We start from the raw sequence: 72,089 nt of genomic DNA on the forward strand, positions 1-72,089 counted from the left end.
CACATCGCTGGGGCTGCAGATCCAGTCTCTGTGAGCAGCTAGGGATTCCCAGACCAGGGGGTGAAGGGGCCCTGGGGCCATTGCTTGCTCCCTGGGGAGTCCAATAAGACTGTGGGAGAAGACAGAGGGAGCAGATACGGAAGGGAGGGAGAGAAGGGAGTGAAGGGGAGGGAGGAAGAGAGTGAGAGAAGGAAGAAGTGGGGAGGGAGAGAAAGATGGAGAGATGGGAGGAGGTAAAGAGGGAGGGAGTGAAGGGGAGGGAGGAAGAGAGTGAGAGAAGGAAGAAGTGGGGAGGGAGAGAAAGATGGAGAGATGGGAGGAGGTAAAGAGGGAGGGAGTGAAGGGGAGGGAGGAAGAGAGTGAGAGAAGGAAGAAGTGGGGAGGGAGAGAAAGATGGAGAGATGGGAGGAGGTAAAGAGGGAGGGAGTGAAGGGGAGGGAGGAAGAGAGTGAGAGAAGGAAGAAGTGGGGAGGGAGAGAAAGATGGAGGGATGGGGGAGATAGAGAAGGAGGGAGGGAGTCTGGCAGTTTGAGGTAGCTGCAGGAAAGGGCAATGAAAAAGTGCAGAGTTGAGTAGTAGGAGGCAGAAACAGGGAGATGGGAGGGAAACTTTGATCAGAAAGGAGGGGTATGGCGGGGGTGGCTTCGGTGAGAGAGGAAGTGATGTTTGTTCATTCATTCATTCATTCAATCATATTTATTGAGCACTTACTGTGTGCAGAGCACTGTACTAAGCGCTTGGGAAGTACAAGTTGGCAACATATAGAGAAGGTCCCTACCCAACAGTGGGCTCACAGTCTAGAAGAGGGAGACAGAGAACAAAACAAAACATATTAACAAGATAAAATAAATAGAATAAATATGTACAAATAAAATAAATAAATAGAGTATTAAATACGTACAAACATATATACATATATACAGGTAAGTGCTTGTTAAGTGCTTACTATGTACCAGGCACTGTACTAAGCACTGGGGTGGATACAGGCACGTCGGTTTGGACACAGTCCCTGTCCCACTTGGGGCTCACAGTCTCAATCCCAGTTTTCCAGGTGAGGTAACTGCGGCCCAGAAAACTGAAGAGACTTAACCAAAGTCACACAGCAGACAAGTGGCAGAGCTGGGATTAGAACCCATGACCTTCTGGCTCCCAGGCCTGTGCTGTGAGCCCGTTGTTGGGTAGGGACCGTCTCTGTTGCCTAATTGTACTTTCCAAGTGCTCAGTACAGTGCTCTGCACACAGTAAGTGCTCAATAAATACGATTGGATGAATGATTGAACTAGGGCACGCTGCTCCTCCGTGGGAGGGAGGGGGGCGGCTGTGGTCAAGAGAAGAAGGGGGAGGAAAGGATGGCTGTGGTCAGAGAAGAGGATGGAGAGAGAGAGGGGGGCAGCATGGGGCTTTAACTTTGACCTTTGGGAAAACTGGCTTAAGGATGGGGGTGGGTCAGTTTTCATGGGTGTAGGTGACAGTCAATGGTGCCCACCTTCCCCCTCTTCCCCCTCCCCACCCTCCCCCCAGTCACTTTTGAAAACTTTTTTGTCCTCTCCCATGACTCCCCCTTTCCCTTCTCCCTCTTGCCTCCCTCCCAAGCTCACCCCTTCCTTCCCCTGCATCTCCCCCACATCCCCCTCCTCTTCTGCATTTCTACCAGAGAAGCAGCATGGCTCAGTGGAAAGAGCCCGGGCTTGGGAGTCAGAGGTCATGGGTTCTAATCCCCCTCTGCCACTTGTCAGCTGTGTGACTTTGGGCAAGTCACTTCACTTCTCTGGGCCTCAGTTCCCTCATCTGTAAAATGGGGATTAAGACTGGGAGCCCCATGCGGGACAACCTGATCACCCTGTATCCTCCCCAGTGCTTAGAACAGTGCTTGGAACATAGTAAGCACTTAACAAGTACTAAAATTATTATTATTATTACCATGTCTTCCAGTCTCCCTGGTCTCCCTTTCCCGTATCTTCCTCTAGTTGCATCTCCTCCTCCCCTGCATCTCCCCAACATCTCTCTCCCCCTCCCCTGCATCTCCCCACCTCCCTCCCCCATATCTTGCCCATAACCTCCCCCTGCCCTCTTCCCCTTCCCACTATTGTAGTTTTTTATCCATTTCCCCATGGTCCTCAAGTGGTCCCCGCCTGGCCCCATATTCGAACTCTGCACATCCCCATGTTCCTTCTGCACCCCCCATGGCTTTAAAATGTTTTTTTTGTTTCACCTTAGCTTCATCCCCTTCTGAGACCACAGGGCCAGTGGACCAGGCTGGGCTACTGAGAAGGGCTGGGAGGAGAGAGGTGGTGGGCAGGGAATGGTTCTATCAACTCTGTTATATCGGACTCCCCCAAAGGCTTAGTACACAGTAAGTGCTCAATAAATACCACTGCTTGATTGATTGGGAGGGCCATGGAGCCCCCCCCCCCCCAGCCCCACCCCATCCCACCTCCATCTGTCTGTGGTCTGGTTCAGCCCGTCTTCGGGGTGGGCAATAGCGGCACACCCGTGAAACAAGGAAAAGCATTTGGAAAGTTTTAGGTGGGTGTGGATCGTGGGTACACCCCCTGCCCCCAACCCCAGCTAGGCATGGAGGGGGAGAAAGAAGGGATAATAATAATAATGGCATTATTAAGCACTTACTATGTGCAAAGCACTGTTCTAAGTGCTGGGGAGGTTACAAAGAGATAAGGTTGTCCCACGGGGGGCTCACAATCTTAATCCCTATTTTACAGATGAGGGAACTGAGGTACAGTGAAGTTAAATGACTTGCCCAAAGTCACACGGCTGATAATTGGCAGAGCCGGGATTCGAACCCTTGACCCCTGACTCCAAAGCCCATGCTCTTTCCACTGAGCCACGCTACTTCTCTATGCAGATGGCAGAGGGAGGGGGACGGGGTGGCAGGGGAAAGGCCATGACATAGAGATGTCGCGTATGGGAGGCAGGTGGAGGTAGGCTTCCAGGAGGGGAGAAGGCCATCTAGTTTTACCTCTATTTATTCTGATGACTTGACACCTGACCACATGTTTTGTTTTGTTGTCTGTCTCCCCCTTCTAGACTGTGAGCCTGTTGTTGGGCATGAACCGTCTCTATATGTTGCCGACTTGTACTTCCCAAGTGCTTAGTACAGTGCTCTGCACATAGTAAGTGCTCAATAAATACGATTGAATGAATGAATGAATGAATGCCCCCTTCCTCCCACAGTTCAGACACCCCTGGGGGCTTCAAGCCAGCAGCCTGGCGCCGGGAGTCCCAGGGGAGCCCTGTATGAAAGCCACAATACTTCCTCCCCAACTGCCCACCAGACTAGCTCCTCCCCAGGCCCACCATGGCTCCCCATGGTCCCCCATGATGCCCCTTTGCTCCCTGCAGACCCACGATGTCCTTCTGCAAAGTTTCCGCGGCCCCCCATGGCCCCGAGACCCTCTGCGGCCCCCCAAGTCGGCTGACATCTGTCATCTCTGGAGGAACAAATCCTCACTAATTATCTCCCGTATCCTTTTCAGATAAAAATTCCCCAGACTTACTGCTGTAGCTTGAGCGCCTTAATCCTGCTTTCAGAGTTCATTTCTTCCTTCTAATTGAGCTGGATTGGGCCTCCCAGCTGAAACACACACATACTCTCTCTCTCCCTCTCCCTCTCTCTCTCTCCAGGATCTCTCCTTCCCAGCCTTCTCCTTCTCTTCTCACCCACCAGAACCTCTTTTCCACTGGCCAAGAAGCCGGAGAGGGTCTTGGCAGAGACCTCTGACTCCCTCTGAAGGAGGTTTGCCCCAGATAATAATAATAATAATAAGTTTAGTATTTGTTAAGCACCTACTATGTGCAAAGCACTGTTCGGCACTTACTATGAGCAAAGCACTATTCTAAGTGCTGGGGAAAGATACAAAGTGATCAAGTTGTCCCATGTGGGGCTCACAATCTTAACCCCCATTTTACAGATGAGGTAACTGAGGCACAGAGAAGTTCAGTGACTTGCCCAAAGTCACACAGCTGACAAGCGGCGGAGCTGGGATTTGAACCCATGACCTCTGACTCCCAAGCCCGTGCTCTTTCCACTGAGCCACGCTGCTTCTCTTTGAGAGCTAGGCAAGAAAGGAGCTTAAATGGCAGCAGGAAAGCTGTAGGTTGGACCTTAGGAAGAACTTCCCAGTTATTTAGAGAGTGAGACTACTGAGTGGAAGCCCTGGCAGATGAATAAGGAAAGGGGAGGAAGGAAAATAAGGAAATGGATCTATACATGGGGTGCTTGGAGAGTTCTGCCCTGGCCCGAAGCAGGGGGATGGACATTATGACCTTGAAAGTGTGGCAGTTTGGGCTGTACTCCAGCGGCTTGTTCTGATAGAATCAAGTACTTATTATTATTATTAATAATAATAATAATAATTGATAACAACTGCTTTTGTTCAGCACTTACTATGTGCCATATGTCCCTATTATAGATCTCTATTATACTGAGCACTGAGATAGATACAAGGTAATCATGTCCCACAAGGGGCTCACAGTCTGGGTTGGAGGGAGACAAGGTATTGAATCCCCATTTTGCAGATCATCATCATCAATCATATTTATTGAGCGCTTACTGTGTGCAGAGCACTGTACTAAGCGCTTGGGAAGTACAAGTTGGCTACATATAGAGACAGTCCCTACCCAACAGTGGGCTCACAGTCTAAAAGATGAGGGAACTGAGGCCCAGAGACATTAAGTGACCTGCCCAAGGTCATGCAACAGTAGGTGGCAGAGCTGGGATTAGAAACCAGGTCCTCTAACTCCCAAGCCTGGGCACTTAGCAGTGTTCTAAACTCAGTAGGTGTTCAATAAATGCTATTTTGATTGCTAAAACCCCACCAAAGGGCCTGCAGGAGGATAATAATAGTAATAATAATGATGATGACATTTATTAAGCATTTACTATGTGCAAAGCACTGTTCTAAGCGCTGGGGAGGTTACAAGGTGATCAGGTTGTCCCACGGGGGGCTCACAGTCTTCATCTCCATTTTCCAGATGAGGTAACTGAGACACAGAGAAGTGAAGTGACTTGCCCAAAGTCACACAGCTGACAATTGGTGGAGCCAGGGTTTGAACCCATGACCTCTGACTCCAAAGCCCAGGCTCTTTCCACTGAGCCACACTGCTTCTCTGGATACCAGCCTGTCCTGGGGGTAACTCTCAGAGAGGGTCCTAGAACCAGATGCACGTCTCCTGGAAACATTATCTAACCTTGGTTTTATTGACCCTGTCCTCTCCTGGTTTTCCTCTAGCATGGTGTAGTGAGAGAGCATCATGGCATAGATAGACTGTGAGCCCGCTGTTGGGTAGGGACCGTCTCTATATGTCGCAAACTTGTACTTCCCAAGAGCTTAGTACATTGCTCTGCACACAGTAAGCACTCAATAAATACGATTGAATGAATGAATGAATGAATAGATAGAGCACAGGTCTGAGAGTCAGAAGGTAATGGGTTCTAATCCTAGCTCCTCCACTTCGCTCTGTGACTTCGCTTCTCTCTGTGTCTGCTACCTCATCTGTAAAATGAGGATTGAGACTGTGAGCCCCATGTGGGACAGGGACTGTGTCCAACCTGATTTGCTTGTATCCATCCCAGTGCTTAGTACAGTGCCTGGCACATAACAAGCGTTTAACAAATCCCACAGTTGTTGTGGCTTAATGGAAAGAGCACAGGCTTGGGAGTCGGAAGTCATGGATTTTAATCCTGGCTCCTCCACTTGTCAGCCATGTGACTTGGGGCAAGTCACTTCACTTCCCTGTGCCTCAGTTACCTCATCTGTAAAATGGGGATTAAGACTGTGAGCCCCTCGTGGGACAACCTGATAACCTTGTACCTACCCCAGAGTTTAAAGCAGTGCTTGACAGATAGTAAGCACTTAAATACTATTATTATTATTAGCATTATTATTACCCTCCAATATCTCTGCCCGCTCCTTTTCAGTCTCTTTCGCAGACTCCTCCTCTGCCTCCCACCCCTTAACTGTGAGGGAGCCTTCAGGCTCAGTTCTGGGTCCTCTTCTATTCTCTGTCTAATAATAATAATAATGATGGCATTTGTTAAGTGCTTACTATGTGCAAAACACTGTTCTAAGCATTGGGGGGTATACAAGGTGATGAGGTTGTCCCACATGGGGCTCAGAGTCTTCATCCTCATTTTACAGATGAAGTAACTGAGGCTTGGAGAAGTTAAGTGACTTTCCCAAGGTTACACAGGAGACATGTGGCGGAGCTGGGATTCAAACCCATGACTTCTGACTCCAAAGCCCATGCTCTTTCTATTGAGCCATGCTGCTTCTCTACACTCACTCCTTTGGAAAACTCATTTGCTCTCATTTGCTACCATCTCTATGGGGATGATTCCCAAATCTATATCTCCAGTCCTAATCTCTCTCCTCTGCAGTCCTGTATTTCCTCCTGCCTTCAAGATAACTCTTCTTGAGGTAGCATGGTCACCAAAAAGGGCCAGAAACCCTTTCTTGGGAGGAGAAGTCTTTTCTGCTGACCTTGGAGCAAGATTTTCCTCCTCCTCCTCCCAACCCCCTTGCACCAGATTCACTCCTGCTGCTGCTGATGATGATAATGACAGTATTTGTTAAGCGCTTATTATGTGCCAAGCACTGTCCTGAGCACTGGGATAGATACAAGGTCATCAGGTTGTCCCACATGGGGTTCACAGTCTTAATCTCCATTTTACAGATGAGGTAACTGAGGCACAGAGAAGTTAAGTGGCTTGCCCGAGGTCACACAGCAGACAAGTAGCAGAGCTGGGATTCATGCATTCATTCATTTGATCATATTTATTGAGTGCTTACTGTGTGCACAGCACTGTACTAAGCACTTGGAAAGTACAATTCAGCAACCGAGACAATCCCTACCCAACAACTGGCTCACACTCTAGAAGCGGGGGATAGACAACAAAACAAGCAGACAGGCACCAATAGCATCAAAATAGATAAATAGAATTATAGATATATACATATCATTAATAAGATAAATAGAATAATAAAAATGTATAAATATATACAAGTGTTGTGGGGTGGGGAGGGGGGTAGAGCAGAGGGAGGGAGTAGAGGCTATGGGGAGGGGAGGAGGAGTAGAGGAAAAGGGGGGTTCAGTCTGGGAAGGCCTCCTGAAGGAGGTGAGCTCTCAGTGGGGCTTTAAAGGGAGGAAGAGAGCTAATTTGATGGATGTGAGGAGGGAGGGCATTCCAGGCCAGGGGGAGGATGTGGGCCGGGGGTCAACGGCGGGACGGGGAGAACGAGGCACAGTGAGGAGATTAGCGGCAGAGGAGCGGAGGGTGTGGGCTGGGCTGGAGAAGGAGAGAAGGGAGGTGAGGTAGGAGGGGGCGAGGTGATGGAGAGCTTTGAAACCAATAGTGAGGAGTTTTTGCTTCATGTGAAGGTTGATAGGCAACCACTGGAGATTTTTCAGGAGTGGGGTGACATGCCCAGATTATTTCTGTAGAAAGATAATCCAGGCAGCGGAGTGAAGTATAGACTGAAGTGGGGAGAGACAGGAGGTTGGGGGATCAGAAAGGAGGCTGTTGCAGTAATCCAGTTGGGATATGAGGAGAGATTGTACTAACAAGGTAGCAGTTTGGATGGAGAGGAAAGGGCAGATATTGGTGGTGTTATGAAGGTGAGACCGGCAGGTTTTGGTGACAGATTGGATGTGTGGGGTGAATGAGAGAGCGGAGTCAAGGATGATACCAAGGTTGAGGGTTTGTGAGGTGGGAATGATGATAGTGCCGTCCAGTGACAGGAAAATCAGGGAGAGGACAGGGTTGGGAGGGAAGATAAGGAGCTCAGTCTTAGACATGTTGAGCTTGAGGTGGCGGGAAGACATCCAGGTGTAGATGTCCTGAAGGCAGGAGGAGATACGAGCCTGGAGGGAGGGAGAGGGAACAGGGGAGGAGATGTAGATTTGGGTATCATCTGCAAAGAGATGATAGTTTAAGCCATGGGAGTGAATGAGTTCACCAAGGGAGTGAGTGTAGATGGAGAACAGGAGACCAAGAACTGACCCTTGAGGAACCCCTACAGTTAGGGAATGGGAGGGGGAGGAGGAGCCCACGAAGTAGACTAAGAGTGAACGGCCAGAGAGATGAGGAGAACCAGGAGAGGACAGAGTCCGTGAAGCCATGGTTGGATAACGTGTAAGGCAGCTGAGAGGTCGAGGAGGATTAGGATAGAGTAGGAGCCGTTGGCAAGAAGGAGCTCATTGGTGACTTTTGAGAGGGCAGTTTCAGTGGATTGGAGGGGACAGAAGCCAGACTGGAGGGGGTCCAGGAGAGAGTTGGAGTTGAGGAATTCGAGGGGGATTAGAACTCACATACTCTGACTCTCAAGCATGCGCTCTTTCCATTATGCCACGCTGCTTCTCTTAATAATGATGGTATTTGTTAAGCACTTACTATGTGCCTAGCACGGTTTTAAGCGCTGGGGTAGATACAAGGCAATCAGGTTGTCCCACCTGGGGCTCACAGTCTTAATCCCCATTTTACAGATGAGGTAACTGAAGCACTGAGAAGTGAAGTGACTTGCCAAAAGTCACTGCACTAAGCGCTGGGGTGGATACAAGGAAATCGAGTTGGACACAGTCCCTGTCCCACTTGGGGCTCACAGTCTCAATCCCCATTTTACAAATGAGGGAACTGAGGCCCAGAGAAGTGAAGTGACTTGCCCAAGGTCACACAACAGACAAGTGGCAGAGCCGGAATTAGAGAATCCATGACCTTCTGACTCTCTGTGCTCTAGGCACTACACCATGCTGCTTCTCCTCCTCTCCTGTGGCACCCCTCCCTGGCTTCCCCTGCCTTCTTGGAGGGCTTGGTACAGAGCCTGGGACTGGACTATGTGCAATGAGCTCCCCAGACCTGGCTCCTGCCCTCGGGGAGCTTACATTCTCCAAGCTCCCTCCAGACCCAGGGACCCACAGCAGGAAGGGGGAGGTTGTTCAACTGGCTTAAATCCACTGCCCGATTTCATTAGGATAATTGCCTTCTTTCCTTTAGGCTGTGGTTGAGGCTTGCCAAGGAAGACTGACCCATTTGCTTAAGATGCAGAGAAGCAGCATAGCCTAGTGGATAGAGCAAGGGCCGGAGTCAGAAGGTTCTGGGTTCTAATCTCAGCTCTGCCACTTGTCCGCTGTGTGACTTTGGGTATGTCACTTCCCTTCTCTGGGCCTCAGTTCCTTCATTTGGAAAAAGGGAATAAGACTGTGAGCCCCATGAAGGAGAGAGACTGTGTCCAGTCTGATTTGATTGTTTCTAACGCAGTTCTTTGTACAATGCCTGGCACATAGTAAGTGCTTATCGTACTGCAGTTATTATTATTATTATCATTATTATTCCCATTTCCAGTTAATGGATTAAAGTTTTGCCTGTTTTCTTTCTCTTGGCCTAAAGGAAAAGGCCCTCATTTCCTTCTGAGAGGTGAACTGACTAATCAGCTAGGGCAGATATGTCACTACCCTGGGCCCAGGTGAGCTGCTAGGGACGGCTCTGGCTCTAAACAGCTCCCAAATCCTCCTTGAGTTTTTTTTAAAGGGTATTTGTTAAGCACTTACTATGTTCCAGGCACTGTACTAAATGCTGGGATAATAATAATAATTATGGTATTTCTTAAGCATTTACTATGTACCAGGCACTGTTCTAAGCACCGTAGTAGATATAAGGTTGGATGCAGGAGGTAGATGGCAGGGAATGGCCATTTCTCAAGCCCCATGCCACTCTCCAGGGGTAGTGCTGAATCTTCCTGGCTAAAACATCGCCAGGCCAGCCCTCCCCTACCAGTAAGGTGTCGGAAGAGGAAGGAATCCCAGCTGGGAAAGTGAGAGAGAGAGAGGAAGACAGGGCCAGAGGGAGGAGGAGGTAGCGGGAAGGAGCAGAAGAGAAGCAATGCAGCCTCGTGGAAAGAGTGTGAGCCTCCGAGTCAGAGGACCTGGGTTCTAATCTCCGCTCCACCCCTTGTCTGCTGTGTGTGACCTTGAGCAAGCCACTTTACTTCTCTGGGCCTCAGTTGCCTCATCTGTAAAATGGGGATTTAATATCTATTCTACCTCTTCTCTAGTCTATGAAACAGCAGTTGTGTCTGATGTCACTAACTTCTTCTATCCCAGTGCCCAGTACAGTGCTCAGCACATAGTAACTTCTTGACAAATACCACATTTCTTATTATTAGCGGGGGAGGAGGGAGAGTTGGAGGAAGGGCGAGAGGGAGTGCTCTCTGTCCGGCTCATAGCTGGAGAAGTGGGGATTAGAAAATGCAGGTAAATTCCCTCTCCTGTTTTCAGTAAATACATAAAGCAATTATTATAAAACTGATATGTTCAGGATAGCCTCTTAATGCACTATAAACTCCAACATCTGTTCCCAATAAATAATTCACATTGATATTAATTAGAAGCCTGGGAAGGCTGAGGGGAGAGAGGCTGCTTAACTAATAGTCCACTGACAAGCCGCTTAGATGGGAATTAAACAGGAAGCTGCTGGCAGAAGCAGGAACCACCTGCCCCATCCCAACGTAGGAGCCGGCTCCAACTCAGACCATGAAATACATTTATTCGATTGTATTTATTGAGCACTTACTGAGTGCAGAGCACTCAGTGGACTAGAGCATGGGCTTTGGAGTCGGAGGTCATGGGTTCAAATCCCAGCTCTGCCAGTTGTCAGCTGTGTGACTTTGGGCAAGTCACTAAACTTCTCTGGGCCTCAGTTCCCTCATCTGTAAAATGGGGATTAAGACTGTGAACCCCGAGTGGGACAACCTGATCACATTGTAACCTTCCCAGCGCTTACAACAGTGCTTTGCACATAGTAAGTGCTTAATAAATGCCATCATTACTATTATTATTACAATCTAACAATGAACAGACACATTTCCTGCCCACAAGGAGTTTACAATCTAGAGCTTTCAGTGACTTAGGAGGACTTTGGTGTCCCCCTTTCATGCATTCATTCAATTGTATTTCATTCATTCATTCATTCATTCAATCGTATTTATTGAGCGCTTACTGTGTGCAGAGCACTGTACTAAGCGCTTGGGAAGTACAAGTTGGTAACATATAGAGATGGTCCCTACCCAACAATGGGCTCACATTCTAGAAGGGGGAGACAGAGAACAAAACAAAACATATTAACAAAATAAAATATATAGAATAAATATGCACAAATAAAATAGAGTAATAAATTTGTACAAACATATATACATATATATAGGTGCTGTGGGGAGCGGAAGGAGGTAAGGGGGGAGGGGGAGGAGGAGGAGAGGAAGGAGGGAGCTCAGTCTGGGAAGGCCTCCTATTTATTGAATGCTTACTGTGTGCAGAGCACTGTGCTATGTGCTTAGGACAGTACAACATAACAATAAGCAGACACATTCCCTGCCCATGAGGAGCTCACAGTCTAGAGGGGGAGACAGACATTAATATGTGTTAGTAAATAAATGGAGTCCAAATGCTTGCCCCTTTGCAGCCCTGGGAACAAAGTACCGGTGGCGAGGGGACCCATCTGGTTCCCCATTGAAGGAGAAGCAGCATGGCATAATGGATGGAGCCCGGGCTTGGGAGTAAGCGGGACCTGGGTTCTAATCCTAGCTCTGCCACGTCTGCTGTGTGACCTTGGGCAAATCACTTAGCTTCTCTGTGTCTCAGTTTCCTCATCTGTACAATGGGGATTAAGGCTGTGAGCTCCAATAGGAACAGGGACTTGGTCCAACCTTATTAGCTTTTATCTACCCCAGGGCTTGGTATAGTACCTGGTACATAGTAAGTGCTTAACAAATACCACAAAAACGAAGCGTAAGCCTCCTCGGAACAGGCCCTCCTGTCCCTGAGACCATTTTGATTCCCTGGGGGCTCCCAGTTAGGCCCTTGCTCCCCCTGCATCTTCAGCCCAAGTTCTGAATATCATGGCTGGTTCAGCATCTGGGAGCCCGAGTTGGGATCCAATGGCCAAAGTGGCTACAGGGCCTGGGGCAGAACAATAATAATTATAATGGTATTTGTTAAGCACTTACTATGTGCGAGGCACCAAACTAAGCGCTGGGGTGGATGCAAGCAAATCAGGTTGGGCACAGTCCCTGTACCAGGTAAGGCTCACAGTCTCAATCCCCGTTTTACCGATGAGGTGTCTGAGGCACAGAGAAGTGAAGTGACTTGTCCAAGGTCACACACAGCAGACAAGTGGTGGAGCTGGGATTAGAACCCCTGACCACTAAGCTTCCTGCCCCAGATCAGGCACTGCCCTGCTGCGTGTTCCTTGGATGGCAGGGAATCCCTGCACCCGCCCTCCCAGAAATGATGTCAGAGCCAAGTTTTTTTTTCTGGGGGGAACAGTGTCTGCCTTGTTAGGGGCATCAATCCTCTGTTTCTGCCCCTTCAGTCATTCTGAGCTGGTGCCCTGGGCCTGGAACTAATGGAGAGATCTGCAAACAGGTAAGACCCCTGGGTGAGGATCCCAGGGCCCTGGCAGCTGAGAGGATGGTTCTCAGCAGGCTGGGGAAGTCATTCATTCATTCATTCAATCGTATTTATTGAGCACTTACTGTGTGCAGAGCACTGTACTAAGTGTTTGGGAAGTACAAGTTGGCAACATATAGAGACAGTCCCTACCCAACAGTGGGATCACAGTCTAGAAGGGGGAGATAGAGAACAAAACAAAACATATTAACAAAATAAAATAAATAGAATAAATATGCACAAATAAAATAAATAAATAGAGTAATAAATTAGTACAAACATATATACATATATACGTATATATGTATATATATACATATATACAGGTGCTGTGGGGAGGGGAAGGAGGTAAGGTAGGGGGGATGGGAAGGGGGAGGAGGGGGAGAGGAAGGAGGTGACTCAGTTTAGGAAGGTCTCCTGGAAGAGGTGAGCTCAGTAGGGCCTTGAAGGGAGGAAGAGAGCTAGCTTGGCGGATGTGCGGAGGGAGGGCATTCCAGGCCAGGGGGATGATGTGGGCCGGGGGTCGGTGGGACAGGTGAGAACGAGGGACAGTGAGGAGATTAGCAGCAGAGGAGCAGAGGGGGCGGGCTGGGCTGGAGAAGGAGAGAAGGGAGATGAGGTAGGAGGGGGCGAGGTGATGGACAGCCTTGAAGCCGAAGGTGAGGAGTTTTTGCCTGATGCGTAGGGATGGGGTTGGAGAGGAGGGAGAATCACAGCTAAACACCCCAAGGCCAGACCCTCTGCTCTTGTGACCGTGGCCACAAGAGCCCCAAACTCATTCCTTTTCTGTCGGGGACACTGAGCCCCACCCTTGGCAGGGGGAACAAGTAAATCAATCAGTGGTATTTAGTGACTGCTTACTGTGTGCAGAGCGCTGTCGTGGCACAGTGGAAAGAGCTCGGGCTTTGGAGTCAGAGGTTCAAATCCCGGCTTCACCAATTGTCAGCTGTGTGACTTTGGGCAAGTCACTTCACTTCTCTGGGCCTCAGTTACTGCATCTCTAAAATGGGGATTAAGACTGTGAGCCCCCCACCATGGAACAACCTGATCACCTTGTAACCTCCCCAGCTTTGCACATCGTAAGCGCTTAATAAATGCCATCGTTATTATTATTACTACTTATTGGGAGGGCACATTACAGCAAGCAACAACATATTTACAGTCTCCACTTTGTAGTTGTAGTCTCCACTTTGTAACAGCCTACACCGTTAACCAATGCTGGAACCCCAGGAGTCATTCCAGGTGCAGGGGCGTATTCTGGGGTAAAGACCATTAGAGTGGAAGCGTGGAGTGGCCTTGGCCATAGCCACAGTGGAGGCCTGGCTTCAGCCCAGCCCAGCCCTTACTATGTGCCAAGCACTGTACTAAGAGCTGGGGTAGATACAAGCTAGTCAGGTTGGACACAGTCCATATCCCACTTGGGGTTTACAGTCTTAATCCCCATTTTGCAGATGAGGTCACTGAGACTAAGAGAAGTGAAGTGACTTAATAATAATGATAATTATGGCACTTGTTAAGCACTTACTGTGTGTCAAGCACTGTTCTAAGCAATGGAAGTTAATCAGGTTGGAACCAGTCCCTGTCTCACATGGGGCTCACAATCTTAATCCCCATTTTACAGAATGGGTAGCTGAGGTACAGAGAAGTGTAGCGATTTACCCAAGGTCACCCAGCAGAAAAGTGGCAGAGCTGAGATTAGAACTCAGGTCCTTCTGACTCCAAGGTTTGTGCTCTATCCACTAGGCCATGCTGCTTTGCCAGTGTCTCTGATGCTCTGGCCTGGTTGGTTTTCCCAGTTTCCAGTGGCCTCCCTGGCTAGTCCAGGCTGAGCTGTGGCTGGTATTTCTGATGGCTTCCGCTGGGCCCCAGTGGACGAGCTCCAGGCTGGGGTGACTGGTCCTGGGCTACAGGGGAGCATCGCTCCCCTCCCGTCCATCCTCTGGAGCCTGGAGAGATGTGCCCCAGTCCCAGACCGGGCCCCAACCACCCAGCAGCATGGCTCCGTGGAAACAGCCCGGGCTTGGAAGTCAGAGGTCTAATCCTGGCTCTGCCACTTATCAGCTGTGTGACTTTGGGCAAATCACTTAACTTCTCTGAGCCTCAGTTGCCTCATCTGTAAAGTGGGGATTAAGACTGTGAGCCCCACGTGGGACAACCTGATCACCTTGTATCCTCCCCAGCGCTTAGAACAGTGTTTTGCACATAGTAAGCACTTAACAAATGCCATCATCATCATCATTATTATTATTGTTATTATTTGAGCATATTGGGCTCCTGGAAGGAGGAAATTTAGGGGCTCAAAGGAGTGGTGGTGGGGCTCATGGAGCCCCCCAGCCCAATGTCCGGGACTTGCATTGCCCCAGACACGCTAGTTGTCCCCTAGAGCTGGGACTCCTGGACCAGAGAAGCCCCCCTGCAGCCTGTCGTGTCCAGCACCCCGACTTCCTCTGCCAGACACTGATCCTGATCCTATTTGGGCCTCTGGTTTCTCATCGCTCCTTCCCCTCCCCCTGCCTTCCCCTGCCTCCTGCCAGGTTATTGATTTCTGCGGCTCCCAGCAGGCAGGTTCTGCTCTGCTGCGTCCAAACCAGCCTCCTCACCAGGCTTGAGAAAGGCATCTCCTCCTCCCCTTCCCCCTGCTCAGGGCTTCTTTGCATTCATTCCGGCCCTCAGTCCAATTTCTTTCCCTCTCCCGCTGGCTTCTTCGACCCTCAGCTAGGGTTAGCAAGCCCCGGAGGGCCTCACTCTCTCTTCCAGCTCTGGCAACCCCCACTTCCTGGGCCTGGACAGACTTTTTGATTCTCTCCATCTCAGGCTCTTCTTCCTCCTCCTCTTCTGCCTCCTCTCTGCCCCTCCACTTCCTCTTCATCCTTCCCTTCCCCTTTCCTACTTTTCATACTCCTCCTCCACCCCCTCCTCTTCATCCTCTTCCAAATCTTTCCATCCAGGGTTAGTAAGGTGGTCTTGGGGTGCTGGGATCTTATGCCTCCTACTCTTCATTCATTCATTCATTCATTCATTCATTCAATTGTATTTATTGAGCGCTTACTGTGTGCAGAGCACTGTACTAAGCGCTTGGGAAGTACATGTCGGCAACATATAGAGACAGTCCCTACCCAACAACGGGCTCACAGTCTAGAAGGGGGAGACAGACAACATAACATGTGGACAGGTGTCAAAATCATCAGAACAAACAGAATTAAAGCTATATGCACATCATTAACAAAATAAATAGTAAATATGTACAAGTAAAATAGAGTAATAAATCTGTACAAATATATAGAAATGCTGTGGGGAGGGGAAGGAGGTAGGGCAGGGGGGATGGGGAGGAGACGAAAAAGGGGGCTCAGTCTGGGATGGCCTCCTGGAAGAGGTGAGCTCTCAGTAGGGCTTTGAAGGGAGGAAGAGAGCTAGCTTGGTGGCCTCCTGGTTTCTCTGTTTCAAGCTGCCAGCTGAGAAACTTCTTGTCAGCAGCCATGCTCTGGCCACCTTAGTTCTCCCCTTCATTGGAGCCTGGATGCCCCATTCCATGGCCATGAGAGGCCTTCACCCTCAGACCCCACCCTCCTTCCCTTCTCTCAGTTAGTGGTATTTATTGAGTAGTTACTGTGTGCAAAGCACTGTACTAAGATCTCTCCCCCTCTGCCAGCCCAAGCCCTCTAAGCCAGCCCAGCAGACTCCTTGTGGCCCCTACCCTGGGCCACCTCCCCTTACCTTCTCAATTCAATTTGCTTAATTCAATCATATTTATTGTGTGCAGAGCACTGTCCTAAACGCTTGGGAAAGTACGATACAACAATAAAGAGTGACATTCCCTGCCCACAACGAGCTCATCATTAAAAGGTCCTTCCGTCCAAATGGTTGGCTACTACCCAGATGCCTGCCATGCCGGATGCTCGCTCAGGACAACCACACAGTCCCAGGCCTGGCATTCCCTGGCAGGGGACTTGGTGAGCTTGGACAGCACAGAGAAGCAGAGTGGCCTATTGGATAGAGCCCAGGCCTGAGAGTCAGAAGGTCCTGTGCTCTAATCCTGGCTCCGCCATTTGTCTGCTGTGTGACCTTGGGAAAATCACTTCACTTCTCTGGGCCTCAGTTACCTCATCTATAAGATGGGAATTAAGATTGTGAGCCTCATGTGGGACACGGGCTGTGTCCAACCTATCTTGTATCTAACCAGTGTTTGGTACAGTGCCTGGAAAATAGTAAGTGCTTAACAGATACCATTAAAAAAAAGAGGGAGAAGAGGTGAGGTGGCTTACACAGCTGCTTAGAGAGCAATTCTCCTCTGTGGGAGACCAGCTGAGCTCTGGTCTGCCCGGGCATGGGTCCAGAGGGCATATCTCAAGATGCCTCTGAAGGCTGGAGTTCTGATCAACCTCAGCTGAGGCCAAGGTGGTGACCCGCTAGAGAAGATGGGGACAGAGAGAGGAGCATGAAGAGTCGGAGTAGTAATAGTAGTAGAAGGAGGAGGAGTAATAGCAAAAGTGGCAGCGGTAGTAATTAATAATTATGGTATTTGTTAAGCATTAACTATGTGCCAGGCACTGTGCTAAGCTCTGGGCAGAGAGGAGGGCAGGGGGCGGGGAATACAAGCAAATTGGGTTGGACACAGTCCCCGAACCACAGTCTTAATCCCCATTTGACAGATGAGGGAACAGAGAGCACAGAGAATTGAAGTGACTTGCCCAAGATCACACAGTAGACAAATGGCACAGCCAGAATTAGAATCCAGATCCTTCTGACTTCCATGCCCATGCTGTACTCAATAGCTCACGCTGCTTTGCTGCAATACTACTACTACTAGTAATAATAATAATAATGATGGCATTTGTTAAGCGCTTACTATGTGCAAAGCACTGTTCTAAGCGCTGGGGAGGTTACAAGGTGATCAGGTTGTCCCACGAGGGGCTCACAGCCTTCATCCCCATTTTAAAGATGAGGTAACTGAGGCTCAGAGAAGTTAAGTGACTTGCCCAATGTCACACAGCAGACAAGTGGCGGAGCCAGGATTTGAACCCATGACCTCTGACTTCAAAGCCCGTGCTTTTTCCACTGAGCCACGTTGCTTCTCTAGTAGTAGTAGCTGTAGTAATAGTAGTATTTAAGTATTTACCTATTGAATATCAAAATAAATTGAATAAACATATGTACAGAAGTGAGGAGGAGTGGGTATAGATATGTTCCCAAGTTCTAGAGGCAGTGGAAGGGTTTATACAACTCGAGGGACTGGAAAGTCTAGACTGTGAGCCCGTTTCTAGACTGTGAACCCGTTGTTGGGTAGGGACTGTCTCTATATGTTGCCAACTGGTACTTCCCAACCACTTAGTATAGTGATCTGCACACAGTAAGCGCTCAATAAATACGATTGAATGAATGAATGAAATTATTCAGGAAAGTCTTAATGAAGCAGATGGAATTTCAGGAGGGCTAGGAATAAGGGAAGAGCTGTGATCTATCAGATTTGGGGAGGGAGGGAAGTCCAAGCTGGGGTAACAGCGTGAGTGAGGGGATGGAGGTGCGAGAGTCTAGAATTAGGTACAGGGGGACTAAAATGATGAAAATGACGAGTTGGGATGAGCGAATGAAAAGAACAGATCTGTAGGATGGGGTGAGTGGGAAGAGGCTCTCAATGCCACTTGTGAGACGTTTTTGTCTGATGTGGAGCGATCCAGAAAGCCAGTAGAGCAGTATAAGGAGTGGAAAGGGGTGTGCCAAGTGACGTTTCTGTATATATGTATATATGTTTGTACGCATTTATCACTCTATTTATTTTATTTGTAAATACTTATTCTATTTATTTTATTTTGTTAATATGTTTTGTTTTGTTCTCTGTCTCCCCCTTCTAGACTGTGAGCCCACTGCTGGGTAGGGACCATCTCTATATGTTGCCAACTTGTACTTCCCAAGCGGTTAGTACTGTAGCTCTGCATGCAGTAAGCGCTCAATAAATACAATTGAATGAATGTTTCCAGAAGTGAACAGGTGCATCCGCATGCAACATGAATTGGAGTGAGGAGAAGCTGGAGGCAGGGAGGCCAGCAAGGAGGCCAATACAAATGTCATGCCGCAATATGACCAGAGCTTGTATCAGGGGTTTCACTCCCTGGGTAGAGAGGAAAGGGCAGACTGGGGAGATGTTCTGTAGGAAGAACAGTCGGAATTTGGCAGTACTGAAAGTGATGGGGTAGAAGATTCAAAATAATTAAGTTGGACACAGTCCATGTCTCATATAGGGCTCACAATCTTAATCTCCATTTTACAGATGAGGTAACTGAGGCCCCGAGAAGTAGACTTGTCCAAGGTCACCCAGCAGACAGGTGGAGGAGCAAGGATTAGAAACCAGGTCATTCATTCATTCTTTCATTCAATAGTATTTATTGAGTGCTTACTGTGTGCAGAGCACTGTACTAAGCGCTTGGGAAGTACAAGTTGGCAACATATAGAGACGGTCCCTACCCAACAGCGGGATCACAGTCTAGAAGGGGGAGACAGACAACAAAACAAAACATATTAACAAAATAAGATGAATAGAATAAATATGTACAAGTAAAATAAATAGAGTAATAAATATGTACAAACATATATGCATATATATAGGTGCTGTGGGGAGGGGAAGGAGGTAAGGTGGGGAAGATGGGGAGGGGGAGGAGGGGCAGAGGAAGGAGGGGGCTCAGTCTGGGAAGACCTCCTGGAGGAGGTGAGCTCTCTATCTTAAAAGAAAGCCAAGCATCCAGATGATTTATGAGGCAGGGAGGATGACGGTACTATCGACTGAGTTGTGGAAAGTCGGGAGGAGCGATGAGTTTAGGAGGGAAGATGAGGAGTTCTGTTTTAGGTGTGTTTGACTGCTGGCAGGAGATCCAAGTGGAGACGTCTTGGAGGCAGGAGGAGTTGCAGACTAGGTTAATGGTCTGGAGAGGGAGAGCTGAGAGTCATGTGAGCAGGTGAGCTCTCCAAGCGAGTGAGTGTAGAGTGAGACGAATAGAGAGACCCAAAACAGAGCTTGGTGGAATGTCCTCAGTAAGAGGATGAGAGGCAGAAGAGGAGCCAGTGAACAAAAGGGAGAAAGAGAAGTAGGAGAAGCAACTGGTTAGTGCCATGTCGGTAAAACCAAGGTTAACATTTCAAGGAGGATTGAGTTGTCCACTAAGTCAAAGGAAAACACTAAACTTGTAAGCTCCTTGAGGGCAGGGATTATGTCTACTTTATTGCATTCTCCCAATCAATCAATCATTCAGTGGTATTAATTGAGCACTTACTGTGTGCAGAGCACTGTACAAAGCACCTGAGAGAGTATAATGCAACAGAGTCAGTAGATATATTCCTTGCCCACAAGGAGTTTATACTCTCAAGAGGGGGATCCAAGCGCTTAGTACAGTGTTTTGCACACAGGAAGTGCTGAATAAAAACCATGGGAGTTAAGAAGGATAAGGATAGAGTAGAGCCCTTTGGATTTAGCTAAAAAGAGGTCATTTGTGAATGGCCTCAGAAAGCACAGTCTCAGTGGAGTGAAAGGATCAGAAATTGGACTGTAGCGTGTAGAAACAACAGTTGGTAAAGAGAAAATTAAGGCAGCGGGTGAATATAACCTGTCTCAGGAGTTTAGAAAGAACTGGAGGTGAGGGAGGGGGTCATGGAATCCAAAGAGGATGTTTTTCGTATGGGGGGAGATTTGGGCGTATCTGATGACAAAAAGGAAGGAGCCAGCAGAGAGGGAAAAGCTGAAAATAGCCAGGAGGGATGGAAGAGAGTGGAAGCAAGTTATTTTGGGAGATGAGAGGGTTTGAGAGGGTCAGAGGCACAGGTAGGGGAGGTGGATTTAGAGAGCAGGCTGGAGATCTCTTGAAAAACAACTGGGAAAGCAGGTGGAGGATGAGGATGAGGGAATGAAGTGCTGAGCAGACTATGGAGAGATATGGGGAAGTTCACATCTGAAGACTTTGATTTTACCAAGTAAGCAGTTGGTAAGGTCATCAGGGGTTGGCATAGAGAAAGACCTGGGTCTTCAGGAGGAATTGAAGTTGTGGGTATAAGAGACAGGAATGGAGAAATAGTCGAGTGGAGAATGGAGTTGAGCTGTAGCATTCATTCATTCATTCATTCAATAGTATTTATTGAGCACTTACTGTGTGCAGAGCACTGTACTAAGCACTTGGGATGTACAAATTGGCAACACATAGAGACGATCCCTACCCAACAACGGGCTCACAGTCTAGAAGGGGGAGACAGACAACAAAACAAAACATGTGGACAGGTGTCATCAGAACAAATAGAAATAAAGCTAGATGCACATCATTAACAACATCAATAGAATAGTAGCACAGTACAGGGAATCTGTAATGGTAGAGCTCAACCCAGATTCAGTTTAGCAGCTGAGGCAAAGGAAGTTCAAATCTCGGCTCTGCCAATTGTCAGCTGTGTGACGTTGGGCAAGTCATTTAACTTCTCTGTGCCTCAGTTACCTCATCTGTAAAATGGGGAATGGGGATTAAGACTGTGAGCACCCCGTGGGACAACCTGATCACCTAGCAACCTCCCCAGTGCTTAGAACAGTGTTTTGCACATAGTAAGTGCTTAATAAATGCCATTATTATTATTATTATTATTAAGTGGTGGTGGGGCAAGGAGGAAGGGTCAAGAGAGCCAAGAATTGGGGAAGAGGGATGGGAGGGTTGGCAGGGAGTCTGGGAGCTGAAGGGTGGGAGGTGAGAGTCCATGAGGTTCTGTAAGCTGGGATTGTGTCTACCAACTCTTTTGTATTGTACTTTCTTAAACACTTAGTACAGTGTTCTGCACATGGTAAGTGCTCAATGAATACCACTGATTGAAGGACAAGTAAAGTATACTGGTAGAAATGGGATTAAGGACTGCGTATGAGGGACAGGTAGAAAGGGAGAGGGGAACAGAGAAAAGTCAGGGAGTCGGGGAGCGAGAAGGAGAAAGAATGGAATGAGCTTGCTGTGGGCAGAGAACACATCTGTTTATTGTTATACTGTACTCTTGCAAGCACTAAGTAATAATAATAATAATGATGGCATTTATTAAGTGCTTACTATGTGCCAAACACTGTTCTAAGTGCTGGGGAGGTTACAAGGTGATCAGGTTGTCCCTCGGGGTGTTCACAGTCTTAACCCCCATTTTACAGATGAGGCAACTGAGGCACAGAGAAGTTAAGTGACTTGCCCAAAGTCACACAGCTGACATTTGGCAGAGCCAGGGTTTGACCTCTGACTCCAAAGCCCGTGCTCTTTCTACTGAGCTACGCTGCTTCTTGCACCAAATAAGCACTCAATAAATATGATTGAATGAATGAATGACTTCAAGACTGTGAGCCCATTGTTGAGTAGGGACTGTCTCTATATGTTGCCAACTTGTACTTCCCAAGCGCTTAGTACAGTGTTCTGCACACAGTAGGTGCTCAATAAATACAATTGACTGATTGATTGATTGATTGAATGAGTAGTGGGAAGGAGAGAATGCTGCCACCACTGCTGGCCATTACTGCCTCAATCAGCCATAATCAATGGTCTTGATTCATTCATTCATTCAATCATATTTATTGAGCACTTACTGTGTGCAAAGCACTGTACTAAGCACTTGGGAAGTACAAGTCGGCAACATATAGAGACGGTCCCTACCCAACAACGGGCTCACAGTCTAGAAGGGGGAGACAGACAACAATACAAAACATGGAGACAGGTGTCAAAATCGTCAGAACAAATAGAATTATAGCTATAATGCACATCATTAACAAAATAAATAAAATAGTAAATATGTACAAGTCAAATAAATAGAGAGAAATATCTGTACAAATATATTCATGTGCTGCAGGGAGGGGAAGGAGGTAGGGTGGGGGGATGGGGAGGAGGAGAGGAAAAAGGGGGCTCAGTCTGGGAAGGCCTCCTGGAGGAGGTGAGCTCTCAGTAGGGCTTTGAAGGGAGGAAGAGAGCTAACTTGGTGGATGTGTGGAGGGAGGGCATTATGCTCGGGGCATCGCGTAACTTGATTGAGCATGTATTGTGTGAGGAGCCCTGTACTAAGCACTTGGGAAAGGGCAATACAGTAGAATTGATGGACATGAGCTCTCATTCATTCATTCATTCATTCATTCAATCGTATTTATTGAGTGCTAACTATCTGCAGAGCACTGTACTAAGCGCTTGGGAAGTACAAGTCTCCCATCAGAGAGCTTCTAGTTAGTGGCAGCAGATCCAGTATCCACCAGGGCTCTGGCTCCCAGAACCTGAAGTGAAAGGGAGCTTCCAACATAGTCAAAAACATAGAGTTCCAGCCACATTGGAAGCTCTCATCATGTCTGGCATGGGATGAGCAGTGATAATGGTGGTGACAGAAAAAAAAAAATAATGGTATTTGTTAAGCACTTACTATGTGCAAAGCAGTATTCTAGGCGCTGGGGAGGTTACAAGGTGATCAGATTGTCCCACGGGTGGCTCACAGTTTTAATCCCCATTTTACAGATGAGGTAACTGGGGCGCAGAGAAGTTAAGTGACTTGCCCAAATAATAATAATAATGATGATGATGGCATTTATTAAGCACTTACTATGTGCAATGCACTGTTCTAACACTGGGGAGGTTACAAAGTGATCAGGTTGTCCCACGGGGGGCTCACAGTTTTCATCCCCATTTGACAGATGAGGGAACTGAGGCCCAGAGAAGTGAAGGGACTTGCCCAAAGTCACACAGCTGACAATTGGCAGAGCCGGGATTTGAACCCCTGACTTCTGACTCCAAAACCCGGGCTCTTTCCACTGAGCCACGCTGCTTCTCTGAAGCCACCACCACTGTGGCCACCCAGGAGAAAGAGAAGCCCTCTTCTCCTCCCTGTGGCCTCGTCTCTGCCTTCACTACCAGGCTTTGCCCATGGGGTCCCCTAAGGTCCCACCTTAGACTTTTGGGGTGGTGGGACTGAGCAAGATGATCAATGACCCTTAATGTTTGATGTCAGGCTGGAACAATACATCCAATCAGGGAAGGCTGGAGGCAGTCAATCAGTTAATTATATTTATTGATCACTTACTGTGTGCAGAGCACTGTACTAAGTGCTTGGGAGACTACAATTTTGAGAAGCAGCGCGGCTCAGTGGAAAGAGCCCGGGTTTGGGAGTCTAGAGGTCATGGGTTCCGCCACATGTCAGCTGTGTGACTTTGGGCAAGTCACTTAACTTCTCTGGGTCTCAGTTACCTCATCTGGAAAATGGAGAATAAGACCATGAGCCCCATGTGGGACTACCTGATTACCTTGTATCTATTCCAGCGCTTAGAACAGTGCTTACCACGTAGTAAGTGCTTAACAAATGCCATGATTATTATTATTATTACAATTTAACAATACAAGCGCTTGGGAGAGTACAATATAACAGTATACAGACACATTCCCTGCCCTCAACTATTTTAGACTGTGAGCCCACTGTTGGGTAGGGACTGTCTCTATATGTTGCCAACTTGTACTTCCCAAGCGCTTAGTACAGTGCTCTGCACACAGTAAGCGCTCAATAAATACGATTGATTGATTGATTAAAGTCTAGAGTGGAGGGGGAGCCAGGCTTCCTGCTTTCCTGCTTTCATGCTGGCTGACCGATGGGTTCTTCTGTCCTGCCCCTGGCCCCCGCTGCCACCTGTGCCAGCCATGCCACTCCCTGAGCCTTAGCTGCAGAACTCAGCTACTTCCTGGCCCTGGGTGTCGAACCCAACACCCAAACCCCAACCAGTGGTGACTCCTAGTTGCCCTCCCCTGCCTCAGCCCCCCAGGGACTGTTCAAGTCTCTGAGAAGGTGTCAGGGACAGCAGGGTTGTGGGGAGCCCAGGGCAGGCTGGAGCAAGGGAGCTCAGTGTTAGAGAGAGATAAAGATAAAGAGACAGGTTCCTAAAACAGTAGGCTGGATGCAGAGAGTAAATCACCTGAAACGGCTAGGAAGAGGCTATAAAACTGAAATAAAACGGGATTATAATTTATGATGTGCAGTAAAAAGATCTGGGGAAGCAGAGAGGCTGAAAAAGAATTCACGCCTCCTCACTCCTCCATCCATAAAGATGATAAACAGCTCTCGGGGCCACTCTGGACAAGACCCTCCCTTCACTTTGCTTTCCTGGGTGACTCTGGTCTCCCAAGGTGCACCCGTGTAGCTTGGAGGGGGCCTTCCAGGGAAATGTTACCTCGTCTCTAGACTGTAAGCTCATTACGGGCAAGGAACATGTCTGCTAATTCTGCTGTAATGTACTCTGCTTAGTACAGTGCTCTGCGTGTAGCAAGCATTCAATAAATTCCAGTTTATTCATTCATTCAGTCGCATTTATTGAGCACTTACTGTGTGCAGAGCACTGTATTAATCACTTGGGAAGTACAAGTTGGCAACATACAGAGACGGTCCCTACCCAACAGTGGGCTCACAGTCTAGAAGGGGGAGACAGAGAACAAAACAAAACATATTAACAAAATAAAATGTTTTGTTTTGTTTATATTGAGGAGCAGTGTGGCTTAGTGGATAGAGCACGGCCTGAGAGTCAGAAGGACCTGGGTTCTAATCCCAGCTTCGCCACAAGCCTATTGTATGACCTTGGGCAAGTCACCTAACTTCTCTGGGCTTCAGTTACCTCTATTGTAAAAGTGTGTTAAGAATGTAAAAGTGTTAAGAGTGTGAGCCCCACATGGGACAGGGACTGTGCCCAATCTTTTGAACTTGCATCTACCCCAGTGCTTAGAACAGTGCTTGGTACTTAATAGTGCTTAACAAATACCATAATTATAATTATTAATTGCTTGATTAACTCACTGCAGATTGGCTGCTTACTGGAGGTCTCTGACTTTCCTGGCCCCAAGGCAGGAGCCCAGACTGGTCCAGAGAGACCAGGAGCCAGTCAGAGTCAGCTTGAAGTGCCAAGACCCTGAGGATAATCCTTCCCACAGTCAACCGGGACTATTTACTGAGCACACTCACTGTGTGCAGATCACCGTACTAAGTGACTGTCCACAGTGGCTCGATGCTGGATAGAAAGGAGGCCCTGAGGAAGACAGGGAGCAATTGGAGCTTTTTAATTGGAGCTGGCAAAGGACAGAACTGCTGTCCAAGTCCGAGAAGATTTTATAGGGCAGATGCTAATCGGGCACAGTAGTCTCCTGATTTCTCTTTCCTTTTGTTCCTTTGCTGTGGGTGTTGAAGAGTCTTATTCCTAGGGGGTCCTGGGCTGTGCCCCAGGCTGGATTGAGCAGGCCAGATTGTAATCTTCCTGAAGTCAGAGTTCATGTCTAACAACTTGAATGTACTCTCCCCAATACTTAGTACAGTGCTCTGAAATCAGTAAATCAATCATTTATTGAGTGCTTACTGTGTGCAGGACACTGAACTAAGCACTTGGGAGAGTACGATACAACAGTATAAAAGACATGTTCCCTGCCCACAACTACTTACAATCTAGAGGGGGAGACAGACATTAATATAGATAAATAAATGACAGATGTGTACGTAAGTGTTGTGGAGCAGAGGTAGGGGGGGTGAATAAAGAAAGCTAGTCAGGGTGATGCAGAAGGGAGTGGGAAAAGAGGAAATGAGGGATAAATCAGGGAAGGCTTCTTGGAGGAGATGTGCCTTCAATAAGACTTTGAAGCTGGGGAGAGTAATTGTCTGTTGGATATGAAAAGGGAGGGCATTCCAGGGGAGAAGCAGGAAGTGGGCAAGAGGTTGGAGGCAAGATAAACAAGATTGAGGTACAGGGAATGGTTTGGCATCATCGTAATCATGATGGCATTTACTAAGCGCTTACCATGTGCAAAGTACTGTTTTAAGCACTGGGGAGGTTACAAGGTGATCAGGTTGTCCCACGGGGAGCTCACAGTTTTCATCCCCATTTTACAGATGAGGGAACTGAGGCCCAGAGAAGTTAAGTGACTTGCCCAAGGTCACACAGCTGACAAGTGGCAGAGCTGGGATTAGAACCCATGACCTGTGACTCCCAAGCCTAGGCTCTTTCCATTGAGCCACGCTGCTTCTCTATTGGCATTAGAGGAATTGTACTTTCCAAGCGCTTAGTACAGTGCTCTGCACACAGTAAACGCTCAATAAATACGATTGAATGAATGAATTAGAGGAGCAAAGTGTGCAGCTGAGTTGTAGCAGGAGAGTAGCCTGGCAGGGGGATAGGCGGGGGCCATTTGATTGAGTTCTTTTAATACAATAATGAGGAGTTTTTCTTTGATGCAGAGGTGGATCTGCAACCACTGGAGGTTCTTGAGGAGTGGGAAAACATGTCCTGAACGTTTTTGTGGAAAAATGATCTGGGCAGAAATATTAAGTATGGACTTGAAAGGGGAGCGACAGGAGGAAGAGAGGTCAGCAAGGAGGCTGATACAGTAATCAAGGAGAGGTAGGTTAAGTGCTTGGATTAATGCGGTAGCAGTTTGGATGGAGAGGAAAGGACAGATTTTAGCCATGTTGTGAAGGTTGAACTGACAGGATTTTGTTTTAGATTGAATATGTGGATTGAATGAGAGTAAGCACTCAATAAATAGCATTGATTGAATGCAGGTGGCACCCTACACCAAGCCCAGTCTCTCCCGGAAGCTGGTGACATCTTAGTTTGCTGGGCTCGTCGCCTGAACCTCTCTGTTTCTTCCTCACCTCTGCCCAGCCTTTAATTAATTAATGATTCACGATGGCATTTATTAAGCATTTACTATGTGCAAAGCACTGTTTTAAGCACTGGGGAGGTTACTAGGTGAGCAGGTTGTCCCATGGGGGGGCTCACGGTCTAAATCCCCATTTTACAGATGAGGTAACTGAGGCACAGAGAAATTAAGTGACTTGCCCAAAGTCATACAGCTGACAATTGGTGGAGCGGGGATTTGAACGCATGACCTCTGACTCCAAAGCCTGTGCTCTTTCCTCTGAGCCATGCTGCTTCTCTAATGACTCTGCTTCTTTAGCTCCTCAAAAATCTCCAGTGGCTACCAATCAATCAATCTGCACATCAGGCAGAAACTCCTCACCCTGGGCTTCAAGGCTGTCCATCCCCTCGCCCCCTCCTACCTCACCTCCCTTCTCTCCTTCTACTGCCCAGCCCGCAACCTCCGCTCCTCCACCGCTAATCTCCTCACTGTACCTCGTTCTTGCCTGTCCCGCCGTCGACCCCCGGCCCACGTCATCCCCCGGGCCTGGAATGCCCTCTCTCTGCCCCTCCGCCAAGCTAGCTCTCTTCCTCTCTTCAAGGCCCTGCTGAGAGCTCACCTCCTCCAGGAGGCCTTCCCAGACTGAGCCCCTTCCTTCCTCTCCCCCTCGTCCCCCTCTCCATCCCTCCCGCATCTTACCTCCTTCCCTTCCCCACAGCACCTGTATATATGTATATATGGTTGTACATATTTATTACTCTATTTATTTATTTATTTATTTTACTTGTACATTTCTATCCAATTTATTTTATTTTGTTGGTATGTTTGGTTCTGTTCTCTGTCTCCCCCTTTTAGACTGTGAGCCCACTGTTGGGTAGGGACTGTCTCTATGTGTTGCCAATTTGTACTTCCCAAGCGCTTAGTACAGTGCTCTGCACATAGTAAGAGCTCAATAAATACGATTGATTGATTGATTGATTTAACGGCTCTCCCTCATCTTCCCCCCACCTCCCTCTGCCTCCCGTAAACTTCCTGCTTCTTCCAGCCTCATCCCCATCGCTCCCAGTTCACTACTTCACTTGCCAGAAGGAGACTTTGCCTCTCCCTCATCAGCAGGGGTGGCCTGAAGTGCCGGGCTCATGCTCTGAATGACCAGCATGGTGACTAGCCCACCCTCCCAGCTCTTTCTTTTCCTGTGGGCAGTGAATGTATCTGTTAGATTGTTATATTGCACTCTCCCAACCACTTAGTACAGTGCTCTGCACACAGTAAACGCTCCATAAATGCGATTGAATTAATGAATGAATGCTCTGCACACAGTAAGCACTCAAAAAATACCAGGATTGATTGAGTATTTGGGGCCTGGGGTACAGTCATCCTCAGACCCCCTTCCCAACAGTAATTTCTTAAACCAGGACAGCCGAGCTTAATCCCCCACCGCTCTTTCCACCAGGTGACCCCTGAGACCAGCCTTGCAGAAAAGAAGCAGCCCACCTGCCTTCCAGGGGGAAGGGAATCTGAGGTATCAACCTCCTGACCCTTCTCCCAACAGAAACAGATGCCAGCCCCAGAAAAGGCTCGTTTTCCTTTATTCATCCCTCCCTCAGCTCCACGGCACTTAAGTACATATTCCTAATTTATTTTCATTCATATTAATGTCTTTCTCCCCCTCTAGACTGTAAGCTAGTTTTGAGTAGGGAATGGGTCTACCAACTTTGTTATATTGTTTATACTATACTTTCCCAAGTGCTTAGTACAGTTCTCTGCACACTGGAAGTGCTTAATAATAATAATAATAATAATGGTATTTGTTAAGTGCTTACTATGTGCAAAGCAATCAATCGTATTTATTGAGCACTTACTGTGTGCAGAGCACTGTACTAAGCACAAGTGCTGGGGAGGATACAAAGTGATCAGGTTGTCCCACATGGGGCTCCCAGTCTTAATCCCCATTTTACAGATGAGGTAACTGAGGCACAGAGAAGCTTAATAAAAAGCAGGGTGGATAGAGCACAGGCCCGGGAGTCAGGAGGACCCGGGTTCTAATCCCAGCTCCGCCACTTGTCCGCTCTGTGACCTCAGGCAAGTCACTTGACTTCTCTGTGCCTTGGTTCCCTCATCTATAAAATGAGGGTTAAGATTGCGAGCCCCACAAGGGACATAGACTACGTTCAGCCTGATTAGGTTGTATCTACTACAGTGCTTGGCACATAGTAAACACTTAGCAACATAAAAAAAAATATGATGGATTTTGAGATGCTCCGTCTTCCCCTTCTGTTGGCCAAGGGATGGGGCAGAGGCCTCCTTTCTCAAATGAATGCCCTGGAGGGTGAGTTTGGTTCCTGGAACAGAACCTCTCGGTTTTCTTCCAGCACATTATCAGTCCATGGCACCGCACTGTGGGTGAAGCAGTAATTATCATCAGCTAGCCACCTCCCCCATCTATGTGCCTCCAGAGATCAGTTTACAGCAGCGCCTGGGTGACTGGCTCAAGTACTTTCATTGATGCTCAGAGCCCATTGAGTTCAAAAAACCTTTTCTTTTTTTTTTTTAATGGTACTGTTAAGTGTTTACTATGTGCCACACATTGTATTATGCTCTGGATTGGGCGATGATGATGATGATGGCATTTGTTAAGCACTTACTATGTTCAGAGCACTGTTCTAAGCACTGGGGAGGATACAAGGTGATGAGGTTGTCCCACGTGGGGCTCACAGTCTTAATCGCCATTTTACAGATGAGGTAACTGAGGCACGGAGAAGTGAAGTGACTTGCTCAAAATCACACAGCTGACAAGTAGCGGAGCCGGGATTAGAACCCATGACCTCTGATTCCCAAGCCAAGGCTCTTGCCACTGAGCCACGCTGCTTCTCAAACCAATCGGGTTGGACACAGCCCCAGTTCCATGTGGGGCTCACAATCTTAATCCCCATTTTACAGATGAGGTAACTGAGGCACAGAGAAGTTAAGCGACTTATCCACAGTCACACAGCTGACAATTGGCGGAGCGGGGATTTGAACCCATGACCTCTGACTCCAAAGCCCGTGCTCTTTCCTCTGAGCCACGCTGCTTCTCTAACGACTCTCCCTCATCTTCCGCCCACCTCCCTCTGCCTCCCGTAAACTTTCGGCTTCTTCCTGCCTCATCCCCATCCCTCCCAACCACTTCACTTCCCAGAAGGAGACTTTGCCTCTCCCTCATCAGCAGGGGTGGCCTGAAACGCCCTTATGTGTAAAATAAGGATTAAGATTGTGAGCCCCACAAGGGACATAGACTGCCTCCAGCCTCATTAGCTTGTAATCTACTACAGTGTGTGGCACATAGTAAGCACTTAACAACATAAAAAACAATAAATCTGACTGATTGATTGATTTTGAGATGCTCCATCTCCCCCTTCTGTGGGCCAAGGGATGGGGTAGATGGCTAGCTGATGATAATTACTGCTTCATCCCCAGTGCTGTGCCATGGACTGACCTCATCTGTAAAATGGGGATTACGACTGTGAGCCCCACATGGAACTGGGGCTGTGTCCAACCCGATTTGCTTGTACCCTACTGAGAGCTTCAAGGCCCTACTGAGAGCTCACCTCCTCCAGGAGGCCTTCCCAGACTGAGCCCCCTCCTTCCTCTCCCCCTCCTCCACATCCCCCCACCTTACCTCCTTCCCCTCCCCACAGCACCTGTATATATGTATATGTTTGTATGAATTTATTACTCTATTTTATTTGTGCATATTTATTCTATTTATTTTATTTTGTAATATGTTTTGTTTTGTTCTCTGTCTCCCCCTTCTAGACTGTGAGCCAACTTGTACTTCCCAAGAGCTTAGTACAGTGCTCTGCACACAGTAAGTGCTCAATAAATACGATTGAATGAATGAATGAATACCCAACTCAGAGCATAATACAATGCGTGGCACATAGTAAGCACTTAACAGTACCATTAAAAAAAAAAGAAAAGATTCCTTGAACTCAATGGGCTCTGAGCATCTCCACCTTCTGTTGGCCAAGGGATGGGGCAGAGGCCTCCTTTCTCGAATGAATGCCCTGAGACGTGAGTTCGGTTCCCAGAATGGAACCTCTCAGTTTTCTTCCAGCATGGATTAGAAGGCAGATCCTCTGACTCCCCAGGCCCATGCTCTTTCCAGTAGGCCATGCTGCTTCTCATTCCTTGAAAATCTCCCGGAAAGGAGAGACCTCAGTTTCCCCTTGGGAGCTGATCCAGACTCTTACTCTTATGGTAGTCAGGATGTTTTTCCCCATGTCCAACCTAAATCCCTTTGGATGCAAGTCAAGCTTAGGTCTACTCATAATAATTGTGGTTTTGGTTAAGCTCTTAGTATGTGCTAAACCCTGTGCTAAGCCCTGGAATCAATCCAATCCCATCAGATCAGACGCAGTTCCTGCCCTGCAACGGACTGAGTCTACGGGGAAGTGAGACCAGGCATTTCATCCCCATTTTACAGATGAGGCAACTGAGACACAAAGCAGGTAAGTGGCTTGCCCGATGTGGTGAGCCCACAACAAGCTGCCTTTTTAGTGACTGTTTGTGATCGCGTGAACAATACAAGGAAGAGACCTTGCAAAGGTACTGATTGGCTCTACTTGATGGCAGGTGATTGTTGGTTTGAAGGTGAAGCCTTCAGGGAGGCAGGGCTTTCTTTCCCTGTTCTAACCTATAACGGGCCTGGGCCAGTCAACATGAACCATGTGAGCCACAGCTGAGACTCCTAAGGCAGGTAAAAGGTTGTCCTTTAAATCACAAAGACGGTACCTGGAGGCAGCCAGGGTTGGCAGAAGCTTTGGCAGAATAGGCTTCTTTGACCACAGACTGATATTGGACCTCTGGTGGAGTGAGTGAATGTGTTTATGTGTCACTCCCTTGCATGCTGGTAAAATTAAGTAAAAAACTTTTCACAGTAACTTTGGTGATCAGAGGTGTGGTTTGAACTCTAGTACGTATCCCTGAGGCTCTCACAGTGAAGGAAGGTCGTGTCTGGTATAAACTGGGGAGGGCTCATGACACACAGCAGGAAAATGGCAAACCCAGACAACCCAAATTCTCTGACTCCAGGCCTGTTCTCTTCCCGCTAGGCAACACTGCTTCTCAGGCCCTCTTGGGTTTTTTTTTTTCTCATTAGCCAATCCCCTCCCTCCTTGCCTCTAGTTTTCCATGGGCTTCAACCTCTACCCCTTTCTCCTGCCTGGTAACCTGAGATTTAGAAAAGAGAACGACAAGGAAAGGAGGAGAGGTGTATAATACAGCCCCCACAGTCTTTGGCATAAAGGTATGAATGTCACTGTGATGGATGTTCACACCTGGGGCACATGTTTTGTTCTGTTGTCTATCTCCCCCTTCTTGACTGTGAGCCTGTTGTTGGGTAGGGACCGTCTCTATATGTTGCTGACTTGTACTTCCCAAGTGCTTAGTACAGTGTTCTGCACACAGTAAGCACTCAATAAATACGATTGAAAGAATGAATGAATGAATGAAAATCCAAGAACATAGTCACACATTGCCAGATACTCAGAGTCAGGTTGAGGGGGTGTCTAAAGGCAGATGGGGCCAGAGGCAGGGGGAATGAGGAAGGGAGACACGGAGTCCGTCCTCCTGCCCCTCTGCCTGCCTATCCTCCCTCCTGCTCCCCAGCACGTCCTCTGTCACATGGCCAAATGATTCCATGGACACCTGGGCCTCTGGCCTGAAACACCCTCCCTCCTCAAATCTGACAATTACTCTCCCCCAATTCAAAGCCTTACTGAAGGCACATCTCTTCCAAGAGGCCTTCCCAAACTAAGCCCCACTTTTCCTCGTCTCTCATTCCCTTCTGTGTCACCCTGACTTGCTCCATTTGCTCTTCCCCGGCAGCCCCACAGCTCTAATGTATATATCTGTAATTTTATTTATTTGTACTGATGTCTGTCTCCCCTACCCTAGACTGTGAGCTCCATATGGGCGGGGATTGTCACTGTGTAGTGTTCTATTGTACTTTCCCAAGCCCTTAGTGTGATGCTGTCCATACACTAAGCACAAACTCGTTATGCGCCCCCCCGAGCTCTCAGCTTCAAGGCTGTCCATCACCTCATCCCCCCCCCCCCCCCACCTCACCTCCCTTCTCTTCTTCCACAGCCCAGCCCACACCTTCCGCTCCTCTGCCGCTAACCTCCTCACTGGGCCTCGTTCTCGCCTGTCCCGCCATCGACCCTGGCCTACATCCTTCCCCTGGCCTGGAATGCCCTCCCTCCACACATCCACCAAGCTAGCTCTCCTTCTCCCCACTTCAAAGCCCCCCTGAGAGCTCACTTCCTCCAAGAGGCCTTCCCAGACTGAGCCCCCTTTTTCCTCACCTCCTCCCCATCCCCCCGCCCTACCTCCTTCCCCTCCCCACAGCACTTGTGTATATATTTGTATGATTTATTACTCTATTTTACTTGTACATATTTACTATTCTATTTATTTTGTAAATGATGTGCATATAGCTTTAATTCTATTTATTCTGACAACTTGACACCTGTCCACATGTTTTGTTTCGTTGTCTGTCTTCCCCTTCTAGACTGTGAGCCCGTTGTTGGGTAGGGACCGTCTCTATATATTGCCAACTTGGACTTCCCAAGTGCTTAGTACAGTGCTCTGCACACAGTAGGCGCTCAATAAATATGATTGAATGAATAAATAAGGTGGAGCCCTGCCTTGCTTCTGCTCCAGGTCTGGCTCGGAGCCCAGAATGCCCTTACGAAGACTGGGCCACAGTGGGTGTTGGTTACTAACTTCAGGAGCGAGGGCATGGCCTGGTTGGCTGTAGTCTGGGGCACAGGAGTCCAGTGGCTCAGGGAGAGGTGCAGGGGATGGGCACGCCAGGCCAGGCGTGAGGTGCAAGTAGCAGCAGGGGCAGGAGCGATTGATGGGAAGTGGGGGGCAGGAGCCAAGATCCTCCACTGGCCCGGCAGAGCAAACCAAGCTCAAAAAGTGCTTTTGCTGCTGAGCCACCAGAGTCCTCCCTCTCCTCTCATCCTGGTCCCAGCCGCCCACCTACCCGCAAGTTGCCATGGGAACAAACCCCCCAACTTCAGAGCACAGCCACCCACGCTTGGTAGTGAGCCAGGGTGGGAAGTCCCAGGCAAAGGGACTGCTTTGTGTCCAAGAAGAGTCAGTTAGCTTGTCCCCAACCCATCCCAATTCGGTCTGCTGCCCAGCACCCCGGTCCAGTCTCCCTTCTGGTTCCCCACCCGGTCCCCCGCCTGGTCCCCTACCCAGACCTCCACCTGATCCCCCCCTCAAACTGGTCCCCTGCCCAAGCCCCTACCAGGTCTCCCATCCAGTGTCCGGTTCCCCTCTCCTGGTCCCCCACCTAGTTCCCCTTCCATTCCCTCATCCAATCTCCACTCCAGGCCCCCCATCTGGTCCCCAACTTGTCCCCCATCCAGTCCCCCATTCAATCCCCTGTCCAGTCCCCAGCCCAGTACCCAACCTGTTCTCCCACTTGGTCCCTAGCCTGGTCCCCTCTCTAGTCCCCCATCCAATCCCCCACCCAGTCACCAGTGCGATCCCCAGCCCGGTCCTCCATGTAGTCCCCAGCCCTGTGATCTCCGAGCCTTGGGCCAGGGAGGGGAAGAACGCGGACGTGGACTTGTGGCCACCCCTGTCTCTCTCAGAGCCTCAGGTTCCCCATCTGTCAAGTAGCAAAAATAGATGTGATGGCCAGCATATACACACACTCCAATTATCGTGTATCTCCTCCAGTGTTTAGCACAGTGTTGAGCAGAGTAAGCACTTTAATTCTACAGTTATTGGATGTGCATGCCCTCACACTCCGGTGCCTGGAGATATACACAAGACAACTTGTGTTGGTAGCATGAGCAGAGAAGCAGCAGGGCCTCACGGCAAGATCGAGGGCTTGGGAGTCAGAGGACAAGCATTCTAATCCCACCTCTGCCACTTGTCTGCTGTGTGACCTTAAGCAAGTTGCTTCACTTCTCTGTGCCTCAGTTACCTCTTCTGTCAAATGGGGATTAAGAATGTGAGCCCCATATGGGACAACCTGACTAGCTTGTATCTACCCCAGTGCTTGGCACACAGTAAGCGTTTAACAAACACTACTACTATTATTATTATTGTTATTAGTAATAATAATAATAACATACACACATAAGCAGTCACCTCAAATGCACATATGCAAATATGTAGACACATCTCTCCCACCTATGCCCGTATGACTCCCAATTTGAGCACATATCCACAGGCACATGTATGAACATATCCAGACACACACAAACATACATGAGGACACAACGAGATGGACACTCCACCCAGGCTTGAAAACATGCATGTATACTCCTGCTCTTTCCCACCTCTTTGCCAACCCAATCCCTCCTGTCCCGGCCTCCCTGGGCATCCTTAGTGACAGTGTCCAGCCTTATTCTCAGTCCCATTCAGGCAAACCCCAAAGGGGCTAATCGTAAGATGAGGACATGCCGAATTACCCTTTATGCTGTGACCACTTTCCTGCTCTGATCCCTGGGTGGGGCAGGGATTGTGTCTAATCTGATTATCTTGTATCTACCCCAATGCTTAAACACAGCGTCTGACACATAATAAGCTCTTAAGAAATACCATCATTATTATTTACAGTCAAAGAAAAGTTGGGTGGTTGTTGCAGACTGGATCTGGGGGGCAGAAGGAGATGCTCAATTGGAGGCAGAATAGGAGAGGCTGGTCCTGGAAGGGGTGGGAAGACTGGGGAGTGAGGAGGGAGAGGGCACTTGGGAATATTCCAGATGAAGCGGCGTCCAGAGTGAAGGGACACAGAGCCGATTAATCAGTAATATTTATTAAATGCTAACTTTGTTCAGAGCTCGTTGTGGGCATGGAGTGTGTGTTTATTGTTCTCTTGTACTCTTCCAAGTGCTTAGTACAGTGCTATACACACAGGAACTCAATAAATAAGATTGAATGAAGTAATAGTAGACACAATCTGTTACCTCAATGACCTTACCATCATCTATTATTTTTATTATTATCATCATCATCCTCACCATCATCATTATGTTTTTTGTCAAGCACTTACTATGTGTCAAGCACTGCTCCCTTCAAAGCCCTACTGAGAGCTCACCTCCTCCAGGAGGCCTTCCCAGACTGAGCCCCCTCCTTCCTCTCCCCCTCCTCCCCCTCCCCATCCCCCCACCTTACCTCCTTCCCCTCTCCACAGCACCTGTATATATGTATTTATGTTTGTACGGATTTATTACTCTATTTATTTTATTTATACATATTTATTCTATTTATTTTATTTTGTTACTATGTTTTGTTTTGTTGTCTGTCTCCCCCTTTTAGACTGTGAGCCCACTGTTGGGTAGGGACTGTCTCTGTATGTTGCCAACTTGTACACAGTAAGTGCTCAATAAATACGATTGAATGAATGAATGCTCTAAATGCTGAGGTAGTTAAGAGTTAAGTTGGGCGCAGTCCCTGCCCTAACATGGGGCACACAGTGTAAGTAGGATGGAGTAGGATTTACCTTTGACCATTGAGGAAACTGAGGTACAGAGAAGTTAAGTGACTGGCCCAAAGTCACACAGCAATCAATTGACCGAGTGAGGATGAGAATCCAGATCCTCTGATTCCCAGGCCCAAGCTCTTTCCTGTAGGTCATGCTGCTTCTTGGACTAGTGGGGGAGAAAAACTACAAGGAACATTATAAGTAGTGGAAACAACAGAGTATAAAGATATGTGGTAAGTGCTGTGGGGGTAAGCAGTAGGGAGGGAGGGAGAGAAGCAGCATGGCTCAGTGGAAAGAGCACGGGCTTTGGAATCAGTGGTCATGGGTTCAAATCCCGGCTCCGCCGGTTGTCAGCTGTGTGACTTTGGGCAAGTCACTTAATTTCTCTGTGCCTCAGTTACCTCATCTGTAAAATGGGGATTGACTGTGAGCCCCCTGTGGGACAACCTGATCACCTTGTAACCTCCCCAGCGCTTAGAACAGTGCTTTGCACATAGTAAGCGCTTAACAAATACCATTATTATTATTATTATTATTATAGGGGGAAGAAGCGAGCAATTAATCAGGGAAGGCTTGCTGGAGAGATGCGATCATAGGAGGGCTTTGAAAATGATTTCCTGCCAGTTGTGGAGGGGGAGGGAATTCCAGGCGGGAAGGAAGATATGAGCAAGGGGTCAATGTCGAGAGAGACGAGAGAGAAGCACAGTGACTGGGTTGAGGTTTAAGGGCTGAGATGTAGAAGAAAATCAGGAAGGTAAGCTAAGTGGGGGAGAGCAGATTGAGTGTCTTAAAACTACTGGTGAGGAGACGATGTGGAGATTGATGGGCAGCTATCAGAGGTTTTTGAGGAGCAGGAAGGCATGCACAGAATGATGTTTTAGAAAAATATTGTGTGCAGTGTGTGTGCATGCATATAATAATAATAATAATAATAGCATTTATTAAGCACTTATGATGTGCAAAGCACTGTTCTAAGCACTAGGGAGGTTACAAGGTGATCAGGTTGTCCCAAGGGGGGCTCACAGTCTTCATCCCCATTTTCCAGATGAGGGAACCGAGGCCCAGAGAAGTGAAGTGACTTGCCCAGAATCACCCAGCTGACAAGTGTTGGATCTGGGATTTGAACCCATGACCTCTGACTCCAAAGCCCGGGCTCTTTCCACTGAGCCATGCTGCTTCTGCATATGTGTAAGAATGGGCACAAGTACGTGTGTGTGCTTGCCCAGAGACCCAGAACTGGACGGCGTAATGTGTACTGACAGTGAAACCCCAGACTCACCTCTTCCTTCCCCAACTTTTTCCTTTTTTTTAATCATATGTTTAGTGCTTACTATGTGCCAGGCACCATCCTAAGCGCTGGGGTAGATGCAAGCTGATTGGGTTGGACACAATCCCTGTTCCACTTGGGGCTCACAGTTTCCATCCCCATTTTGCAGATGAGGTAACTGAGGCCCAGTGAAGTGACTTGCTCAAGGTCACACAGGAGACAATAGGAGGAGTCAGGATTAGAACCCAGGTCTTTCTGACTCCCAAGCCCATGCTCTATCTACTATGGCATGCTGCCTCCCTTTGCTTCAGAGTCCAAAATCTCTGTGGCCTTTCAGGAAGGTCTAGACTTTAACTCTTGAGGGAGGACAGGCACCCTTTCAAGTTCCTCTATTGTACTCTCCTAAGCGCTCAGTACAGTGCTCTTCACGAACAATCCTCAAAAAAACCCATTGATTTACTGATGGATTGAAGGTCTAGCCTGGAAGGCTCCAGGGGAAGGGTGCTATATCAGAATAATTATTATAGTAATTGTGGTATTTTTTTAAGCACTTAGTATGCCAAGCACTGTACTAAACGCTGGGGAAGATCCAAGAAAATCAGGTCTCACAGTCTAAGTAGGAGGGAGAACAGTGTTGAATCCCCTTTTGTTCTCTGTCTCCCCCTTCTAGACTGTGAGCCCAGTGTTGGGTAGGGACCGTCTCTATATGTTGCCAACTTGGACTTCCCAAGCGCTTAGTACAGTGCTCTGCACACAGTAAGCGCTCAATAAATACGATTGAATGAATGAATGAATCCCCATTTTGCAGATAAGGTCCCGGAGGCCCAGAGAAGCCCAAGGTCACACAGAAGTAAGTGGCAGAGCTGGGATTAGTCCCCAGGTCCTCTAACTCCCAAGCCAGTGCTCTTTCCACTAGGCCACACTGCTTCTCATCTAGAAGCCATCAGCAGGATGTATTTTATTCATTCATTCAATCGTATTTATTGAGCGCTTACTGTGTGCAGAGCACTGTACTAAATGCTTGGGAAGTACAAGTTGGCAACATATAGAGATGGTCCCTACCTAACAGTGGGCTTATGGGTGTGTGTGAAGGGGGTGAAAAGCAGTTATACACCTGGAAGGACCATCAGAACTGGAATTAGGGGCTCAGAGAAGCAGCGTGGCTCAGGGGAAACAGCATGGGCCTTGAGGTCAGAGGTCATGGGTTCAAATCCTGGCTCCGCCAATTGTCAACTGTGTGACTTTGGGCAAGTCACTTGACTTGCTCGTTCAAGCTCTCACCCTATCCTGCCTGGACTACTGCACCAGCCTTCTCTCTGATCTCCCATCCTCATGTCTCTCCCCACTTCAATCCATACTTCACGCTGCTGCCCGGATTATCTTTGTCCAGAAACGCTCTGGGCATATTACTCCCCTCCTCAAAAATCTCCAGTGGCTACCAATCAATCTGCGCATCAGGCAGAAACTCCTCACCCTCGGCTTCAAGGCTGTCCATCACCTCGCCCCCTCCTACCTCACCTCCCTTCTCTCCTTCTCCAGCCCAGCCCACACCCTCCGCTCCTCTGCCACTAATCTCCTCAATGGGCCTCGTTCTCACCTGTCCCACCGTCGACCCCCAGCCCACATCAATCCCCCTGGCCTGGAATGCCCTCCCTCTGCCCATCCTCCAAGCTAGCTCTCTTCCTCCCTTCAAGGCCCTACTGAGAGCTCACCTCCTCCAGAAGGCCTTCCCAGACTGAGCCCCTTCCATCCTCTCCCCCTCGTCCCCTCTCCATCCCCCCCATCTTACCTCCTTCCCTTCCCCACAGCACCTGTATATATGTATATATGTTTGTACATATTTATTACTCTATTTATTTTACTTGTACATATCTATTCTATTCATTTTATTTTGTTAGTATGTTTGGTTTTGTTCTCTGTCTCCCCCTTTTAGACTGTGAGCCCACTGTTGGGTAGGGACTGTCTCTATATGTTGCCAACTTGTACTTCCCAAGCACTTAGTACAGTGCTCTGCACACAGTAAGTGCTCAATAAATACGATTGATTGATTGATTTGATTGATTGATTCTCTGGGCCTCAGTTGACTCATCTGTAAATTGGGGATTAAGACTGTGAGCCCCCTGTGGGACAACCTGATCACCTTGTAGACTCCCCAGCGCTTAGACCAGTGCTTTGCACATAGTAAGCGCTTAATAAATACCATTATTATTATTATTATTAGAGGGGTCAGCCAGGGTGTGCCTGAAGGCCATGGCTGGGTGCTCTTCTCTAGCCTGTTCACCTCGGGATGGGGAGAAGAGCCAGAATGTGGAGGACTCCTTTGTCCATGCAGGCCAAAGCTGAAGTATCCACCACTTGTCTGCTGTGTGACCTTGGGCAAGTCACTTCGGTTCCCTCATCTGTAAAATGGGGATCAAGACTACGAGCCCTATGTGGGACAGAGACTGTGTCCAACACTAGTACAGTGTCTGGCACAGAGTAAGTGCTTAACAGATACCATTTAAAAAACAAACAAACGAAAAAGTGGAATCCCCTTTGGCTTCTGAGGCTGCTCCAGGGAAGGGAAGCTGAGGAGTCGGGCGAGAACAACTTCTCTCTTCTCTAAAGAACAGCTTCCCTAAACTGGCGGAAGGATGAGGAGGGAGGGGAGTAAGAGAAAGGGAACACGAGAAAGAGTCAGATAGGAGCAGAGAGAGAATGCGTATGTCTGCCTGCGTGTCCACATTTGCGTGTTAGAGCTGCATCAGTGAACAGTTGCCTGTAGCGGTCTCAAATTTTGGAAAACAAGAAACAACAAAGAAATTAAACCGGAAATCATTAAGTGCATTATTGTACACACCACTCGTTAATTAAGCTTTTCCTCCTCCAACCTGACAGAATCTGCTTGCAAGGTGCTGAACGTGGCATATGGCAGACCATCTGCATCGCAGGAAAGCTTCCCGAGGACGGGATGCGCTCACTGGAGTTTTCCTAAGAGGAGTGATGATGATTATGATTTTTTTAAGTGCTTACTATGTGCCAGGCACTCTACTAAGCGCTGGGGTAGATACTAGCCAATTGCGTTGGACACAGTCCCTGCCCCACATGGGGCTCTCAGTCTTAATCTCCATTTTACAAATGAGATAACTGAGGCAGAGAAGTAAAGTGATTTGCCCAAGACCACACAGCAGACAAGTGGCAGAGCTGGGATTAGAACCCAGATCCTTCTGATTCCCAGGCCATAATAATGAGAATAATAATAATTGTGGTATTGTTAAGTGCTCACTATGTGCCAGGCACTGTACTAAGCGCTGGGGTGGATACAAGTAAATCAGGTTGGACACAGTCCCTGTTCCACGTGGGGCTCACCGTCTCAATCCCCATTATACAAATGAGGCAACTGAGGCACAGAGAAGGAAGTGACTTGCCCAAGGTCACACAGAAAACAAGTTTAGCAGCATGGCTCAGTGGAAAGAGCATGGATTTTGGACTCAGAGGTCATGGGTTCAAATTCCAGCTCTGCCAATTGTCAGCTGTGTGACTTTGGGCAAGTCACTTTACTTCTCTGGGCCTCAGTTCCTTCATCTGTAAAATGGGGACTGAGACGGTGAGCCCCACGTGGAACAGGGACTGTCTCCAACCTGATTTACTTGTATCCATCTGTAAAATGGGGATGAAGACTGTGAGCCTCCCGTGGGACAACCTGATCACCTTGTAACCTCCCCAGCGTTTAGAACAGTGTTTTGCACTTAGTAAGCGCTTAATAAATGCCATTAAAAAAAAGTGGCCGAGCCAAAATTAGAACTCATGACCTCCTGGATCTTCAACTTGTGCCTGCCCACAGGGACCAGTGGGCCCAGCCCCAAGATGCCAGGGTGGGGTGAGCGATTCCCTGTTGTTCACTCAGAAGCTTCCTCCCACCAGCCTGGGGGGTGTCATTCTAGACTGTGAGCCCACTGTTGGGTAGGGACCGTCTCTATATATTGCCAACTTGTACTTCCCAAGCGCTTAGTACAGTGCTCTGCACACAGTAAGTGCTCAATAAATACGATCGAATGAATGAATGGAGTCTCTAGGCTGTAAGCTCGTTGTGGGTAGGGAATGTGTCTATCAAGAAGCAGAGTGGCTCAATGGAAAAGAGCACGGGCTTTGGAGTCAGAGGTCATGGGTTCAAATTCCGGCTCTGCCAATTGTCAGCTGTGTGACTTTGGGCAAGTCACTTAACTTCTCTGTGCCTCAGTTGCCTCATCTGTAAAATGGGGATGAAAACTGTGAGCCCCCAGTGGGACAACCTGATCACCTTGTAACCTCCCCAGCGCTTAGAACAGTGCTTTGCACATAGTAAGCACTTAATAAATGCCATTATTATTATTATTATTATTATTGTTATTATTATATTGTACTCTCCCAAGCGCTTAGTACAGTGCTCTGCACACAGTATGTGCTCGGTAAATATCATTGATTGACTGGAGTGTCGGGAAAGCTCAGCGTGAGGAAGGGCTAATCTGAGAAGACCTAAGGGAGGAGATGGTTCTTTGGGTTGAAGGGATCCAGGAGGATGAAGAGAAGGGAAGAGGATAATCCCGGAGAGTGGAATATGGAAAGTCAACTGGGAGTTGAAGGGTGGCAAATTGAGTGTAGGAATCCATCAGTTAATCCGTGTTACATAATGAGCACTTATGGTGGGCAGAGCACTGTATTAAGCACTTGGGAGAGGGCACTAGAAGTAGTAGACATGATTCCTGCCCTCAAGAATCTTACAGTTTAGCAGATAGGGTGCGGGGTTGGACTGGAGTTGGGGACCAGCCAGGGGAGAGTTGGGCAAAGAGGAAACCAATAGAGCAAGGGCCTAGGAGTCAGAGGGACCTGAGTTCTAATCCTGAATCCACCACTTGTCTGCTGTATGTGCCCTTGGCCAAGACACTTCACTTCTCTGTGTCTCAGCTACCTCATCTTTTAAAATGGAGATTAAGACGGTGAGCCCAGGGCATGGCCAACCTGATTACCTTGTATCTACCCCAGTGCTTAGAACATTGCCTGACACATAGATAAGTGATTAACAAATACTATTAAAAAAATAAGACAAAGTATGGGGAGGGCACCTAGTGGGTATATTCTTCAAACTGAGTTAGGAAGAGTTTTAATAATAATAATAATAATGTTGGTATTTGTTAAGCGCTTACTATGTGCCAAGCACTGTTCTTAGCTCTGGGGAGATTACAAGGTGATCAGGTTGTCCCACGGGGGGCTCACAGTTTTAATCCCCATTTTACAGATGAGGTAACTGAGGCACAGAGAAGTGTAGTGACTTGCCCAAAGTCATACAGCTGACAATTGGTGGAGCTGGGATTTGAACCCCTGACCTCTGACTCCAAAGCCCATGCTCTTTCCACTGAGCCACATGGCTTCTCTAAGAAAACACGCTGCCGTTTTCTTTGTCCTCTTGCCCTTGGGTGAGAATATAAACCCTTTCCTTCTTCCTGTTCACTCACTCATTCACTCACTCACTCACTCACTCACTCACTCACTCCATTCATTCATTCAATCGTATTTATTGAGTACTTACTGTGTGCAGAGCCCTATACCAAGTGCTTGGGAGAGTACAATACAATAATAAACAGACACATTTCCTGCCCACAACAAGCTTACAGTCTACACGGGGGGAAACAGACAACACATATATAAATAAATAAATTACAGATATGAACATAAGTGCTTTGGGGCTAGGAGGGAGAAAGAGCAAAGAGAGCAAGTCAGGGTGCTAGAAGGGTGTTGGAGAAGTGGAAAAGAGGGGCTTACTGAGGGAAGGCCTCATTCATTCATTCATTCAACCATATTTATTGAGTGCTTACTATGTGCAGAGCACTGTACTAAGCACTTGGGAAGTACAAGTTGGCAACATAAAGAGACAGCCCCTACCCAACAATGAGCTCACAGGAGTTGTCAATTGTCAGCTGTGTGACTTTGGACAAATCACTTAACTTCTCTGTACCTTAGTGACCTCATGTGTAAAATGGGGATTAAGGCTGTGAGCCCACAGTGGGACAACCTGATCACCTTGTAACCTCCCCAGTGCTTAGAACAGTGATTTGCACATATTAAGCATTTAATAAATGCCATTATAATTATTATTAGACTTTGAAGGGGGGAGAGTAACTATGTGACAGATTTGAGGAAGGAGAGCGTTTTAGGCAGAGGCAGGACATGGGCGACGGGTCAGCGGAGATTAGAACAGTGCTTTGCACATAGTAAGTGCTTAATAAGTGCCATCATTATAATTATTATATAGGTGAGATCAAGGAGCATTGAGAAGGTTAGCGTTAGAGGAGGGAAGTGTGCAGACTGAGTTGTAGTATGAGAGTAGCAAGATGAGGTAGGAGGGGGTAAAATGGTGGAGTGCTTTAAAGCCAATGGTGAGAAACAGCAAAGAAGCAGAGAAGCAGCGTGGCTCAGCGGAAATAATAATAATAATAATAATAATAATAATAATAATAATGGCATTTATTAAGTGCTTACTATGTGCAAAGCACTGTTCTAAGCGCTGGGGAGGTTACAAGGTGATCAGGTTGTCCCACATGGGGCTCACAGTCTTAATCCCCATTTTACAGATGAGGTAACTGAGACACAGAGAAATGAAGTGACTTGCCCAAAGTCACACAGCTGACAAGTGGTAGAGCAGGGATTTGAACCCATGACCTCTGACTCCAAAGCCCGTGCTCTTTCCACTGAGCCACGCTGGCTCAGGCTTGGGAGTCAGAGGTCATGGGTTCAAATCTCAGCTCCTCCATTTGTCAGCTGTGTGACCTTGGGCCAGTCACTTCACTTCTCTATTCCCTCATCTGTAAAATGGGGATGAAGACTGGGAGCCCCACGTGGGACAACCTGATCACCTTGTATCCTCCCCAGTGCTTAGAACAGTGCTTTGCACATAGTAAGCGCTTAACAAATGCCATCATTATTATTATTATTAGAAGTGTTTGTTTAATATGGTGGTGGAAAGGCAACCACTAGAGTTTTTTTTTCCTGTTTCCATCCCTCTCTGGCCCTGAGGATGGAGGGTGGTCCAGCCCCCTGCCCTATGGGGCACAGGTCCAGCCGGCCAGCTTCCCTTGGCCCCATCCGGGTGACTTCCCAAAACCCAACCCCAGCCCACGCCTCCCAGAGCCCCCGGCTGACAGTGGAGGCACCATGCTGTCAATTAATAATAGAGATGAAAAGAAATATTGTGTCTAATATTAAAATCATAGGCATAATGCTATTAGGACCATGATTCAGAGTTGATGAAAGCATTATTTATATTGATTTATTCCCAGCTCCATCAAGACCCCTAGAAAATAATTAAAGTTGACATATCCAATGCCGAAGTTAAATGTTGATATCATATAATGGAAATTACATGCTTGGGATCGGCTGTGCTGTAGGAGGGCATTAAAACCAATATCAACATCTGCCTGATGCACCCGGCCTGGTTTATTAATCGCGCCCAGGAGCATCAGCAGCAGCAGATGGGCAGCCGGGCTGGGACCCAGACAGAAAGGGAGCTGACAATCCATTCATTCAATCGTTTTTATTGAGCACTTACTGTGTGCAGAGCACTGTACTAAGCGCTTGGAAAGTACAGGTTGGCAACATATAGAGACGGTCCCTACCGAACAGCGGGCTCACAGTCTAGAAGGGGGGAGATGGACAACCAGGCAAAACAACTAGACAGGCATCAATAGCATCAAAATAGATAAATATAATTGTAGATATATACACATCATTAATAAAATAGAATAATAAATATGTAGAAATATACACAAAGTGCTGTGGGGCAGGCAAAGGGATAGAGCAGAGGGAGGGACTGGGGGCGATGGGGAGGAGGAGCAGAGGAAAAGAGGGGGGCTCAGTCTGGGAAGGCCTCCTGGAAGAGGTGAGCTCTTAGTAGGGCTTTGAAGGGGGGAAGAGAGCTAGTTTGGTGGATGTGAGGAGGGAGGGCATTCCGGGCCAGGGGGAGGATGTGGGCCAGGGGTCGACAGCGGGACAGGCAAGAACGAGGCACAGTGAGGGGGCTAGCGGTGGCAGAGGAGCGGAGTGTGTGGGCTGGGCTGTAGAAGAAGAGAAGAGAGATGAGGTAGGAGGGGGCGAGGTGATGGAAAGCTCTGAAGCCAATAGTGATGAGTTTTTGCTTGATGCCAAGGTTGATAAGTTCCCCTTTCTAGACTGTGAGCCCGCTGTTGGGTAGGGACTGTCTCTATATGTTGCCAACCTGTACTTCCCAAGCGCTTAGTACAGTGCTCTGCACACAGTAAGCGCTCAATAAATACGATTGAATGAACGAGTGAATAGGCAACCACTGAAGGTTTTTGAGGAAAGAGAGCGGAGGTGAATCCGGGATCTCCAACGAGTGTGGAGACTGAGGGACACAGAAAACCCGAAGCCGCTGAACCAACCTGGAAAATGACTTGGCTCGGGCGTTATGGCAGTTCTGCCCCGACATCCCATTTCTCACCTCCAAAGCTCCCTCTTCCTCTCCCAGATCCACCCTGCCCACTGCCAACCTGAGAGGACAGTCAATAATACACATAAAATATTTGTGATATTTATCAGGTGCTTCATACTTGTCAAGCACTATACTGTGAGCCCACTGTTGGGTAGGGACTGTCTCTATATGTTGCCAACTTGTACTTCCCAAGCGCTTAGTACAGTGCTCTGCACACAGTAAGTGCTCAATAAATACGATTGATGATGATGATGATGCTCAGACATAGTCCCTGTCCCAGGTGGGGCTCAAAGGATAAGTAGGAGTATTGAACACCCATTTTTATAGAGAAGGAAACTGAGGGCTGGAAAAGTTCAATGACTGGCCCAAGGTCATGTAACAGGTAAGTGGCAGGGCTAGGATCTATGAATAGTAATTCATAGTTACCAGTTTTTCCACTTTGAGGTTGGAGGGGAGGGGGAAAAGGAGCGGAAAATTGAGAGGAGCTTGGGAGGGGCTTGTGGGGAGCACTCAGGTTTGAAGTTCTAGACTGTGAGCCCACTGCTGGGTAGGGACCGTCTCTATATGTTGCCAACTTGGACTTCCCAAGCGCTTAGTACATGTTCTGCATGCAGTAAGCGCTCAATATATATGATTGTATGTATGTGTGTAATGAAGAGTGAGTTTGGAATTGTTTCAGCCCGACTGTCGTTTGCAGGCAGATCTTGACATGGATCTGGGACCAAAGAGATGCCGGAAATCCTGCCCAAAGATGAGGTAACTGAGGAATAGAGAAGTGAAGTGACTGGCCCAAGGTCCCATGGCAGACAAGTTGGGGAGCTAGGATTAGAACCCAGGTCTTTCAGACTCCCAGGCTCGTTCCACTAGGCCAAACCGCTTCTCTAACCGATCTTCTGGAAAGTTGGATGGATGGCTAGAAAGCTCAGCCAGGGGTTAGCAGGATTGAGGAGCTGAAGAACAGGAGGCAACACTAACAGATCCAACCAAGGACCCAGAACCTCCAAGAGCAAGGAACTGGGAATCAGGACACCTGAGTTCTATCCCAGCTCTGCCCCTGGCTGCTGGGTGACCTGGGGCAAGGCACTTTATAATAATGATGGTATTTGTTAAGCGCCTACTATGTGCAAAGCATTTTCATCCATTCAATCCTATTTATTGAGCACCTACTGTGTGCAGAGCACTGTACTAAGCTCTTGGGATAGAGATGGTCCCTACCCAACAGTGGACTCACAGTCTAGAAGGGGGAGACAGACAACAAAACATATTAACAAAATAAAATAAGTAGAATAAATATGTACAAGTAAAATAAATAAATAATAATAAAGCACTGTTCTAAGTGCTGGAGAGGTTACAAGGTGATCGGGTTGTCCCACGGGGGGCTCACAGCTTTAATCCCCATTTTACAGATGAAGTAACTGAGGCACAGAGAAGTGAAGTGACTTGCCCAAAGTCACACAGCTGACAGTTGGCGGAGCGGAGATTTGAACCCATGACCTCTGACTCCAAAGCCCGTGTTCTATCCAGGGAGCCACGCTGCTTTATCTCTCTGGGCCCTGCTGTCCTCATCTATAAAATGGGTCTGAGACCACCTGCTCTCCCAACCTCTTAGATTGGGAGTCCTGTGTGGAACAGGAACCTTGACTGACTCTCTAGTGTCTACCCCAGTGCTCAGCAGAGTGCTTGGCACATGCTACTACTACTACTAATAATAATAATAATGGCATTTCTTAAGCGCTTTCTATGTGCAAAGCATTCTAAAGCATTTAACACAATTTAAAATAAATCAGTTATGCATATGTACGTAAGTGCTGTAGGGCTGAAGGTGGTGTGAACATCAAGCGCTTAAAGGACCACGGATGCCCACTCTTCATGGAGGCAGTTATCAAATTTCCCTGCAGTCTTTACTTGTCCATGCTAAACACGCTGACCAGCTGCCTTCTTTATTTTTTTATGGTATTGGTTAAGCACTTACTATGTGCCAGGTACTGTTCTAAGCGTTGGGGTCAACACAAGGTTGGGCTCAGTCCATGCCCCACATGGGACTCAGAGTCTTAATCTCCATTTTACAGATGAGGTAACTGAGGCAGAGAGCAGTGAAGTGATTTGCCCAAGGTCACACAGCACACAAGCGACAGAGCCGGGATTAGAATCCAGGTCCTTCTGACTCCTAGTCCTGTGCCCTATCCATTAGGCCATACTATTTTGCTCTTCCTCCAAAGAAGGAACTGGAGAAAAAATGATTTCAGATGCAGCAGGAGGGATTTGAGTGTGAAATAAAGAAGAACTTCCTGACGGCAAACTTTGTTAAAGGAGGGTCTTTTTCTCCCTTAGAGATCCAGAAGAACTGACAAAAATGATCATTCAGCCCCAAGCTTCCAACCCTTCACGGATTCCCAAAACTTGCTTCATAGCTGATGTTTCATCCTTCATTGCCAAGAGATTGTCATTTTTCCATTTTTAACCTTGCATAACCTCTTCTAACAAAACAACAGTCTCATCCTCCCAAGATTTTCTATTGAGTATCACCTTTAAAACCCAATCTGGATTTTTCCATTTAATTTTCCATTTCCTAAACCAGGTCCGTCTTTATAAATCTGCCGTTGATGTCCTTCTTGTCCCCTTTAAGTTGCTTAAGGGTGCTGTTCTCATTTTTAATCAATGGTATGTGCTTCTTCTTCGTGATTCCTGTATTCCTCTTGCTCTAACACACTAATGCCAAAGGATTGTAGCCACGGAAGCAATAACAATCCTCTTCAAGAGCAGGAAAGCTTTGAAGATGTTGACAACTGCTATATTTTATGTAGTGCACAAAATGCGCAAATGTGCACAACTCAATAGACACCCTTATTCCGATAGATTTTATTCCTATCCTCCACACACAGGAACATATGCATACTTTATTTGCACTTTTGTTGGTATATTCAATTATTCATTCTGAAATAGTTCCTATTTATAAATACACACTCTCTAAATAATATTTCTACCTCGCCTGTTAGATTGTCAGTTCCTTGAGGGTAAGGGATAGTCAGTCAGTCAATCAATAGTATTTATTGAGCATTTACTGTACTAAATGCTTGGGAGAATCTAGTCTTGTCTTATGCTGTTGAGTCGTCTCCCACTCATAGAGGCCACATGGACACATCTCTCCCAGAATGTCTCAGCTCCATCTACAATTGTTCTGTAAGTGTATCCATAGAGTTTTCTTGTTAAAAATACAGAAGTGATTTATCATTGCATCCTTCCACACAGGAAACTTGAGTCTCTGCCCCTGCCTCTGCTGCCCAGTAGAGGTGATTTTTAACTTCTAGCAGATGGCCTTCCACTGACCAGCTGCTGCCCAAGATAGGAATGGAATGAAATCGCCTCTGCTTGACTCTCCCTCCTGTAGTCGAGACTGGTAGAGGACTGGAAACTTTCCAGGTGCCATCCTGAAAGGGGCTTGGGAGAGAAACAGGGTGGCTCCGTAGAAAGAGCACCGGCTTTGGAGTCAGAGGTCATGGATTCAAATCCCAGCTCCACCACTTGTCAGCTGTGTGACCTTGGGCAAGTCACTTAACTTCTCTGTGCCTCAGTTACCTCATCTGTAAAATGGGGATTAAGACTGTGAGCCCCCCTTGGGACAACCTAATCACCTTGTAACCTCCCCAGCGCTTAGAACGGTGCTTTGCACATAGTAAGCACTTAATAAATGACATTATTATTATAACAGACATTCCCTACCCACAATGAGCTTACAGTCTAGGGGGGATACAGGCATCATTGTAAATAAATAAATTACAGATATGTACATAAATGTTGTGGGGCTGGGAGGGGGGATGAATAAAGGGAGCAAGTTAGGGCGACACAGAAGGAAGTGGAAGAAAAGGAAAAGAGGGCTTAGTCAGGGAAGCCCTCTTGGAGGCTTCAGGCTTTGAAGGGGGGAGAGTAATTGCCTGTTTGATAGGAAGAGGGAGGGCATTACAAGCAAGAGGCAGGATGTGGGCAAGAGGTTGGCGGTGAGAGAGATGAGATTGAGGTACGGTGAGGAGGTTAGCATTAAAGTGAAATGTGTGGGTTGGGTTGAAGTAGCTATGTGAGGTTGGAAGAAGCAAGGTGATTGAGTGCTTTCAAGCTGATTATGGGGTTTCTGCTGGATGTGGAGGTGGCTGGATAACCACTGGAAGTTCCTGAAGAGTGGGGGAAACTTAGCCTGAATGTTTTTTTAGAAAAATGATCCAAGCAGCAAAGTGAAGTATGGACTGGAGTGGGGAGAGACTGGAGGCAGGGAGGTCAGCAAAGAGGCTGATAGAGTAATCAAGGCAGGATGGGATAAGTGCTTGGATTAACATGGTAGCAGTTTGGATGGAGAGGAAAGGGCAGATTTTAGCAATGATGTGACTGTGGGACCAACAGGATTTGGTTACAGATTGAATATGTGGGTTGAATCAGAGAGAGGAGTCAAGGATAACGTCAAGGATTCGGGCTTGTGAGACAGGAAGGTTGGTGGTGCTGTCTACAGTGATGGGAAAATCAGGGGAAGGACACAGTTTGGGTGGGAAGATAAGGAATTCTGTTTTGGACATGTTAAGTTTGAGGTGATGGCAGGACATCCAAGTGGAGTTGTCTTGAAGGCAGGAGGAAATGTGAGACTAAAGAGGGAGAGAGATCAGGACTGGAGATATAAATTTGGGAATCATTCACATAGAGGTGGTAGTTGAAGCCATGAGAAAGAACGAGTTTCCCAAGGAAGCGGGTGTAGGTGGAGACTAGAAGGGGACCCAGAACTGGACCTTGAGGGACCCCCACAATTAGGGGTGGGAGGCAGAGATGGAACCTGGGAAAGAGACTAAGAATGTGCTGCCAGAACGATAGGAGAACTAGGAGAGGACAATGTCAGTGAAGCCAAGATTAGATAATATTTCCCAGAGAAGGGGATGGGGGCCATTGGATCTGGCAAAAAGGAAATCACTGGTGACCTTTGAAGAGGGAGGTTTCTGTGGAGTGAAGGGGACTGAAGTCAGATTGGAGGGTGTCAAGGGGAGAATTGGAGGAGAGGAACTTGACAGCAGGTGTAGACAACTCATTCAAGGAGTTTGGAGAGGAATGATAGGAGGGAGATGGAGCGATAACTGGAAGGAGCTGTGGGGTCAAGGGAGGTTTGTTTTTTTTTTTAGGATAGAGGAGACATGGACATGTTTGAAAGCAGAGGGGCAGAACAGTGCTTGGCACATAGTGAGTGCTTAACAAATGGAGGTGGGATGAGGACTGAGGAGTCTAGGAGTACAGTCCCAGTAATAATAACAATAACTGTGCTATTTGTTAAGCACTTACTATGTGCCAGGCATTGTATTGAGCACTGGGGTGGATACAAGCAAATCGGGTTGGACACAGTCCAAGTCCCACATGGGGCTCGAAGTTTCAATCTCCATTTTACTGATGAGGTAACTGAGGCACAGAGAAGTGAAGTGACTTACCCGAGGTCACACAGCAGACAGGTGGTGGAGCTGGGATTAGAACCCATGACCTTCTGACTCCCAAACTCTATTTACTACACCATTATGCTTTCTTTCTTCCTCTTCCCTTTTAGTAGCCCATTATGGGCCACTCATTTATGGATTTAATCAAAATCCTTTTTGGACCAATTGCTCTTTTCTGTCTGCCAACATTCCATAGTCATCAAGTCTGTCTGCTCAGAATCTGTTTGCTTTTGTCAGTTTGGACACTCCCATCTTCCAGCTTCAGTGGTTGCCCTTCCGCTCCGGGGTATGGCATTTGGGGACTGATAATTCTGGGATCACCCTGCCAACACCCTTGGGCATCAAAGGTCCCCGTTCAGCCCGCATCATTCCTCATCTTTGAAGCCTGTCCTCCTGATCATCTGGGTTGCCCTTCTCTGAGAGTTCTCATATTCTTCCCTAAGAGGTGGTATTCAGAAGGCAGCAAGAGAAGCAGTATGGCTTAGGGGATAGAATACAGGCCTTGGAAGTCCGAGGACCTGGGTTCTAATTCCGGCTCGGCTGTGTCACCTGGGGCAATTCATGTAGCTTCTCTGTGCCCCAGCTTTCCTGTTCTCCCCTCCTACTAAGACTGTGAGCCCCATGTGGGACAGGGACATTCATACAATCGTATTTATTGAGCGCTTACTGTGTACTAAGGGACAGTGTCCAACCCGATTAACTTGTATCCCTTCTAGACTGTGAGCCTGTTGTTGGGTAGGAACCGTCTCTATATGTTGCCAACTTGTACTTCCCAAGCGCTTAGTGCAGTGCTCTGCACACAGTAAGTGCTCAATAAATACGATTGAATGAATGAATGAATCTACCCCAGCGCTTAGAACAGTGTTTGACACATAGTAATAACTTAACAAGTTAACTTGTTAACTTAATAGTACTTAACAAGTACCATAATTATTATTATGTGTCAAACACTGTTCTAAATGCTGGGGTAGATACAAGTTAATCAGGTCGGACCCAGTCCCTGTCCCACATAGGGCTCGCAGTTTTAATCCCCATTTTGCAGACGAAGGAACTGAGGCCCAGAGAAGTGAAGTGACTTACCCAAGGTCACACAGCAGACACGTGGCGGAGCCCGGATTAGAACCCCTGACCTTCTGACTCCTAGGCTCGTACTCTATCTACTAAGCCACACTGCTTTTATGTCAAGTAAGTGCTTACCAATACCATTAAAGAAAAAATCAACGCTGTCCCCAGCAGCCCAGGTCCAATCAATCAACCATTCAATAGTATTTATTGAGTGCTTATTGTGTGCAGTGCATTGTACAAAGCACTTGAGAAAGTACAACCGAGTTAGTAGATGTTATTCCTGCACACAAGAAGCTTACAGTCTACAGGGGTCAGGCATATCAGAGGCCTATATGGTGACAAAACCGAGTCCTCCAAGCAGCGTGGCTCAGTGGAAAGAGTCCGGGCTTTGGAGTCAGAGGTCATGGGTTCGAATCCCTGCTCCGCCAACTGTCCGCTGGGTGACTTTGGGCAAGTCACTTGACTTCTCTGGGCCTCAGTGACCTCATCTGTAAAATGGGGAGGAAGACTGTGAGCCCCCCGTGGGACAACCTGATCACCTTGTAACCTCCCCAGCGCTTAGAACAGTACTTTGCACATAGTAAGCGCTTAATAAATGTCATTATTATTATTATTTACGGAAGCAGCGTGGCTCAGTGGAAAGAGCACGGGCTTTGGAGTCAGAGGTCATCGGTTCAAATCCTGGCTCCGCCACTTGTCAGCTGTGTGACTTTGGGTAAGTCACTTAACATCTCTGTGCCTCAGTTCCCTCATCTGTAAAATGGGGACTAAGACTGAGCCCCACGTGGGACAACCCGATCACCTTGTAAACTTCCCAGAGCTTAGAACAGTGCTTTGCACATAGTAAGTGCTTAATAAATGTCATTAATAAATGTCATTATTTTCTGATGATGTCCTGCATTTTGTTGGCCTATTTTCCTGCTGACTGTGCTAGCATTTCTTACTCTCTTCACACAGCCTCCCCCTTGTTCCTCCTGCACTATCCCCAAATCCCCCTCTGGATTTACACCCCAAAGCCACTGCCTCCTCTATCCAAGGAGCCTCCTCTATCCAAGAGAAGCAATACCTAATGGATAGACCACGGGCTTGAGAGTCAGAAGGACCTGGGTTCCAATCCCGGCTCTACCACTTGTTGGCTGTGTTTCCTCGGGCAAGTCACTTCACTTCTCTGGGCCTCAGTTACCTCATTTGCAAAATGGGGATTAAGACTGTGAGCCCCATGTGGGACCGGGACTATGTCCAACCTAATTAACTTGTATCCATCCCAGTGCTTAGTACAGTGCCTGCCACATAGTAAGTGCTGAACAGTTACCATTCAAAAAAATGCAGTTTTATATGTCTGTGTTCTATTGTACTCTCCCAAACACTTAGAACAGTGCTCTGCACACACTAAGCACACACTCCCCCTCCTACCCCTCCCCCCTTACCTCTTTCCCCTCCCCACAGCACCTGTATATATGTATATATATTTGTACGTGTTTATTACTCTATTTATTTAACTTGTACATATTTATTCTACTTATTTAGTTACTATGTTTTGTTTTGTTCTCTGTCTCCCCCGTCTAGACTGTGAGCCCACTGTTGGGTAGGGACCGTCTCTATATGTTGCCAAATTGTACCTCCCAAGTGCTTAGCACAGTGCTCTGCACACAGTAAGTGCTCAATAAATACGATTGAATGAAAGAATGAATGAATGAATATATACCATGGAGTGATTGATTAAACAAAACAAGCAGGCAGCAGGCAGGGTGAAAGGGTACTGCCCAGCCTCGGTACGAACCTGACGAGATGACCTGTGTACTTCCCAAGCGCTTAGTACAGTGCTCGGCAAGCAGCGTGGCTCAGTGGAAAGAGCCCGGGCTTTGGAGTCAGAGGTCATGGGTTCAAATTCTGCTCCACCACTTGAAAGCTGTGTGACTTTGGGCAAGTCACTTCACTTCTCTGTGCCTCAGTTCCCTCATCTGTAAAATGGGGATGAGGACTGTGAGCCCCACATGGGACAACCTTGTAACTTCCCTTGTTCAATCAATGTCACTGATTAACTGACTTGCTTACACTCCCTTCAAGGCCCTACTGAGAGCTCACCTCCTCCAGGAGGCCTTCCCAGACTGAGCCCCTTCCTTCCTCTCCCCCTCGTCCCCCTCTCCATCCCCCACATCTTACCTCCTTCCCTTCCCCACAGCACCTGTATATATGTATATATGTTTGTACATATTTATTACTCTTTATTTTTTTATTTCTTTTACTTGTACATATCTATTCTATTTATTTTATTTTGTTAGAATGTTTGGTTTTGTTCTCTGTCTCCCCCTTTTAGACTGTGAGCCCACTGCTGGGTAGGGACTGTCTCTATGTGTTGCCAACTTGTACGTCCCAAGTGCTTAGTACAGTGCTCTGCACACAGTAAGTGCTCAATAAATACGATTGATGATGATGATGATGATGATTGAACATATCTGGTTCCATGGCAGTGTCTGCCACCCTTGTGGCAAATGACAAGCAGGGCCTTAGTGTTTTTGTCTTGCGCCTGACTCTCGGTTGTTCTCTCCCAAGGTCTGATCAATCAGCAGAGAGTCAGGGAAGTGGGGGAGACAACTCAGGTTGTCCCCTCCCTTGTTCCTGTCCCCTTATCCAGATTCCCAGAGGAGCCCGAAAGGGAAATCTCTCCTCTCTTCTCCCTGGGTTCTAATTCCAGCTCTGCCACCTGCTTGCTGTGTGACCTTGGGCAAGTCACATAACTTCTCCGCGACTTGGTTCCCTCATCTGTAAAATGGGGATTCATTCAATATCTGTTTTCCCTCCTGCTAGTAATAATAATAATGGTATTTAAGTGTTTACTATGTGCAAAGCACTGTTCTAAGCGCTGGGGAGGTTACAAAGTGATCAGGTTGTCCCTCGGGGGGCTCACAGTTTTACTCCCCATTTTACAGATGAGATAACTGAGGCCCAGAGAAGTGAAGTGACTTGCCCAAAGTCACACAGCTGACAGTTGGTGGAGCGGGGATTTGAACCCCTGTCCTGTGACTCCAAAGCCCGTGCTCTTTCCGCTGAGCCACGCTGCTAAGGCTGAGAGCCATGTGGGACAAGGACTATATCGTCTGATTATTTTGTATCTATCCCGGTGCTTAGGATGATGCTTGGCACATATTCAGCACTTAACATATATTACCATTATTATTGTTATTATTCCCAAGAGTCCAGTGGGACCTTCTGGTAACTAGAGTTATGCTAGCTCCAGTTATACTACTTCCCCACCCCCATTCCTTCCCAGGTCAGCCCAATTGGCCACTGAACCTGATTCTTTCATTTTCTTCCCACCCGCCCGGGAACAGGGGGGTCCTACCAAGTCCCCAAGCTGAGCAACTCAGGCATCGTTACTTCCAAGCCACCTCCATCCTGTCTTCCCACCAGCCCTGCCCCACCCCTGCTGTCCACCACCATCTGCCCCCACCCTGCTCCGAGTAGTCGTGAAGCATCCTGCCCCGACTCAGTCAGTGCCTCGAGTACACTTGGCAAAATGGATGAGGCCTTTCGGATGGACGCTCCCTCGGGAGGGAAATAAGGGAATCCATCTTCCAGTTGCTCCCTGGGCCCGCTTCACCCAGTGAGGCAAGCCAAGCTCCTGGTGTGTTCAGGGGGACCAGTTATTCAGTCAGCCAATCAGTCAGCAAGTCAATCAGCCGGACAACCAGCCAGTTGGTCATCCATTAAGTCGGTCAATCAGATGATCTGTCAGGCATTCAGCCAGTCAGTTTGTTGTTCAGCCAGCCAGTCAGTCAGTCCATCCGTCAGCCAGCCTGTCAGACAGGCAGCCAGTCAGCCAGCCAGTTGGTGGGTCAGTCAATGGGTCAGTCAGTCGGTCTGTCAGTCAAACAGTCAGCAAGTCAGTTAGCCAGTCAAGTCAGCCAGCCAGTCAATCCCCAGGGGCGGACAGACCCTCTGCAGGATGCTGAAGGGCAGGGGACCAGACCCCTCCACTCCAGAGGCAGCCAGCAGCTCCACATACTCCACCTCACCCCAGGGCAGGCTGCAAAGTGTGGAGACTAAGAAGGATGAGGAGGAAAAGGACTAATCACTTCTGGTCATCATTCTCTAGATGAGGCTAGCAGAGGCTAAATACGATGATAGAAGAGGGTGGCTCCCCTGCCTCCTGTCCTCTCCCCTAAATTGTTCTCCTGCTCCCCTTGTTCCTGCAACCTTCACGACATCATCAAAATCCTCCCTTTCCTCTCCATCCAAACTGCTCCTATGCTGATCCAAGCATTTATCCTTTACTGCTTTGATTACTACATATGCCTTCCCAGCCTCCTGTCTCTCCCCACTGCAGTCCATACTTCACTCTGCTGCCTGGATCATTTTTCCATTAAACTGTTCAGTCCATGTTTCCCCACTCCCTGAGAAACCTCAGTGGTTGTCTATCCACCTCCGCATCAAGCAGAAATTCCTTACCACAGGTTTTAAAGCACTCAATCAGCTCTCCTTCTTACCTCATCTCCCTGATTTCCTACTATAGCCCAGACTGCACAGTTTGCTCCTCTATCACCAACCTACTCGATGTACCTCAGTTTCATCCATCTCGCCCCTGAATCCTTGGCCACGTCCTCTCTCTGCCCTAGAACTCTTTCTCACTCCTATGACAGACCGCCACTCTCCCCACCTTCAGAGCTCTCCTAAAGTCACATCTCCCCCTCCAAGAGGCTTTCCCCAACTACGCCATTTCCCCTACTCCCTCTCCCTTCTGCATCGGTGATGCACTTGGATTTGCACCCTTTAAGGACTTGATATTCACCCCCACCTCAGCCCCTCAACACTTATGTACCTATCCATAATTTATTTTAATGTTGGTCTCCCCCTTTGGAGTGTAAGCTGCTTGTAGGCAGGGAGTATGTCTACCAACTCTGTTGTATTATACTCTCCCAAGTGCTTAGTACAGTGCTCTGGGCCCTGTATGTGCTCAGTAAATCTCACTGATTGATTGATCAGTCTGTGGGGAGGGTCCAGAGCAGCTAACCATTTCATGGGCTGATGGGGGGAGCAGCTGGAAGTTGAGAGGAAATCCATCCCACTGCTCACAAAGCCCCCATCGGGGATTCCCTCAACCATGCTCCTTTGGACTCTCCATTTCCATCTATGCCTCACATCCATAGTTGGAGCCAATCCCTCCCCCCGCACCCCGCCATCCCCTCCTCCCCTGACATTGCCAGCCTCCCCCTCCTCAGTCAAAGCCTTATTTAAGGCAAATCTCCTCCAAGAGGCCTTCCCTGACTAAGCCCTACTTTTCTCTTCTCCCACTCCCTTCTGCTTTGCCCTGACTTGCTCCCTTTATTCATCCCCCCTCCCAGCCCCACAGATCTTATGTACATATCCATAATTTAGTTACTTATATTCATGCCTATCTCCCCCTCTAGACTGTAAGCTCATTGTGGGCAGAGAATGTGTCTGTTATTTCATTATAATGTACTCTCCCAAGCACTTAATACAGTGTTCTGCACACAGTAAGCGCTCAGTAAATATGACTGACTGATGCTCCGCTCCTGCAGCACTCAAGCTCAGGGGTCTCAGCCCCACTGACAACAGTCCCCCTGGGCCCCACGGAGGCTGGGGGTCCCAAGGATGGACCCCAACATGGTGGTGAATCCGACAACAATACCAGGGTCCGGAAGCCGATCTGGACCCTCACTTCCTCTGTTTGGTGGGGCAGGGGAGAGGGGAGACTCTCTTTGCAATGCTCCTTTCACCTCCCAACCCCAAGACCTTAACAAATATAATAATAATAATAATGGCATTTATTAAGCACTTACTATGTGCAAAGCACTGTTCTAAGCACTGAGGAGGTTACAAGGTGATCAGGTTGTCCCACAGGGGGCTCACAGTCTTAATCCCCATTTTTTTACAGATGAGGTAACTGAGGCCCAGAGAAGTTAAGTGACTTGCCCAAAGTCACACGGCTGACAATTGGCAGAGCCAGGATTTGAACCCATGACCTCTGACTCCAAAGCCTGGGCTCTTTCCACTGAGCCACGCTGCTTCTCATTTAACCACCTGCTCAATTATTTCTCCTGCTGGGGCTGCTGTGCACTGGGCAGCTCACAGGCCTCATGGAGAATTAACTAGACTCATAAATCAAAAAGACGTTTGAAAAATGTCCAGCAGCAGGCAGGGCCAGCGTCCGGCATGGAGAGAAGCGGCATTTCACAGGTAAGAGGGGAGAATTCTCACCTGCTTGGCCCTGGGTTCCAAGCAGCCTGGGGGTGGACAGTAGGCCGGGGAGAGGAGAGAGAAAGGCCAGTAGGATGGCCTCTCCCCCGAGTTTCCCAATCTCAACTTTACCACTTACCTGCTTTGTGACCTTGACCAAGTCACTTAACTTCTCTGTGGCTCAGTTTCTTCATCTGGGGATTAAATATCTACGTCCCCTCCTCCTTAGACTTGGGAGCCCAGTGTCAGGGTCAGGATTCAGTATGATTCTACTGCACCTCCAATAGTGAGTGCTTAACAAATGGCACTTTTCCTTTTCCCAGCTGGGACTCCCCACTCTAGGGCCTCACTCCTCCAGTGGGCCCTATCTTCTGAGGGCCGGCAGCGCTGGAGAGGGTCAGGGAAAGCAGCTGCTTCTTGGTCCAGGCTCTGGGCCTCTGTCCGCTCTGAAGCCTCACTCCTCCCAGTTGCCTCCACCTTCCTAGGGCCGGCAGAGCCAGAGAAGGGCAGGGGGGCCAGCTGCTTCTTGGTCCAAGCCCCGGGCCGGACACAGTGGCCTGGGGTGACAGCATGGAGTTGGGGGCTGGAGAGGAGGAATGGTCTTGGCTGGGCAGGAGTGGGGTCATTAGGACCAGCTGGAGGACAGGTGTGGGGTACAGGGCTGGATCTACCTTCTTCGGCTCCCCCATATGCCACTTGGTTAGGGGCTGAGCCGAGCCAGGGGCTGGGGTCCCGGGGCACAGGGGCGATGAGGCCGGTGGCTGACTTGGGGGTCTGGCCAGGGGATATGATATGTCACACGGTGAGGTGGTTGGGCACAGCCTGGGGCAGCCTGAGGTTAGCTGGGGTCTCTGCTGTCTGCCCTCCCCAGGGTCCAAGCCTGCAGCCTCAGGGAGCCCAGGTCCCACCCGTGGCTGGGAAGAGCAGCCCGAGAGTGAGTACAGCCACCCCCTTCCCCAACCGGGGGCAGAATTATGGCCTAGAGGATAGAGCACGGGCCTCAGAGTCAGAAGCTCTGCCATTTAATAATGATGGCATTTATTAAGCACTTACTATGTGCAAAATACTGTTCTAAGCACTGGGGAAGTTACAAGGTGATCAGGTTGTCCCATGGGGGGCTCACAGTCTTCATCCCCATTTTACAGATGAGGGAACTGAGGCCCAGAGAAGTGAAGTGACTTACCCAAAGTCACACAGCTGACAAGCGGTAGAGCAGGGATTTGAACCCATGACCTCTGACTCCAAAGCCCGGGCTCTTTCCACTGAGCCATGCTGCTTCTCTGTCTGCTACCTGTCTGCTACGTGGCCTTGGGCAATTCACTTCACTTCTCTGTGCCTCAGTTACCTCATCTGTAACATGGGGATTAAGACTACGAGCCTTAGGTGGGACAGGGACTGTATCCAACCTGATATGCTTGTATATTCCCCAGCTCTTAGTACAGTGTGTGGCACATTGTGTTTAACAAATACCATAATATTAGTAGTAGTAGTAGTAGTAGTAGTAGTAGTAGTAGTAGTAGTAGTAAATATATTAGTAGTAGTAGTAGTCATAGTAAGAAAGGGCCCCTTCCTCCGGACAGCCCACCTGCCCCCAACCCCAGGTCTTCAGCACAAACTCCCTGCCCCCTCTGAGCCCCCACCATGAACCCCATCTTTCTACATCCTAAAGACAGCAGTAAAGCCTCCTCCCCCCTACACACCCACTCTGTGCCTCCTCCACACCCCCACCCTGGTCTGCTCCTTCTTCCTGCATCCTACAGAGAGCATCTCCCCCTAGGCAGGGGAACTGACCTCAGGCTAGGGGACTTGAACCCAACTAGGTCACCCCTCCTGCAGCCCAGCCCGCCTTCCACACCCGGGGTAGGGTTGGGCTTCGAGGGGTTCAGGTTGGAGGGGAGGGAGTAAGCTCCCCTTTAGACTGTAAGCTCATCGTGGGCAGGGAATGTGTCTGTTAAAATTGTTACATTGCACTCTCCCCAGAGCTTAGTAAAGTGCTCTGCACTCAGTAAGCGCTCAGTAAATATGATTGACTGACTGAGAAGCAGTCTGGCCTGTAGGGCTTGTCTCTGACCACTGGCCCAGGGCTGGGGAAACCAGGCGACTTCTTTGGCTACTAGCCCTCACTGTGCTAGTCACCGGCCAGGGCGGGGCTTGGTTTAGGATTGAACCTGGAAGCAGCGTGGTTCAGTGGAAAGAGCACGGGCTTTGGAGTCAGAGACCATGGGTTCAAATCCCAGCTCCGCCACTTGTCAGCTAGGTGACTTTGGGCAAGTCACTTCACTTCTCTGGGCCTCAGTTCCCTCATCTGTAAAATGGGGATGAAGACTGTGAGCCCCTCGTGGGACAACCTGATTATCTTGTATCTCCCCCAGCGCTTAGAACAGTGCTCAACAAATACCAACATTGTTATTATTACTGAATAATAACGATGGTCCTCCTTAAGAATTTCCTGTGTACCAAGTGCTGAGAAAGATAGGAGACAGGCCCTGTCCCACAGTCTAAGTGGGAGGAAGAGAGAGCTAGTTTATCCCCATTTCAAAGATGAAATTGAGGCACGGAGAAGTCAATTGACTTGGAAAAGTCACACAGGAGACAAGTGACGGAGGCGGGACTAGAACGTGGGACACCTGGCTTCCAATCCTGTACTTTAACCAATAGGACACCAGCTTGAGGATAATGCTTAGAGTTCAAATTAGCACTATAGCATAGAATAGGAGCTGGGATTGATCCAAGGTCTTTCTTCTTTAGGGAGGTGGAGCTGGGCAGGCGAACCCAGCCTTAGTACTCATAGCATTTATAAGCCAATCAACTAATGAATCAGCGGCATTTATTGAGCACTTACAACATAGAGAACACTGTACTAAGCGATTGGGAGAGTGCCCACTAAGCTGTAAGCTCTTTGTAGGCAGGAAACGTGTCCACTAACTCCTTTGTATTGAACTCACCCAAGCACTTAGTTTGATGCTTTGCATATCGTAAGCGCTCAGCATCAATCATTTGGTTTTAATTGAATACTTACGGTGTGCAAAGCGCTAGACTAAGAGCTGGGAAAATAATACATAGATGAGGTATGGACACAGTGCCTGGCCTCAAGAGGTTCAAAACAGACCTGAAGGAAAGGCCAAAAGAGACATAAAATAATAATAATAGTAAGTGTGGTATTTGTTAAGTGCTTACTGTGTGCCAGCCACTGTACTAAGCATGGGGTGGATACAAGGAAATCTGGTTGGACACAGTCCCTGTCCCGCATGGGGCTCACAGTCTTAATCCCCATTTTCCAGACGAAGTGAACACACTGGGGACATGGCGTAGTGGATAGAGAATGGACCTGGGCATTAGAAGGTCATGGGTTCTAATCCTGACTCCACCACTTGTCTGTTGTGTGGGCAAGTTATTTCACTTCTCCAATAACTGCCTCATAGGGATGCTGGGTGGGAGGTCCAGAGCTTTTTTTCTGGAGTGGGAGTTAGGGGCTGCCTGGGGGTGGTGGGCAGACCCTGCCTCTCCTCTGCTTTCAGCTGAGCTCATTCATTCATTCATTCAATCAATAGTATTTATTGAGCACTTACTGTGTGCAGAGCACTGTCCTAAGCGCTTGGGAAGTACAAGTTGACACCATATAGAGACAGTCCCTACCCAACGACGGGCTCACAGTCTAGAAGGGGGAGACAGACAACAACACAAAACGTATTAACAAAATAAAATACATAGAATAGTAAATAAGTACAAGTAAAATAGAGTAATAAATCTGTACAAACATATATACAGGTGCTGTGGGGAGGGGAAGGAGGCAGGGTGGGGGGGATGGGGAGGGGGAGAGGAAGGAGGGGCTCAGTCTGGGAAGGCCTTCTGGAGGAGGTGAGCGCTCAGTTGGGGGCAGAGTGTTGGGGAGTCCAAGCTGCTAGCTCCTGCTGCAGCTTAACACACAGGGGAGGCAGAGGTGGCTCAGTGGAAAGAGCCCAGGCTTTGGAGTCAGAGGTCATGGGTTCAAATCCCAGCTCTACCAATTGTCAGCTGTGTGACTTTGGGCAAGTCACTTCACTTCTCTGTGCCTCAGTTCCCTCAGATGTAAAATGAGGATTAAGACTGTGAGCCCCCCCCCCCCCCCCCGTGGGACAACCTGATCACCTTGTAACCTTCCCAGGGCTTAGAACAGTGCTTTGCACATAATAAGCGCTTAATAAATGCCATCCTTATTGTTATTATTACCCCTGAGGCCGCTGGGATGGAAATGATGAGAGGCACCTGGGGTTGGGGGTGGATGGGGTGCTCGGAGAGGGCAGACAGCCGGCTCTCCGTGATGACAGATGGCCCGCCGGCTGAAAGCCGCAACTTCAATTTGCTGCCCATTTGGACGGCCGCTTTGCCCACAATTCAACCTGCCAGGGCCACAAATCACCCAGGAGCCCAGACCGCGCTAGGCAGGGCTGGGAACAGGATGGACATGACAGGGAAGAGATTGCAGGTGGGGAGGAATTTGGGAGGAGGAGACAAGGGGCTGGCCCAGCCCCCTGGACATCAATTAATCAATTAATTACATTTAGCAAAGAAGCAGAATGGTATAGTGGATAGAGCATAGGCCTGGGAACCAGAAGGTCAGGGGTTCTTAGACTGAGCCCCCTCCTTCCTCTCCCCATCCCCTCCGCCTTACCTCCTTCCCCTCCCCACAGCACCTGTATATATGTATATATGTTGTACGTATTTATTACTCTATTAATTTTATTTGTACATATTTATTCTATTTGTTTTATTTTGTTAATATATTTTGTTTTGTTCTCTGTCTCCCCCCTTCTAAACTGTGAGCCCACTGTTGGGTAGGGACCGTCTCTATATGTTGCCAACTTGTACTTCCCAAGCGCTTAGTACAGTGCTCTGCACACAGTAAGCACTCAATAAATACGATTGATGATGATGATGATGGTTGAACTAGATGACTTCTCATGGAATGGGAGGAGCTGGGAGATGATGGAAAGTCAGCAAAACCCCTGAGTGGGGAATGAGACAATACAAAGAAGCTACAATTTCTGAACCCAGGATTCTTTCCAGAGGGATCATCTGCCCCCAGCTGGAGTCGTCCCGTTTATTGTTGTCATCTTATGGCATTTGTTAAGCGCTCATTATGTGCCAGGCACTGTACTAAGCGCTGGGGTGGATATAAACAAATCGGGTTCCACACAGTCCCTGTCCCATGTGGAGCTCACAATTTCAATCCCCATTGTACAGATGTGATAACTGAGGCACAGAGAAGTGAAGAAGAGAAGTGATTCATTCATTCAATTGTATTTATTGAGAGCTTACTGTGTGCAGAGCACTGTACTAAGCGGTTGGGAGGTACAAGTTGGCAACATATAGAGACGGTCCCTACCCAACAGCAGGCTCACAGTCTAGAAGTGACTTGCCCAAGGTCACACATCAGGCAAGTGGCAGAGCGGGGATTAGAACCCATGACCTTCGGACTCCCAGGCCCTTGCTCTATCATTCATTCATTCAATCGTATTTATTGAGCACTTACTGTGTGCAGAGCACTGTACTAAGCGCTTGGGAAGTACAAGTTGGCAACATGTAGAGACTGTCCCTACCCAACAATGGGCTCACAGTTAAATGCTTACTGTCAATCAAACATCTTTATTGAGCACTTAAGGGCACTTACTGTGTGCAGAGTACTGTTCTAAGCGCTTGGGAGAGTACAATATGAAAAAATTGGTAGACATGTTCCCTGCCCACAAGGAACTCACAGTTTGGAGAACTGGATTTATTGTTGGGTATGGGCTCCTAGATTGCTTGAGGTGGGCATTTTGTCTATTTAATGTACTCTCCCGAGCATTTAGTAAAGTGTTCAGTACATAGTTGGTGCTCAATAAATACTCTTGATTGACAAAATGTAGATGGCATATCTCACTCTGAGGCATTCATCTTTTCTATAAAAATCTCTCACAAATATTCACGAATATAATCAATCAATCAATCAATCGTATTTATTGAGCGCTTACTGTGTGCAGAGCACTGTACTAAGCGCTTGGGAAGTACAAGTTGGCAACATATAGAGACAGTCCCTAGCCAACAGTGGGCTCACAGTCTAGAAGGGGGAGACAGAGAACAAAACCAAACGTATTAACAAAATAAAATAAATAGAATAGATATGTACAAGTAAAATAAATAAATAGAGTAATAAATATGTACAAAAATATATACAGGTGCTGTGGGGAAGGGAAGGAGGTAAGATGGGGGAATGGAGAGGGGGGCAAGAGGGAGAGGAAGGAGGGGGCTCAGTCTGGGAAGGCCTCCTGGAGGAGGTGAGCTCTCGGGCCTTGAAGGGAGTGTAAGCAAGTCAGTTAACTTCTCTAGGACTCAGTTACCTCATCTGAAAAATGGGGATTAATTCTGTGGGACGTGACCTGTCTAAGACTAGTCTATTCTGCTTCCCTCCCTGTGGGGTGTGGTACCTTTGGCTGGGGTCCCCAAATCTGCCCTCGAAGGCAGGGCAGGAAGCTGAGGCCTCTACCCTCCCTGAGAAGGAAGACAAGCTGGGCAGGCCCACCTGGCTCGGCCTCACCCAACTTGTCTGATGGCAGCGTTGGGGGTTGAAATCAGATGCCCTGACTCTGGGTCGATGGCAAGGACAGTATTCCCTGACAACCCCCCGCTCCCCATCACCCCCAAGATGAGTCAGGCGCAAGAGTCTGGTCTGATCTGGTCTGCCCAGCTCTCTTTCTGCCAAGTTATCCTGAGGGAGGAGCAGAGTGGCATTGGGGAGAAGCCGGAGAAAGGCTGGGGAAAGGCTGAAGAGAAGTAGAGGAGAAGTTGAAAACAGTCTGAGAAGAGGTTGGGGAGAAGCTAGGGAGAGGCTGAGAGGCTGGGGAGAGGTTGGGGAAGGGCTGAGAGGTTGAAGATGATGGTGGCATTTGTTAAGCGCTTACTATGTGCAAAGCACTGTTCTAAGAGGCTGGGACGGGCTGGGGAGAGGCCAAAGAGACCTCCTCCAGGAGGCCTTCCCAGACTGAGCCCCCTTTTTCCTCTCCTCCTACCCATCCCCCCGCCTTACCTCCTTCCCCTCCCCACAGCACCTGTATATATGTATATATGTTTGTACGTATTTATTACTCTATTTTATTTGTACATATTTATTTTATTTATTTTATTTTGTTAATATGTTTTGTTTTGTTCTCTGTCTCCCCCTTCTAGATTGTGAGCCCACTGTTGGGTAGGGACCATCTCTATATGTTGCCAACTTGTACTTCCCAAGCGCTTAGTACAGTGCTCTGCACACAGTAAGTGCTCAATAAATACGATTGAATGAATGAATGAATGAATGAAAGAGAGGCTGGAGAGAGATTGTGGTCAGAGACCTCCTGCTGCCCCACCAGCTCTATATTGACACGATCCCTACCTTGCCTGAACCCTCAACAGACTGTTTTCCCTGCACTCACTAAACCACAATCTCCACGTCAATCATCATTAGTGCTGGACAGGAGCCGGCCAGCATGTTCCGACAAGGGAGAAGCAAAGATCACCTTGCGGCCAGAAGCTTCTGACCCCAGAGCAGGAGGAGAAAGGCGGGAGGGAAGTCCCTCGTTGACCACTGGCTGCAGTCACCCGGAGAGGGGTGTGAGGGCCAGAGCCCAATAGGGCTTGAAAGGGGGCTGGTTGGGCTGGGCTCCGGACGGCTGCCGCTTAATTCTGCTTCTGCAGGGAGCCTCTGACATGTCACTGCCCTCTCAGGGCTCTTGGTCTAACCCCTTCTCTGTCCTCTGAGGGCCCTGAGTGCTGCCCCTTCTTGTCCTCTCGACACCCTGAGTCCCACCCCCTCCCTGTATTCGCAGGGCTCTGGGTCCCATCCCTTCCCTGACCTCTCAGGACTCTGGGACCTGCCCGGCCTCTCAGGGCCCTGAGTTCCACCCCTCTCCCTGCCTTCTCAGAACTCAGGGCCCTGCCCTCTCAAGGCCGAGTCGCCCTCCATCCCTCACCTGCTAGAGGACCCTGAACCTTCCCACCTCCCTTTCCAAGGCCAAGAAAGCAGAGCTGGAATAACCCCGGGGCTAGGTCCTGGCAACCCAAAAGGCGAAAGGCCTCTTTCCAGTGCCATCTGAGCAGAGGGTGAGGAGGAAGCGGACCCCCAAGCCAAGGGTGCTGGTGGGCCCCTGGGGAGAGGAGAAGGGGTCCGCACCGGCCTCCCATAAGTCGAACAAATCCTTTGAAGGCCTGCTGCTGCAGTCCAAAACCCAGGAAAAGTGAGGGGAGGCCGAGATTGCGTCTGAGGCCGGGTTTGATTCCGGGCCCTGCTGACCTAGAGCTGCTGCTCTGCATTGCTGATGAGCCTCTGTCTGGATACGGATACAGAGTGCTGTCTGGCCATCTACCTCCATCCCAAACCTCGCCTCCGTTTCAGAAAAACGCTCCAGGTTTCTCTCCTTCTCTAGCAGGAAATACCTGGGGGCCCGGGGCTCCATACTCCTGTATAGAGGAGAGGCAGGTAGCCTCCAGGGTTGGAGTCAGGACCTGGGGCCTGGCCCCCACCCCCCATCCCTATCCTGACCCCGACAGATCCCATCTCCCTGCAGTCTTCAGTAGTCTTCACAGGAAGGGCTCTGTTATTACTACAAGGCAGCCCTTTGTTGTGTTGTACTCTCCCAAATGCTTAGCACAGCGCTCTGCACAGAGTGAGTGCTTAATAAATACAATTGTTGGATTGATTGATTGATTGATTGAGTTGGGGGTCCCTCCTGGGCAGAGTCTTTTGGCTGAGTCCAGTTTAGACTGGAATCCCCGACTCCTGCGGTCACCCTCCCTCATCTCTGCCTCCGGCCTACCCTCCCATCCTGATCCTCCCGCTAGGCTGATCCTTCTCTTCACTTTGGCCTCAGATTCCACCAGTGCCTCTCCCGCTGGAGTCTGTCCTAATCAATCAATGATATTTATTCTGTGCAGGACGCTACACTAAAGACTTGAGAGAAAAACAGTATAATAAAGACACTCTCTCTACCCTCAAGAAGCTTACAGAGGGGGAGACACATTAAAATGACTTATAGGTTCGATCATATTTATTGAGCGCTTACTGTGTGCAGAGCACTGTACTATCATCATCATCAATCGTATTTATTGAGCACTTACTGTGTGCAGAGCACTGTACTAAGCGCTTGGCAAGTACAAATTGGCAACATATAGAAACAGTCCCTACCCAACAGTGGGCTCACAGTCTAGAAGGGGGAGACAGAGAACAAAACCAAACATACTAACAAAATAAAATAAATAGAATAGATATGTACAAGTAAAAATGAATAAATAAATAAATAGAGTAATAAATATGTACAAACATATATACATATATACTAAGCACTTGTTAGGGGAATTACCTTTAAGGTATTCATTAAGTACTTACTATATGCCAGGCACTGAACTAAGCACTGAGCTAGACACAAGCTAATCAAGTTGGACACAGTCCATGCCCTACACCGGGCTCACAGTCTTAACCCCCATTTTACAGATGAAGTAACTGGAGGCACAGAGAAGTGAAGTGACTTTCCCAGCGTCACACAGCAGACAGGTAGCCGAGCCAGTATTAGAACCCAGGATCTTCTGACTTCTGGGCCTGTGCTCTAGCCAGTAGGTCACACTGCTTCTGGGGAAATGGCAGGGAATAGAAGCAGCGTGGCTCAGTGGAAAGAGCCCGGGCTTTGGAGTCAGAGGTCATGGGTTCAAATCCCGGCTCCACCACTTGTCAGCTGTGTGACTTTGAGCAAGTCACTTCACTTCTCTGGGCCTCAGTTCCCTCACCTGTAAAATGGGGATGAAGACTGGGAGCCCCTCGTGGGACAACCTGATTACCTTGTATCTACCCCAGCTCTTAGAACAGTGCTTTGCACATAGTAAGCACTTAACAAATACCAACATTATTATTATTATTATATGTTTCCATGCTGTGGAGCTGAGAGTGGACCTGAGAATTAAAGGGCCCAGATCCAGGTGCGTAGGTGATACAGATGGGAGCGTGAGTAGGGGAAATGAGGGCTCAATCCCCCTTAATTCCCCCTTCTAGACTGTGAGCCCACTGTTGGGTTGGGACCGTGTCTATATGTTGCCAACTTGTACTTCCCAAGGGCTTAGTACAGTGCTCTGCACACAGTAAGCGCTCAATAAATACAATTGATTGATTGATTGATTAATTGATTAATCGGGGAAGGCCTCTTGGAGGAAGCGGCTCAGAACTGCTGACAGGGCAAGGCCAATGGCCATGCTGGGCCTAGCCTATGCACTGAGGCCCTGGGAGCCCTTAGAGATCGGGCTCTGTAAACCCCCACTTTTTCCCCCCAGAAAAGCAGCGCGACCTAATAGAAAGAACAGAAGCCTGGAAGTCAGAGGACTTGGATTTTAATCCCAGCTCCCCTCCTTGTCTGCTGCGTGACCTTGGACAAGCCACTTCACTTCTCTGTGCCTCAGCTATCTCATCTGCAAAATGGGGATAAGGTACCTGTTCTCCTTAATAATAACAATAATAATAATGGTTTTTGTTAAGCGCTTACTATGTGTATATATGTTTGTTCATATTTATTACTCTATTTTATTTGTACATATTTATTCTATTTATTTTATTTTGTTAATTTGTTAATATGTTTTGTTTTGTTCTCTGTCTCCCCCTTCTAGACTGTGAGCCCACTGTTGGGTAGGGACCGTCTCTATATGGTGCCAACTTGTGCTTCCCAAGCACTTAGTACAGTGCTCTGCACACAGTAAGCGCTCAATAAATATGATTGAATGAATGAATGAATGCCAAGCACTGTTCTAAGCCCTGGGGTAGATACAAGGTAATCAGGTTGTCCCACGTGGGGCTCACATTCTTCATCCCCATTTGACAGATGAGGGAACTGAGGCCCAGAGAAGTGAAGTGACTTGCCCAAAGTCACACAGATGACAAGTGGCGGGGGCAGGATTAGAACCCATGACCTCTGAGTCCTAAGCCTGGGCTCTTTCCATTAAGCCACGCTACCTCTCCTTCTTACTTGGACTGTGATCCCCACGCGGGACAAGGACTGTGTCCAACCTAACTGTATTGTATCTACCCCAGTGTTTAGTACAGTGCTTGGCATATAATAATAATGATGACATTTATTAAGCACTTACTATGTGCAGAGCACTGCTCTAAGCACTGGGGAGGTTACAAGGTGATCAGATTGTCCCACAGGGGGCTCACAGTCTTAATCCCCATTTTACAGATGAGGTAACTGAGGCACAGAGAAGTGAAGTGACTAGTCCAGAGTCACACAACTGACAATTGGCTGAGCGGGGATTTGAACCCATGACCTCTGACTCCAAAGCCCAGGCTCTTTCCACTGAGTCAAGCACTTAAAACAAATACCACCACCTTGCCCAGCCTCTCCTCCCTGCCTGGATGTCTCCCCCGGCCCCCCACCCGCATCCTTGCCCCTGCCCCAGACCAGGCCAATGCCGAATCTCAGGCTGCAGATGAACAGCGAGTTTGGGAAGGAGCTACTGGAGGGAAAACAGCCGCAAAATCGATGAATAATCAAGCTGTGGAGCAAACACGCAGACATCTATTATTCTGTAATGTTGCTCTTTGAGCAGGAAAGAAATGAAATTCCAACTCGGGGGCTTGTCCGGAAAGCTGCGCTCCTGCAGTCTTGTTTTGTAATCGCCATCCAACGCTGTAGCTTGTGATTGCCTTTTGTCAGCTCTCACCTTCCCGAGGGGTGGGCCAAGCCCCCTTCCCTTCCTGGCAGGGAGATCCAGGCCCTGGGGAGAAGGAGAGACCCCAACCCAGGAGCGGGAGGGCATGGGAAAGGGGAGTAGAGAATTTGGGAGCCAGAATTTTTCCGCTAGAAGCCCCCGCCGCCACCAGCACCCTCCCTTCCCCGCACTGTCCTGCATCCCTACAGGAGGAGCAGGGTGGCCACTTTTGGGAGAAGGACGGATGCCCTGTGACTGCCATGGCATGCTGTGTGACCTCAAGCTACACCCTTACCTTCTCTGGACCCTGGGAAGGAAAGATGGGTTCCAGAGATAAGAGTGGTGGAGAGAGGGAGCGGAGAGGAGAGAGGATGAAGTGTATGCTGAGCAGGGTGGGGGGCAGCCCTCTGAGGCCCCAGGGTCCTGCAATTTTTTTGTTTTTGTTTTGATGGTGTTTGCTAAATGCTTACTCTACCTGTCCCCACAGTTATAATAGTAATAATATTGATGGCATTTATTAAGCGCTTATTATGTGCAAAGCACTGTTCTAAGCGCTGGGGAGGTTACAAGGTGATCAGGTTGTCCCACAGGGGGCTCACAGTCTTCATCCCCATTTTACAGATGAGGGAACTGAGGCCCAGAGAAGTGAAGTGACTTGCCCAAATTGGTGGAGCCGGTATTTGAACCCCTGACCTCTGACTCCAAAGCCCGGGCTCTTTCCTCTGAGCCACGCTGCTTCTCCAACCTCTGTTCTAACCTCTGGGGTAGGTACAAAGCAATTAGGTCAAAATCCCTGTCCCACAAGGGCTCACAGTCTAAGTAGCAGGGAGAGCAGGTTTTGAATCCTTTTTACAGGTGAGGAAACTGAGGCCAGAGGAATTCAGCGACTTGCCCAATGTCACGCAGCAGGCAAGAGGCGGAGCCAGGATTAGAACCCTGGTCCTCTGACTGACTCGCAGGCTGATGCTTTGGGAACCTCACAGAGGCCTGGTCTTGGCAAGAGTGAAGCCAATGGGCCAGGGCAATGTACTCCTCATGGAGAGTGGGACGCCAGTCCGGATCCTGACCACAGTTGTCAGGGCCACCTGAGAGGGGAAGCGGGAATTCTGATGAGAAGGAAAGATACCCATCTATCTGAACAGGGCCTGCCCTGAGTAGAGGGAGGGGGATAGTCAAGGTGAAGTCTGGAGGATCTGAGAATCCCAGAACTGGAAGGGTCTCTGAGACCCTTGCCCAAAGTCACAGAGCTGACAATTGGTGGAGCCGGGATTTGAACCCCTGACCTCTGACTTCAGGCAAGCGTGTGGCTAAGACCTTCAAGTCATCCGTAAGAAAACAGTCCCCATACTCCCCTGGGGGCCTTTCTAGGGTCTCCTCACCCAAGCAT

The sequence above is a fragment of the Tachyglossus aculeatus genome, chromosome 7 (assembly GCF_015852505.1).
Source record: "Tachyglossus aculeatus isolate mTacAcu1 chromosome 7, mTacAcu1.pri, whole genome shotgun sequence".
Lineage (NCBI taxonomy): Eukaryota > Metazoa > Chordata > Mammalia > Monotremata > Tachyglossidae > Tachyglossus > Tachyglossus aculeatus.